Source organism: Suncus etruscus, chromosome 9, assembly GCF_024139225.1.
Source record: "Suncus etruscus isolate mSunEtr1 chromosome 9, mSunEtr1.pri.cur, whole genome shotgun sequence".
Classification (NCBI taxonomy): domain Eukaryota; kingdom Metazoa; phylum Chordata; class Mammalia; order Eulipotyphla; family Soricidae; genus Suncus; species Suncus etruscus.
This window is the reverse complement of record NC_064856.1, coordinates 111,782,501-111,852,065: the sequence shown is the minus strand read 5'-3', so window position 1 is coordinate 111,852,065 and position 69,565 is coordinate 111,782,501. Positions and strand designations below refer to the sequence as shown.

Genomic DNA, 69,565 nt, shown 5'->3' with positions numbered 1-69,565 from the left:
CTCTACCCGACCACTTCAGGTATGGGCAATTCTGATCATTCAGGTGGGATAGATTCAGGTGGGAGAGGGGATACCCACACCCCCTTCTCTCCTTCTTCCGCAGTCCAATCTGACCACTGGCCCTGGACTGGCATTGCTTCAAGGGTTCAGCTGGAGTGGGTACCAACTGGGATATATGCCAGGCCTGGAGGGGGGGGACCCTGGTCCTTGGTCCCTTTGTGCCCAGGGTAGGTGGCGACCAGCCAGTTTTCGCCCTCTCCATGGATCTCACAGGGCAGAGGGGCCTTGGTCATGTCCCCCTCATCAGTTCTGGAGGACCTGAGTTCCTGTGAACAGGGACCCCTTGGGGTGCCCACCCAGCTTATCTTTAAAGCCGGAGTGCCACAGCAGAGGGTCAGCAGAGGCCAGTGGCACCCAGGGAGAGAGGGGCTTCCAAATGCCCAGCTTCGTGTCCCCGTAACCCCAAGAGTGTGAGATCAGCACAGAACTCTAGTGACACCCTCAATTTAAAGCAGGGGTCCTCAAACTTTTTAAACAGGGGGCCAGCTCACTGTCCTTCAGACTGTTGGAGGGCCAGATTATAGTAAAAACAAAAATTATGAACAAATTTCTATGCACACTGCATATATCTTATTTAGAAGTGAAGAAACGGGCCCAGAGAGATAGCACAGTGGCCTTGCAAGCAGCCAATCCAGGACCAAAGGTGGTTGGTTCGAATCCCGGTGTCCCATATGGTCCCACGTGCCTGCCAGGAGCTATTTCTTTTTTTTCTTTTTTTTTTTTTTTTTTTGGTTTTTGGGCCACACCAGGTGATGCTCAGGGGTTACTCCTGGCTATGCACTCAGAAGTCACTCCTGGCTTGGGGGACCATATGGGACGCCGGGGGGTGGAACCACGGTCCATCCAAGGCTAGCACAGGCAAGGCAGGTACCTTACCTCTAGCGCCACTGCCCGGCCCCTGGGAGCTATTTCTGAGGAGACAGCCAGGAGTAACCCCTGAGCACTGCCAGGTGTGGCCCAAAAACCAAAAAAAAAAAAAAAAAAAAAAAAAGAAGTGAAGAAACAAAATGGGAATAAATACAATATGTGGCCCGCGGGCCATAGTTTGAAGACCCCTGATTTAAAAGGTGTTCATTGCACACAGCCAACTCAGAACTGACCCAGGTTCGATTCCCGGCCTCCCATATGGTCCCCCGAGCCTGCCAGCTGTGATTTCTGAGTGTAGAGCCAGGAGGAACCCCTGAGAGCTTCTGGGTGTGTCCCAAAATTCCCAAAAAATATTTTTAAAAGAACGGTACCCAGCGCATTCTTGGCATTGCCCCATCTGTGGTCTTTCCCTGAGTTTTCTCGACGCGACCGCACGATGGCGCGGTTTAGCGATATTTGGGGGCTCCGTTGGATTTTTCTGCCATATAAATTGGGGCGAGAGGTAGTGGTGGGTGAGTGGGGTGCAGGGTCTTCTCCACCTGGCCAATGTCCCGGGCTGCAGGTGACTGTGATCTTGTGAGGACCAGGAAACATCTAGGGATGGGTTTGCCTAGGAGAGCTCACGGGACAAGCATGTGTTCATCTGTGCACATGTGCGTTCTCATGGCACAGGTGGGTTGTGCCCGTGTGTGTTCATGCCTGTATAGAGCCATGTCTGCGCAGACCCCCCCACATGTCCAGGTGCGACTGTTGGCCGGACTCTGGGCCCCCAAAGGCCTTCGTGGCGGCAGTGATGAGGCTCAGAGGGAAGAAGCAGGAGCCCCGTCCGGGATCCGCTGGATCATTTCGAATCACTTCGGAACATCTGGGATCACCGAATCAGTCAAGAATCAGCGAACAATCATCGGAGATCACCCAGGATCACCCGGGATCACCTGAGGGTCTGGGCCAGGGACCAACAGGTGATTGTCCGGGCTGTGGACACAGAGTCTGAGATCGTGGCCGAGGGGAGCACCAACCTGGAACGGTTGGGTCGAGAAGGCTGACTGTGGGGAGGGAGGGACTAAGAAGGGGAGTTAGAGAGAGAAGCGAGGCAGATGCAAGGGGCAGGAGGGAGAATCGACAGCAAGATTCAACAGAGAGCTTCGGCAGCAGATTCAGCAGATTCAGCATCAGCAGTAGAGCATTAACAAAGAAGCATCAGGGCCGGCGAGGTGGCGCTAAGAGGTAAAGTGCCTGCCTTGCCAGCGCTAGCCGAGGACGGACCGCAGTTCGATCCCCGGCGCCCCATGTGGTCCCCCAAGACAGGAGCGACTTCTGAGCGCGTAGCCAGGAGGAACCCCTGAGTGTCACCGGGTGTGGCCCAAAACAAAACAAAACAAAACAAAACAAAACAAAACAAAGAAGCATCAGCAAAGGGAGTCAGCAAGGTAGCCTGGAAAAAGCAGCTGAAAGGGAGAGAGACTGAGAGAGCCAGATGGAGTAGAGAAGGAGCTGCTAGGAAAAGGCTCAGCATAGAAGCCCTGTGAGGAAATAGATATGTTAGGTTAGGACCATGAACTAAAGCTGGCTGAGTCCTGGAACTTCATCCAACTGCTTTGGAAACCTCTCCGCCCTCATCCTGCAAACTTCAGACCTGCCAGGCCATAGGGGCTGCAGGAGCTGGGTCGAGCCCAGAACAGCCTCGCCATCCCCACACCAACTCTAGGACTCTTCGATTTACATTAAAACAACAATTTGATCATTTAACAATTAGATAATAACACATAAGATATATGGATTATGTACACTACTACATAATTTCCACATTAAACAGCAATGTAAAATTATATAGTAACATGCTACATCGTTTGTATAAGTATTATAATAATAAGTTCAATGATAATTTTATTCTGTCTTTCAAGATCATTATTATAAAGAAACCCCCCAGCAACCATCAGAGTCCCTCTCTAAAACCGGGTACTCCTCGCAGTTCAGGGCTCTCTTTCCTTGGGCTTCTGCCCTGATATCGGGGTCTCTGGTCCCCACGAATGCTTTCAGTTATCCTTGAGGAAAGCCCTGACTTCTCCTGGGGTGCTCTAAGAATTCCCCCACCACTCCCATTTGCTGCCTCCGCCCAAAGCAGCCCGGGGCCGGGCAGACGGGTGGTCAGCGCACACAAAGATTTGTGGCAGGAACGGAGACCGCAAAAACAACTGTCCTGAAGCCCAGAAACTTCTGTGCCCGCCCCTGACCGGCACCGCCCTTGGAAAGAGGACCGGGCTGGGGCAGAGACTTTGCCTGGCGTGGGCATGGGGACCCCCGGCCTGTCCCGGCTGGTAACCGCTGGCCCCTGGAAGGCCCCCGCCGGGATAAATGAAAGGTTTGGAGGATGCAGCACTGCGAGTTCTGTCTCCGGCAGGGGGAGGGAAGGGGGAAGCGGGGTGCTCCTGCCCCCGGCCTCGGAGGTATTAATTACTCAAATGAAAAAGTATTAAATCAAAGGCCTCGCCTCAGAAATGCAGCTCAGATTAGCCCCTTGCTCCGCTTCCTGTCAAATGAAAACCATTTGGTATTGTAGAGTGGACAGGGAGGGAGAGAGAGAGAGAGAGAGAGAGAGAGAGAGAGAGAGAGAGAGAGAGAGAGAGAGAGAGAGAGAGAGAGACCACGGGTAAAGGTGGAGACCCCTCCGAGTGTGCCCACCCCCCCAAACACCTTCCCCACCCTGGCTCTGGAGCTGCCAAGTTCGCTGAGAGGGGCTCATCCCAGCCCCCAGCCCCACCCCACCCCAGAGGAAGGATCTGGAATTCCTGGGTCTCCCAGGGCGGCTCAGTGGGGAGTGGGGCTGGTGGGTTGCTCTGTGGAAAGTGCTCTAGGGCAAGAAGAACAGGGGTGCTCCCTGCCCTAGCACGGTCCCCCTATCTGGGACCACCCTTGGTTGACAGTGCTGGTGGTTGGACAGAGCCTACCTGGTTTTGTCATCATTTTATTTTGTTTTGGGGTCACACCTGGTGGTATTCAGGGGTCACTCCTATCTGTGCTCAGGAATCACTCCTGGCAGGCTCGGGGAACCCTATGGGATGCCGGAGATGAAACCCGGGTCAGTTGCAAGCTAGGCAAGCACCCTCCCCGATCTGCTAAGGCTCCAGCCCTCAGTTTTGTTTTGTTTTTTGTTTTTGGTTTTGGTTTTTGGTTTTTGGGCCACACCCAGTGGTGCTCAGGGGTTACTCCTGGCTGTCTGCTCAGAAATAGCTCCTGGCAGGCACGGGGGACCATATGGGACACCAGGACTTGAACCAACCACCTTTGGTCCTGGATCGGCTGCTTGCAAGGCAAACACCACTGTGCTATCTCTCTGGTCCCCAGCCCCCAGTTTTTTGTTTGTTTGGGGTCACACCCTGTGATGCTCAGAAGTTACTCCTGGCTTTGTTGGGAGACCCTACCTACGGGATTCCTGCCGGATTCCAGTGATTGAACCAGGTCAGCTGCGTGTGAGGCAAACTCCTTCTCCTCTGTGCTATTGCTCCGGTTCCCTTTTGTATTTTTTGCCCAGAAGCTCATCTTTGGGAGACATCCCTGTCCACCCTCTGCTCATCAAATCCTGGTGGCATTTACAGGATGCTGCTCTGATCCTGCTTCTCACCCTGCACACAGACAATGGTGGAAAACTCCTCAGAGAACTTCAAACCCCCACAGGAATTGCCCCCCAGTACCATCCTTAAGAAAACTCACCTCCAGGCCCCTGGTCCTTAACTGTGTCCGTGGACTGGGCGGACTTCATGTTGGCTTTATCTCAGGGCCTGTGTCCACACTCGCACAAGCCAGACTCGATCCCATTCCTGTGGCCACTGGGTCAGAGAGTGAGCGTGGCATTGCTCTGGGGGCTCCAGAAGGACCCACACCCTGTCTTCTGGCCCCCCAGGGTCCCCCAGACTTCTCTGCTGCCTGGAGGTCAGGACTGAGAGTATGTCCTGTGTCTGAGATCAGAGCTGGGTGTGGGCCTCCTCCAGGATGGCTCTAATCCTGCTGCCTGTGATGTCTAAGGGGGGTCATGTCCAGGGAAGGGGTTCGCAGACCCCAGCCTGCTCCCTGCTTCCGAGAGCCTGGTCTCAGCTTGGTGCAGGGCAAGAGGAGGTGTCTGGGCATCCTTACTTTGGGGTCCCCTGACTAGGACTCATCTATGGTTTCCCATGCCGCTGTCCCACAGATTGGGAGACTACAGCAAATGAATCTGGTGATTTCTGGGGATCCCCAGGAATGCCCCCAAAAGGACATTCACGTCCACGCAGCTGGAGCTTGTGGGGTTGCAGATTGGGGGACCCTCATAGAACAAAACAGTGATCCTCAGGGATCTTTCTGTCCTCAGACTCGGGGCCCCTGCCCAAAACCCTATGGGGAAGCCCCCAACACCAGCAAAGTTAGTGTGAGAACTCGCCAGCCCCCCTGGAGGGGTGGAGCAGCTCCTGGAGCCCAGTCGCCAACTCAGAGACACGAAGAACCTCAGTTACCCCGAGGAGCACCCGGACCCCAGAGGAGGGTGGGGGTTCAACCACAGTCCCAGGAGAACATGGGACCCCAGCTGCTCAAGAGGCAGGAAGGAGCCCTCTCCCGAGCCTTCAGAGGGAGCAAGCCATCTGCACCTAAGATCTGGACTCAGCCCCGCAGACTGACTGTTCTGTGTCGAAGCTCCCTGGGCCGTGGACGTGGTGCACCCCTGGGAAGGCCTGAACCCCCAGTTCCTCCCTATCTGTGTGCACCATAGCACAGCAGCAGGACCCACACAGGGCCGGGCTGGTGTGCGCAGCTGCAGGCAGGGCCAACCCAAGAGCAGGTGCCGGTGGGCGTGGCCTGTGGGGGGCGTGGCCTGTGGTGGGTGTGGTCTGTGGTGGGCGTCGCCTGTGGGTGAGACTGGCCAATGCGCACTGTAGTCTCTAGTAGCGTGACCTGTGGGCGTGGTCTTTGATGAGCATGGTCTTTTTATGGGCGTGGTCTGTGGTAGGAGTGCTCAGTGGGTGTGGCTTTTGTTTTGGTGGGCGTGGCTTTGGGAATGGGCGTGGCCTGGTGGGTAGTTGTGGCCTGAGCATGAGAACGGCCACGGTGTAGCTGTGGTCTCTGGTGGGCGTGGCCTGTGGTGGGCGTGGCCTGTGGGTGAGAATGGCCAATGTGTAGCTGTGGCTGCTGTCTGGGAGGGCGTGGCTTTCGGAGTGGGCGTGGTTTGGATGATGTGGTCTTTGGGAGGGCGTGGGCGGGGCCTGTGGGTGGGTGTGGTCTCTTGGGTGGGCATGGTGTCAGTGTATGGGTGTGGTCTTTGGGAGGTCGAAGCTCAGGCCCTCATAATGGGGGGCTCCCCTGGGCGGTTCTCCCATCACAACCCCATAGTTGGGGTCCCCCAGAGTCAGTTGGGGTCTCCAGTCTCTAACCACTCTGCATACAGTGGCCCCCCCAAGTCCTCCCCATATTGCACGTCCCCCCCAGGCTAACTCTGGCTGCTCTAGCACTCAGCCCTGGCCTCACCCCATCATTTACTCACTGACCCCACCCTGGGGGTCCCCTCCATTGGGGGGGCACGGCAGGGTCTGTCTGTAGGAATGGTGTTGACCCCAAGCTGGGCTGGTGGGCTGGGGGGCACTTTTTTATCTAAGCCCCCCTCAGTGCCATTCCCCCTTTTTGCAGGCTCACGGGGGAAGAGTTAGGACCCGGTTCTTTCTGCCTCAGTTTCCCCTCTGTGAAGGGAGCTGGCCCAGCACTGCCCCCAATTCCAGCAGGCAGGGAAAACTGCCCACCACAGCCTGAGACCTGGATGTCCACGTTGCTGGTCGCTAACTCAGGGAAACTGAACCCCAGGGGTCCATCGGTTCCGTTCTTGCAGGTTCCGTTCTATCACCCTCAAACCAGCAGGGGACCAGCCAGACCCAAGGGGCTTGTCCTGGTGGCAGCTGCTCCCAGGAATGGGGGCTCATAAAAGCGCCCCTGGCCTTGTCCTGGAGGCAGAATCCAGCCAACGCACCTCCAACAAAACACCATTTGGTGTATCAGAAGCTGGGTCCCCCCTCACTGTGGGGGCGTGCAGAACCAGGAGGGGTTTATGACCTGGGGGGCTGCACAGTCTGGGGGGCAGCACCGAGCAATGCAGACTTGGCACCTAGGGGGCCCACCCTTGGGGTCTGTTGATCTGCTGGTCAGACCCCAAATGGGGCTGGCAGCAGCGGGGAGACCCCAGGAGGCATCCAGAACCCCAGCCTAGAGTAGTCCAGGTGGGGGTATGTAGGGCTGTCCTGGAGTGTACAGGGACCATTCCTGACTTTGCATCCTGACTCTATACTCCTAATCCCTGACTCTCTGCTCCCCAAGTCTCTCTGCCCCCTCATTCCTGGAAGTTGGGGTGGGGTGGGTCTTTCTGAAATTAAATTTAATGACCATACCCTGGGTTAGATCTTCCAGAACCCCCCACTTCCAGTGCCCCCCACTCTGGCTCATGGGGCCCCTCAGTCTGCTCTGAGTTCCTGACTATCTCCCCCAAGGGGATCCCTAGATTCTTCCTCCTACATTTCCCCGGGGGTGGGGGGGGGGCAGGAAATCTTAGAATAATTTGGCTAAAATCATCTTGGGGTCCCAAGGATACACTTGAACTCACCCTGTGGCCCCACCGTGTCCTGGGGGGGGGTGATGAGTTTGCAGGTGTTGGGAGGCACCTGAGTAACAACACTATGCTGTGCTGTGACCCCACATCCCAGGACCCCCACCCCCAGGACACTGCACAGGGGCCTGTGACCGTGCTCAGGAAACGCTCTGGGGTCTCCAGTGTGTCTCCTCGATGCCCCATCAGCAGAGTAGGAGGCAGCATCAGAAAAGGGGGTACAGTCCACCTGGGAGATAGGGCCAGGGTGGACACAGGGCACGTGGGTTTCTGGCCCTCGGGGACCACAGCAGCAAAGTCCCAGGACCAGGGACCCCATTATCACTGGATACTCCAAGTTTCCTGCAGGGCCATATCCACTCCAAAGCCAATGAGCCTTGGGTCCAGGGTGTCACGGTTGGTGCGACCCGCTGGATTCGGGATTGGGGGCAAGAGCCTGGGGCTGCCATCTCCCTGTTTCTCAGCACCAGCCCAGCCCTGTTCAGTTCTGTGCACCCCATTACCCCACTTGGTTCCCCCTCTTTGGGTGCTCCCTAGGTCTGTGTGAGTGCTCCTGGCTTGACTTGAGCACGAATTTCCAGGAGAGTCCCAGCTGGCTGTGCTTTATTTATTTATTTGGGGGGGTTGGAACCCCCCAGACAAATTGTAGCAAGCATGAAAGGAGAGAAAAGCTGGGGACCCCTGGGGTGATGGTTGACTTAGTGCTGCGTGGCCAGCCAGGCTGCGAAGTCTGTGCCCACCACATCCGCCGCTGTGCCCACCACATGGCCAGGCTGTGGATCTGGAGGCGCACCCCGGATGGGCAGCAGCGTTCCCGGGGCCTGGAGTTTCTCGGGCTGTGTCCAGGGATGGGGGTGATTGGGGGGCCCAGTGGTGGGGCCTTTAATCAGGCCGAAATTGCAGCGGTGGCCCCAGGACACTCAAAGGAGGAGCCGCGAGGCTCGGGCTGGCCATTAATTCTAGTTTGAGCCAGTTTAATAAATAGTTAAATAAAAAAAAAACCTGAGAAGGGCTGTCAATTAGCTTGGATTCCTCCCTAAGTACTCTGCGATTTCCTGCTTTTCTTAAAATAAGATCTTTCCACTGCCCAGCGGCGGACGAGGCGGCTCTGGGTAGATCTGGGTTCAGAGCTTCTTGCGGTGGGCATGTGGGATCAGGAAGGGATGGGCAGGCAGGCAGGAGCCGTGACCCCCCAGTGCCCCCTCCACCCACCCACCCACAGGTCCCCCAGACCCCTCACAGGGATCCAAGCACAGAGGGGCAGGCTCTGGCCTTCCTCCCCTCCATCCAGGATGTGCTGGAGGTCCCACAACCCCAGTTTCTAGACCCTTATAGGTTCCTGGGACTCCTGAGACCATAGCCAGGGCTGGACCTCATTTCTCCACCCCCACCCCCTTGAGTGCAGATGCCCAACACCCCCTATCGGACTCATTTGTAGCCATGGCCTTGAGTTTGGGGCAGGGGTCCTCAAATGTTTTAAACAAGAGATCAGTTCACTGTTCCTCAGACCTTTGGAGGGCCAGATTGTAGTTTAAAACTAAAAAGGGGGAGGTGGAGAGATAGCACAGCGGTAGGGTGTTTGCTTGCATGCACCCGAACCAGCACAGAAGGTGGTTAGATTCCCAGCATCCCATACCATCCCCTGAGCTTGCCAGGAGCGATTTCTGAGCGCAGAGCCAGGAGTAATCCCTGAACACACACTGCCAGGTGTGACCCAAACCTCCCCCCACAAAAAAGAACAAATTTCTTTTTTTTTTTTTTTTTTGGCCACACCCGGCGTTGCTCAGGGGTTACTCCTGGCTGTCTGCTCAGAAATAGCTCCTGGCAGGCACGGGGGACCCTATGGGACACCGGGATTCGAACCAACCACCTTTGGTCCTGAATCGGCTGCTTGCAAGGCAAACACAGCTGTGCTATCTCTCCGGGCCCATATTTCTATGCATATTGAACATATTTTATTTTGAAGTAAAAAGAAAAAACGGGTGGGTGGGGCAATAGTACAGCCGTTAGGGCACCTACCTTGCATGTGGCTGACCCAGGTTCAATCCTCGGCATCCTGTAGGGTCCCCCAAGCCTGTCAGGAGTTATTCCTGAGCACAGAGCTAAGAATAACTTCAGAGCACTGCCGGGTATGGCAAAAACAAACCAACAAAAATCCAGGGACAAATACAATATTTAAAATGAAGAACAAATGAAGTTACATCAACAAACTTCCCAATATTTCAGTGAGAACTCTGGGCCTGCTTTTGGTGGGCCATACTTTGGGGACTCCTGGTTTAGATATTTGGGGGAGTTACCTGCTGCCTGAGCCTCTATCCCAGGGGTGGCACCTGACACTCCCCAGGACCCTCCTGCACGGCTTCATCTAGGCCAGGAGGATCGGAGCAGCGACCCCCACAGATGCCATGGATGGGCCAGCCTGGGGTGTCCCCAGCCCCAGGACCCCACATGAGGACAGTGTAGGTGTATTTTCAGCTGCCCCATGTTGGGCTTTGAGGACTACTGAATAACCTCTCTCTCTCTCTCTGAGGAGACCCCTCTGTCCCCAATCAGAGCTGTCAAATACAAGGGGCCCTCCCCAATACTCATCTGGGGCCCACTTACCACCTTCCAACAGGCCTGGGCACAGAGATGCCAAGGGCCCTCCCAGTCACAGAGCATCATTCAGGGATCAGAGACTCAGAGACCAGGAGGACCAGCCCAGAGTCACACATCACCAGCCCCGATTCCTGCCCCTTGCCTGTCTGCAGGGACTAGAGGCAAAGTGAGGGCATGGTAAGGCATGGAGCCACTCAATGATCATTCCACAATTAAACACAGAAATAGAGGTTTGTGAAGATGCCTGCCTTGTCTTCTGGGCATTTTTGTGTGTCTCAACACCAATGCACAGGGCTGACTCTAGGCAGATTTGAAGTTGGAAGATTCTGAAAGGTTCCAGAAGATTCTGGAAGGTTCTAGAAGATTCTGGATGGTTCTGAAAGTTTTTGGAAAAGCTTCTGTCAACATTAGGAGCCACCCAGCTGTAAACTCTGTGCCAGTGGGGAAGCTCATTGATGCCTGCATGGCAAGTGCTTGTTTGAGAAGGAGCCCCAGGGGACCTCAAGAAGGCAGGAGACCAAGATGGGCCCCTTCTAGGCCTGGCACCCTCATCTTCTGTTTTCAAACTCCTCAAATACTTCAGTGATTTCCCATCAGAGAGGGCGAGCAAGCAGGCAGACAGCTCTGAGTCGGGCACCCAGGGTACTCCCTGGCATCCGCTGTAGGGAGACCCTGGCCTGGCATCACGGCCCTGCTCATGCCTACCCCAGTTCTGGGACAAGTGGTGGCACTGGGTCTCTATTACTCAAATGCTCATCTGCATGTTACAGGGGAGGACTTGAAACCATCAGCCTCAAGGGCTGGATAAAGACCTCGCATGGGGAGCCCAACCTTTGTTGGCACAGCCTGGCCCCCCAGAAGGGCTAGAGGGCCTTCCTGAACCAGTAAACCCAGAAAGATTGAAGTACCACCTGGCCCATGAGACTCTCCCTGGCAGGCCTGCAGGGTTTTCTGGGTCACAGTCACCGTGGAGAGCACCTGGGATCTGCCCCTACTCGAGTACTAGTGCTCCTGTGCCCTGAAACAGCCTGGCACCCCTGATGCCCGCTGCAAGGCCCTGCAGGGCTGCAGCTTGGCTCTGTCCAGGCTCCACTCATGGCCGCAGACGTGGGGACACCCGGCCAGTATCCACGCAGGCCTCAGCGGAGAGGCCCAGGGATCAGTCCAGGTGTCCTTCCCTCCAGACACTGGAAACGCAGGTGGGGCTGTGGATGCAGGATGTGGGGGTGCAGGCTGAGTCGCTCTCAGACAACTCAGACGTCAGATTGGATGGCCAGACTGCAGGACGAACAAGCTGGCAGGCACTGCACTGAGGAGACCAGGGCAGAGGGCAGGTCACCCCAACCTCCAGCCCCCAGACCTCTGTTCTGTTCCACGTGAGAGGTGGTTTGTTTTGGGGGTGACTTGAGGGGTGCTCAGGGCTTGGACCTGATAGTGCTCAGGAGACTGTGTTCAGAGCTGGAGGTCAGCCCCCACTCTCTCTTTCTGCCTCTCTGTCTCTGTCTCTCTGTTTCTCTGTCTCTCTGTCTCTCTCTCTCTGTCTATGTGTCTGCTCTCCCTGTCTCTCGCGCTCTATCTCTCCCCTTCTCTTTCTATCTCTCTCTCCCTGTCTCTGTCTCTCTCTTCCTTTCTCTCTTTCTCTCTCTCTGTCTCTCTCTCTTTCTGTCTCTCCCTCTCTCTCCCCCCCCAGCCCCTCTCCTACAGGAAGGGGGATGTCCCTTTAGGGCCCAGGCTTGCAGAGACCAAGCCCAGACCTGGTCCTGCCCCCCAGAAGAGCCATAGGGTGCTGAGGTGAAGGGCAACACAGATCTGCACAGCCACTGACTCATCATCTCCCACATGGGGCAGCCTAGGGGTCCTTGGGGTCTGGGCACAACCTCACCAGCCCCTCAACCCTGGTGCCACCACAGAAGGGGAACCCCTCTGCCAACCCCCCCCACGCTGTCCTCCCTCCCCTCCTCCTATGCAAATCTATGGACTTTGCCAGAAAAGTAGGAAAACTCAGTCAGAAAATAGCTCACTGTTCAGACAGTCCAGTGACTCAGGACCTCACAGTGCAGAGACCCCCCCCCTAATTCTCATCACCCTGAGGACAGAACCCCAACAGGATGCCCCGCCCCCCACCTGACCTGTCTGATCCCCCTGCCCTCCTCAGCCCTTCCTTTCCTGTCATGTCCTTCAGCCCCGTGTCCTCCATGCACAAGGCTGGAGTGACCTGTCAGTGTGGGTCCCCCAGAGCAGCCAGACACAACGGGGGGCAGAAGGTCACTCTGAGGGCCTGGAGAGATAGCAAGCGGCGTTTGCCTTGCAAGCAGCCGACTCAGGACCTAAGGTGGTTGGTTCGAATCCCAGTGTCCCATATGGTCCCCCGTTCCTGCCAGGAGCTATTTCTGAGCAGACAGCCGCCAGGAGTAACCCCTGAGCACCACCGGGTGTGACCACCCCCCCAAAAAAAGAAGGTCACTCTGAGCACCTTAGGGACTCACAGGAGCCAACCAGGGGCTCCCAACCTTGACCTGGTCCACCTCGTGGACAGGGACAGAAAATGGCAACGGGAGGGTATGCCCAGCTACTGTGGGTGGCTCTGGCTCCCCGAATCCCCTTGGAAGGTGTCGGGGACCCTCATGGGGCTGGGCTGGACGCGGGCACCTGTCACCAGGGCGACCCCTGCGGTCCAGGGCATTGTCTCCAGCTGGGACTGGCATAGCAGGGTGGCAGCCGAGCGGAACGAATCCCCCGTCCCTTCCTGTCCCTGCCTGTCCCCCCACCACCGCCGCCCGCACCAGGAACCCAAGCCCCGGGCCTGGGTCCCCGGTCACCGCGTCTGTTCCCGGAACACTTGCTGGCCGCCTGGCTCCCCCGTCATTGATGTGGCAATTACAGCCAGGGCACTTGGGTCGCCGGAAGGCGCAGCCGCCCACAGCAATCACCCTGTTTATGCCCCAGCAGAGGCAAACAGCCCCTGTGGCAGATAACGGGCGGGGACTTCAAACAGCCACAGGTTGGCTCCCCGGAACAGGGGGCCCCCCTGAGCCCCACCCCGGCTTAGGCAGCCGAAGCGTTACTTTTCCCAGGAGAAATTCCAGCCCTAACGACATCGCATGTCAAAGCCAGCGCCCACCCTGGGCCTTTTTATGTGAGTGCCTGGCCCGGCAGTGGGTGGGGAAGGGGAGAGTCATTTCCCTCACTCCAAACCTGAAGGGCACATGCCCCATCTCCATGTGGGCCAGGCTGGGGGTCCCCAGGCCCATCTCTGGGGCTTTGGTGCCAAAATGACAATGACAGGAGTTTTAACTTTCTGGATCACAGACGTGCCCAGTGCATTCACTTGGACAGACCAGGTTCTGGATGTGTCCGAGGGGTGTTGGAGGAGGTGGATTATGGGGTGCGGAAGGAGGGGGTGAGGATCTGTGGGCAGAGCCGGGCACAGCTAGGTTTCAGATCCCAAGACATGCCGATTAGAGGGACAGAGCCCATGTGGGGGACCAGACTAATGAGTGGGGTGAGAGTCTCCTGTTCGGCCCAGCTTTCTGCCAGCTGGAATCCCGTGTGGTGTCTGGAGGGGGCTCAGGGGCCTTCATTCAGCACCCCCCTGCCATGCCTCTCCCAGAGAGGGGGTGGCACTCGGACCCCTCTTGGCCTAGATGGGTCTTGGCGGGGTGCTGGCCGCTCCCCAAGTGTTGGACCTGTGCCCAGGCTGCAGGGACAACTGGGTCAGGAATATGGGAATATGGGCTGGGGGGGCACCTGCCAACCTCCCCCTTACGCCTGGTGAGTCTGGGGTCAGTGTCTCTCTCTCTCTCCCAGAGGACTGGGAGGGGCTGATGAGAGGTTGTGTTCGAGGCTTCCCACCCCCATCCTTTGGATCATCTTCCTCACCATCCTCACCATCAACTTCTCCATCCATCATCTTTTTTTTGGGGGGGGGCACCCCCGGTGACACTCAGGGATTACTCCAGGCTATGAGCTCAGAAATCGCTCCTGGCTTGGGGGACCATATAAGACACCGGGAGATCAAACCGAGGTCCGCCCTAGGCTAAGTCCAGCAAGACAGATGCCCTACCGCTTGCACCACCACTCCAGCCTCTTCTCTACCACCATCCTCCTCCTCCTCACTGCCAGACCCCATGCTATGGTCCGCTGTGATTTTAGCCTGGCTGGGCAACTCTTTGGTTTCCAGAACTTGGAGGGGGGCTCTCTCAAGTGCCCCACAAATGGCAGCTGGTGCAGGGAAGGAGCACAGGGAAGAGCAGGCAGGAGGGAGCAGGGTGGGAGTGTCCAGGGCAGCTGACCTCAAGACCACTCTCTGCAGAGTGGGAGGGCACAGGGCTAGGGATGGGGGTCCTGGGGTCCTGGGGGTGCATGGCTGCTGGTCTCAGCATCTCCTCTGCTGACGCTGCTTCAGCATTGACGACCTCCCTCCTGGGCTGTCACAGCGGACTTGGGGGCTTGTCCCGGGAGAGAGACCAGGCCTGTCACTTCATTCTGGGCCTGATGGATGGATGAGGGGCCCAGAAAGGCTGACACCTCATAAGTCCCCAAGCCTCAAAGGAAATGCAGGCACAGCAGAAGCATTGGGGAGAGCCCAGGAGCCTGACAGTGAAAGGGAGGCCCAGTCAGGCGGCTCTGGGTTCGGGGCTTCAGGGGTCCTGGCTGGGGAGGGGCAGTCCTGGTCTCCACCCCACAAGGGAGAACAGCATTTTCAGCTCTCCAGACTCTGGAGGCAATTAAGGGGTTTCTGGGGCCTGACTGTGGTCAGAGGGGTCCCCTACAACAGGGCTCTGTCCCCCTTCATGTCCCCTTCCTGTCCCTGTCATGATGTGGCAGGAATTGTAGCATCAGATCCTGGAGGAGTCCATCCCTCACTACCTAGTTGGGAAGACACTTTTTGGGGGCCACACCCAGCGGTGCTCAGGGGTTACTCCTGGCTCTGTGCTCAGGGATCATTTCTAGTAGTGCTCAGGAAACTTTGTGGGATGCCAGGGATAGAACCTAGGTGGGCTGCATCAAGGCAAAAGCCCTCCCTGCTGTACTATTTCTCCGGCCTCCAAAATATTTTTCTTTTTGGGGTCACACCCGGCAGCACTCAGAGGCTACTCCTGACTCTATGCTCAGATATCGCTCCTGGCAGGCTCAGGGGACCATATGGGATGCCGGGATTCGAACCACCCTCCTTCTGAATGCAAAGCAAACGCCCTACCTCCATGCTATCTTTCTGGCCCCAAGATTTTTTTTTTTTTTTTGGTTTTTGGGCCACACCCACTGGTGCTCAGGGGTTACTCCTGGCTGTCTGCTCAGAAATAGCTCCTGGCAGGCTCGGGGACCATATGGGACACCGGGATTCGAACCAACCACCTTTGGTCCTGGATCGGCTGCTTGCAAGGCAAACACCGCTGTGCTATCTCTCCGGGCCCCCAAGATTTTTTTTTTTAATGAACACATCACACCCAGTTTTTTAAATATTTGCACACACCTGAGTCTATGCCCCGCAGACCTACGGCTCTTACTTGCTTCCAAATTCACATCCCACACTTTTGGGGACCCAAACATGCCTGTTTCTGAGCATTTGCCTTTGCAATACCAAATGCAGCTGTATTGTGTGCATGGGGGAGGGTGCCCCTGGAAGGCAGGAGGTGCCAGCTGATACCTGGTCACTGCAGACATCACCCTTCTTCCTGGAGCCGGGCACACAGCCTTGCTTAAAAGCACATTTCCCGTCACGTCCGCTCTGGCTCTCCAAATAGCTTTTGTGCGCACCCAGACCTGGGTCCAGAGTCCACAGGCGGGTCCTGTGTCACTGACCCTCCAGCACGCTCTGCCCTGGTCTGTTACTCTCCCTGTCTCCAGCCACCACAGACTGGGTAGCCTGAAAGGCATCATTTCTGGCAGGTGATCACCTAAAGTTCAGGTTCAGGCAGCACCCATCTCCCTGCAAAGGTTCAGGAAAAGATTCTTTTTGGTTCCTGCGGCTTTTTCCCCCTGGCTCTTGTCTGCAGCCTTCAACGACAGCAAAAATCATTCCTGGTGCCTGAGCAAGGGCACATCAGGGAGGGCATTGAACTTGCACATGGCTGACCTGGGTTCAATCCTCAGCATCCCATAGGGTCCCTTGAGCCTGACAGGAGGGATTCCTGAGTGCAAAGCCAGAAGGAACCCATGAGAGCCACCAGTGTGGCTCTAAACAAAACAAAAAAAATTATTCCTGTCACTGCTTCCAATTCCCATCACCTCTTGAGATCAATCCTGTCTTCTTCTCTGGGTATCTCTTATTAAAAAACACTGTCTAGGGCCGGAGAGATAGCATGGGAATAGGGCGTTTGCCTTGCATGCTGAAGGACAGTGGTTCGAATCTCAGCACCCCATATGGTCCTCCGAGCCTGCCAGGAGCGATTTCTGAGCATAGAACGAGGAGTAACCCCCAAAACAAACAAAAATAAATAAAATAAAATAAAAAACAATGTCTAGAGGGGCCAGAGAGAAATCACAGCGGTAGCGCATTTACTTTGCACACAGCAAACCCAGGACAGACAGTGTTTCAAATCCCAGTATCCCATGTGGTCCCAAGTCTGCCAAGAGCAATTTCTGAGTGCAGAGCCAGGAGTAACTCCTGAGCACTGCTAGGTATGACCCCAAAACGAAACAAAACAAAACAAAACAAAAAAACAACAATGTCTAGGGGCTGGAGTGATAGTACAGCGGTAGGGCGTTTGCCTTGCAAGCAGCTGACCTAAGACGGTTCAAATTCTGGCGTCCCATATGGTCCCTTGAAGCCTTCCAGGAGCCAGGAGCCAGGAGTAACCCCTGAGCGCTGCCAGATGTGGTCCAAAAACAAAACAAAAATAAAAAAATAAAAATAAGTACAGCCAATACAATTGTTTCCAGATAAGTGAAAGCAAAGTTATTTTTAAAATAACAAAAGAGGGGACCGGAGCGGTGGCGCAAGCAGTAAGGCATTTGCCTTGCGTGTGCTATTTTAGGAAAGACCAAGGTTCAATCCCCTGGCATCCCATATGGTCCCCTGAGCCAGGAGCGATTTCTGAGCGCATAGCCAGGAGTAACCCCTGAGCGTCACCGGGTGTGGCCCAAAAGAAAAAAAAAGAGGGGCCGGAGCAATAGCGCAATAGTGCAGCAGTAGGGCATTTGCCTTGCATGCAGTTGACCCAGACTGATAGTGGTTTGAATCTCGGCATCCAATATGGTCCCCTGTGCCTGCCAGGAGCGATTTCTGAGCACAGAGCCAGGAGGAATCCCTGAGCTGCCAGGTGTAACCCCAGAACCTAAAACCAAAAAATAAAAAAAAAATGAAGGAAAGAGAAAAAATAGAAATATGGCAATAATCAAATTTGTGAAATTTATTGTCAGAAGGTATAGAAAACTCTTGGTGCTGGCTGGCCATTCTGCTACCTCATTTGTTTCTGAACATGCAGGAAAGAAAGGAAAACAAGATCTAGGGGATATGCCCCCATGTGGGAGGGGGGTCAGAGCAAGTCCAAGTTGTCTCATCCTGGAAATTGATGGGTGTCGGGGTCAACCCCAAGATGAGACCAGTTCCTTCAAGTTGATTCAAGGAGCTACTCCAAAGCATGAGATCGGGGGAACCCAGCACTGGGATGGGGACCATGAGCACCAAATGCCAGGCCTGGCTGGACCAGTTACTGCCCGTGACTGGGTCACTCCCTGTCACTCTGCATGTGAGAAGGGAAATTTCTTGGGGAGTCATCACAAGCAGCCCCATATCCATCTTTGTCCTCCTCCTCCTCCTCTTTTTTCCCATCGTCACTACAGTTGCTCTTGTCTTCACCGTCACAGCAAAATCATTTCTTCTCCTGAGGCTGGCGAGATAGCATGGAGGTAGGGTGTTTGCCTTGCATGCGGAAGGACGTTGGTTCGAATCCTGTCATCCTATATGGTCCCCCAAGTCTGCTAGGGATAATTTCTGAGCATAGAGCCAGGAGTGATCCCTGAGCACTGCTGGGTGTGACCCAAAAGCCAAAAACAAGCAAACAAAAAATAATTTCTTTTCCTGATCAGGACATTATCATGATTTTGGGGTGCAGATGGGGGTTGGGCCACCTTGGAGATGGTCAGGAGAGACTCACAGCTATTTCATGAGATGCTGCGCCACTAGAATAATATCTACCAGGGCAGGGCTGGGGATTGAACTTGCCTTGCTAGGCAGGTAGGTGCCTTAATCCTTGGGTTCCCTCTCTGCCCTGTTTGTCACCAAGTTCGCATCCTTGTTTCATTTTCATTGTCACCATCACCCATCCTATCAGCCACCACAGTCATGGCTTCATGATCTCTTTCCTCATGGCCATGGATTTTTGAGGGTTTGTCATTATTCCCATTTCACCATTTGTGTTGAACTCATCAACTTCTTCATTGCCAATGTTATTATCGCCTGTCAGGTTCCTTCTTTTCTTCCCATCATCCTCTTCTTTCATCTTTTTTTTTTCTGGTTTTTGGGCCACACCCAGTGATGCTCAGGGGTTACTCCTGGCTATACACTCAGAAATTACCCCTGGGGCCGGAGAGATAGCATGAAGGTAGTGTGTTTGCCTTGCATGCAGAAGGACAGTGGCTCAAATCATGGCATCCCATATGGTCACCGAGCCTGCTAGGAGTGATTTCTGAACTTAGAGCCAGGAGTAACCTCTGAGCGCTGCTGGGTATGACCCCCCCCCAAAAAAAAAAAAAAAAAGAAAGAAAAGGGGCCGGGCGGTGGTGCTAGAGATAAGGTGCCTGCCTTGCCTGCGCTAGCCTAGGACAGACCGCGGTTCGATCCCCCGGCGTCCCATATGGTCCCCCAAGCCAGGAGTGATTTCTGAGCGCATAGTCAGGAGTAACCCCTGAGCATCACCGGGTGTGGCTCAAAAACCAAAAAAAAAAAAAAAAAGAAAGAAAAAAAGAAATTACCCCTTGCTTGGGGGACCATATGGTACACCAGGGATCAAACCGAGGTCCGCCCTAGGCTAGTGCATGCAAGGCAGATGCCTTACACCCTGCACCACTGCTCTAGCCCACCGATATTCTTTTCTTTGTTTTAAGTTTTTTTTGGGGTCACACCCGGAGGTGCTCAGGGGTTCCTCCTGGCTCTGAGCTCAAAAATCGTCCCTGGCAGGCACGAGAGACCATATGGGATGCCGGGATTCAAACCACCATCGTCCTGATCAGCTGCTGGCAAGACAAACGCACTTCCGCTGTGCTGTCTCTCTGGCCCCCTTCATCAGCATCTTGTTCATTGGCCATCATCTCTTTATCGGAGCCCGTCTCCATCACCATCACCCCCATCACCTCCACCACTTCCCTGACTCGACTGAGGAAGCGAGGCTCCCAGTGGGTGGGTGGCTTCCACAGGCTCCCGGCTTGAAAGTTCTGGAGTGAAAATCAACCAAATCTTCTTTTCTCTAGCCCCCCCCCCCGTGCTGGCTTCCCTCTGGGAGGTCCCATTCTCAGCTGCCGTCCACTCTGAGACCCCCCCAATCCTTTGAGCCCCTGTCCGCCTGGCCCCATGCCAATTAGCCTCCCCTGTCCGCTCCTCTGCCCCTGCAGGCCCCGCCTGCTATTGCTGGTGCTGAGGTATCAAAGGGCCACATCAAAGCCCCTCAGAAAGGCCATTCACAGAACAAAGCGAGACTGGGGGTGTGGGGGCAGAGGGGAGCCAGGAGGGGCCGAGGGTTGAGTTTTAGCTGCTCAAAGGGGGTCAGGAGCTGCTTCCATCCCAGCCTGCACAGGATGCTCTCACCTGCCACACTGGTTAGTAAGGGGGTGGGAGGGGAGCAGGTAAACTGAGGCAGGAGCAGGAATCCAATCATCCCCTTTCCCCATCTCCCTCCACCAGCCACAGTGCCCAGCTACCAGGGACCCTGGAGTCCAGAGTGAGACCTTCTTCCGTGGTTACTTTGGGGGTGCTGCAAGGTGGTCCCCTCAATCCGCCGCCTCCCCAGACTCAGTGGTCAAAGCAATTGCACAGCAGTGCCTAGAACCTGGATCTTCCCTGCTGTCCATCAAGACAGAAGGGGGCTTGAGAGATGGTGGGAAGCTGATCAAAGGGGGTGACTAGATGATTTACCCTGGGGTAGAACAGGGGCACAACTGATGCACAGACCCCATGGGCGCATCGACAACAGGGATGCTGTAATCTGGGGTGCCCATCAGGGCCAGGAGCACATGGGAGACCTAGCTCTCTGTACCCAGGGCTTGGGGTGGATGGGGACCCCCGACCCAGCCCTGCTCAGCTGGGGCTGCACCTAGTCTGACATTGGTCTAGGGCAAGTTGGCACAACCACTCAGAAGCTGGAAGCCAAGCTGGGAGAGATGGGCTGGGCCGGGGCTTTGGCAGGGTGTCCCCTACCCCTTTTTCCCCGTCAATCCCCCATCTGCCTGGCCACATCGCCAGAGCCCCAGCCTTGCTAGCTCGGGTAGCCGAGACTGTTGGGGTGTGTCTCTCACTTTTGCTCTGTCGGCTGGAGAATGGACAGAGCCTGCAAGACCCCCCCCACGGGTGCCAGCCACTAACTGATGGCAGAAGGGGTTAGTGCCAGGGGTGAGAGAGTGTGAGAGTGTGTGAGACTGGACACCAGGGATCCCCCAGGACGGGGCCAGTGGCTGCTGTTTCTTTTACCCCGACAGCACCCTTGGGGGACTCCTGTTTTCCATTCATTCATTCTAAGCTGTGTCCCATAGCAGGAACCTCTCAGCTCTCCCAGGGGGGGACCTGAGGGTCTCTTGTCTGAGAACCCCAAATCACCCTCTACAATTCCCGCCACAGCCTCCAGGGGCGCTGCTGCCCTGTGGCATTTCCCAAGGGGTGTGGGGCTGGCTGGAGGACAGGTGGGAAGGAGAGGGACAGGCAGGGTGGCTGGGCTGGATCTGGGGGTGGTCATTGTTGTGGACGTGGTCTTTTGTGGGTGGGCGTGGCCAGGTCTGGGGGCAGAGCTGGGGCTGGAGCAGAGGGGTGCCTGCCCTTCATCTGTTTTCCAGTGGGGTGTCCTGTGTCTTTAGTGGACACAGGACACCCCACTGAGACAGCTGTGTCCAAAGCAGGAGTTGGAGGGGTGAGGGGACACCCTCTAAGGAGTGTAGGGGGTTTGAGAGACACCTAGAATATTCCTGGCAGTGAAGAACAGAGTTCCTGAACTCCGAACTCACCGACCCCCAAAGCACATACTTGAACGGGGGCAACCTGGCTTTGAGCAGCTTGTGAGGAAACAACCCCCCAAAACCAGCATGTGTGTGTGTGAGCAGGGACAGAGTCATCAGCCGAGGGGCTCCTCTTGCCCCTTCCTGCTGGGCTGGACTTTCTGGTGTTAGGAGCATGAAGGGTCCCATGTCCTCCCGTTGTGGTGCCCAGATGTGCCCCAACAGCGTGTCCAGGGAAAGATTCGTCTCTGGAGCAATAGCACAATGGGGAGGGCTTTGCCCTGTATGCAGCTGACCCGGGTTCGATCCCCAGCGTCCCATAGGGTCCCCCAATCCATCCTGACACACAGAGCTAGGAGTAGCCCCTTTGGGGTGTGGCCCCCACAAAAGGAAAGATTCATCTCTAAGCCTCTCAGAAGCAACCACATATGCCCGACAAACATCATCACCACCAGCTGTGCCCAGAACAAGGATTCTAGGGGTGCAAGATGGCAGCAACCCACCTCTGCCACTCACCTCAAATCCTGCTTCCTGCCCTCTCCACTGACCAGAATTCCAGATGCATCCAAGATATTGCCACATGCGTGCCCCCGCATCTGGGAAATGGGGGCTGAGTGGGCGCTGTTGGGGCCACTAATGAGCAGAAAGGTGCCCATGGGGCAGTGGGAGCACATAAAGTGACCCCTGGAGCTTCCCCCAAAGACTTACCAGCAGCCACTTGCTGCTGTCTACCCAGAGGTTCCTGACCTGGGGGTGTTGGTCTTCAAGAACCTGCCTTCAAACAGAGGCTGAAGGTAGGGAGTAAGGGGTCTGAGCAATAGGACAGTGGGAAAGAAAGGAGTTTGATTTGCATGCACAGATCTGGATGTGATCCCCAGCATCCCAGAGGGTCCCATGAGAAGAGCCAGGAGTGAACCCCAACACAGAACCAGGAGTAATCCCTAAACACGCAGCCAGAAATAATCCCTGAGCACAGAGTCTGAAGTAAACCCTGAGCACAGAGCCAAGGGTAAGCCCTGAACATTGCCGAAAACAAAAACAAAAACAAGGTGGGGGGGCGGAGAGATAGCACAGTGGCATTTGCCTTGCAAGCAGCCGATTCAGGACCAAAGGTGGTTGGTTCAAATCCCGGTGTCCCATAGGGTCCCCCGTGCCTGCCAGGAGCTATTTCTGAGCAGACAGCCAGGAGTAATCCCTGAGCACCGCCCGGTGTGGCCCAAAAACCAAAAAAAAAAAAAAAAAAAGGTGGGGGTTGGAGCACAGACCCCCAAGATGGCCCTAGCAGATGATGGCTACTCCCCACTAAACTCTGAAACTCCACCCGCCCCTCTGAGCTGTTTCTCAGCTCTAAATTGGGTCTCCCCAGGGTTTTGGGGGGCTGCACACTGCATCTGGGGCTCCCTCCCACTGCCGGGGGACATAATTAGGGGGCGACCACATCTGAGTCACTGGGGGTGGTGGCCGAGAGCAAACCACCCACAGCTCTATCCACCCCCCCTGGGCACCCCAAAAGGAGCAGGCTGCACCTGGGGTGGGCGATGGCACCCACATTCCCAAGCAAGCAGGGAGGGGCCCAGAGGAGGTACCCCTTGGGCTATGGGGTCCAGGGTCCGGGGTGGGAGAGACCAAGCGGTCAGTGGTAGGAGCAGCCATTTGGAAGCAATTAACAGGGTCCCAGGGCCACCTCCTGCCCCTCCCTACCCCCCACCTGGTTCCCACCAAGCTGAGAGCCGCTGGCAGGCAAGCAAGGGGGGGGGGCTGGACTGTGTGGGTGTCTCAAAGAGCCCCTTTCAGTGCTCCCAGTCTCACTGAGAGCCTCATGCTCTCTCCCCCACCCCACACTCAGACCTGAGGGGATGTCAGGAACTTCCTGGCCCGGAAAGACAGACAAGGAGACAGAGCAAGAGGAAGCCCTGGTGGGTGGGAGCGAACCTGGGGGTGGGGAGTGGGGGCCCAGCCAGAGGGCTGGGGTGGCATTGGCAGAGCATTGGTATTGCCTCGGTGTGGGAGGAACTCCCCCCTCATTTCCAGTCCCAGAAGGGGAGAATTCTCAGGGTGTGGAGGGAGCCCAGGGGACCAGGACATTTGTCCCCTCAAGCCAAGTGCCCTTCAATCTGTCTCAGGCAGGACAGCTTTGCAGGACAAGCTGGAGTTCCCTAGGAATGGGGTGCTCTGGGAGAGGGGTTCTCTGGGAATGGGGTCTTCAGGAATGGAGTCCCCTCTGAATGGGGGACAAGAAAGAGAGTTACACACACAGGCTGTCAGTTCATTCATTCATTCATTCATTCATTTATTCCTTCTGAAGCCTATAGGAAGGGACCATTTGTAGACCATCGGCACCCCCTTTGTCATGCCAGGACCCCCAACCTAGAATTGTTCCCCAAATCACGGCTGTGGACAACTGTGGGGAGGCAGGGCTGTCCTCCTGGTGGGGTAGAAATTGGGAGGGTGGAGTGTGCAGCTTTCAGGGTACAGGTGCCTGGGGGGAGCTCAGAGCTCAGAGTAAGGGGTCCCCATTCCATGTGCTGGGACTACAGACCACCACCCACTTTCCTGATCTGAACTGGGGATGCTCCTCTGGCTGGAGTCCCCCTCAGCTCTGTTCCCAGGCCTTACACTCTGGGCGACAGAACTGCACTGGGCGTTCCCAACAGTCCCCCAGTGTCTCCTCATGAGATCCAAGGACCCCAAGACTTTTCCATGCCTGGAAAGTCCCCCAGTTGGGAGACTCGGTCTTACCCTCCCCAAGAGAGCCCCACCCCGGGGAGGGAGGAATTAGGGGGATGCGGGGAGGTGACCCAAATGCAGTTCGCATTTGGGACTTGGAAAACCATCCAGGCGCCCCTAGAAGGCCCAGGGTCGCCAGTCCCCCAGTCTCCTGGTCCCCTGGTCCCCTGCTGGCTCGGCTCCTGGCTTAGACCAGCTTTGCCAGAGTCACACTGGGCGGTCTGGCACAGACCTGGGGAACAGAAAGGGCGTGACGTGTGTTTCCAGGGGTTCCCCATCCCACAAAATCCTCTGGCCCCCAACTCGCCATCACCCATCTGCGCCCCATGCCTGGCTCTCCCTCTCTGGCCCTGGGTTCTCTCCAGTCTGCGTCTTGGGGGGTGATCCCCATCCTCTCCCCATCTCTGCGCCCTCATCCCCTCCCCTTGTCCTCTCCTGGTCCCCCACTGGGCTGGGCCTGGAAAGAAGCAAAAGGTGTCTTTGGTGGGGGGTGCCCGGCGGGGGATGGCACCTTCAGCCTGGTCTGTCACATCTGGGGAGCCCCTGTGCGCGCCCCGGCTGCCCCCCACCTCTCCCCACCGCGCCGCCTTTCATGCGCCTCTGGCCCCGAGTGCGCGCGACATCAGTCATCCGCGGGGTCCCCATTGTGCCCGGGATTGACGGGGGACGGGGAGGGGGTGACAGGGCCTGGGGCGGCCGCCTCGGGGCCTGGCTCTATAATTTTCGGGGCGTAATTGGCGGGGGCGGGACCGAGCCGGGCCGGGAGGGCGCGCGGGGGCGCGGGGCGCGGGGTGCGGGTCTGCCCGACGGGTCTGCGCCGGGGCTGAGCGTGCGCAGGGGGGACCGGCCCTGGACCCCGAGCTCCGCGGGGATCCGCACCCCCAACCCCGCCCGCGCCGCTGCCCGGAGGCTCCACGTCGCCTTTTGTTGCCGCGCGTCCTGCTTGGGCGCTCGGATCGGAGGGGCTGCGGGGATCCCACCCGCTCCCGGGAAAGCCTCGCTCGCCCTCTCTCCCTCTCTCTCCTCTTTTGCCTCTCTCCCTCTCTTCTCTCTCCCCTCTCTCCTCTCTCCCCTCTCCGGCTCTCTCTTCTCTCTCCCTCTCTCTTTCCCTCTCCTTCTGTCTCTCTCCACCCACCTCTCCATCTCTCTTTTCTCCCTCTCCTTCTCTTTCTTCCCTCTCTCCCTCTCCTATCTCTCCATCCCTCTGTCCTCTCTTCTCTTTTTCTCTCTCTCCCCCTCTCTCTTCTCTCTCCCTCTCTCTCTCCTCTTTTGCCTCTCTCCCTCTCTTCTCTCCCCTCTCTCCTCTCTCCCCTCTCCGGCTCTCTCTTCTCTCTCCCTCTCTCTTTCCCTCTCCTTCTGCCTCTCTCCACCCACCTCTCCATCTCTCTCCTTCATTTTCTCTCCCTCTCCTTCTCTTTCTTCCCTCTCTCCCTCTCCTCTCTCTCCATCCCTCTGTCCTCTCTTCTCTCTTTTTCTCTCTCACTCTCCCTCTCTCTCTTCTCTCTCCCTCTCTGCTTCTCTCTTCTCTTTCTCCCTCTCTCTTCTCTCTTTCCCTCTCCATCTCTCCCTCTTTTCTCTTTCTTCCCTCTCTCCGTCTCTCTTCTCTTTTTCTTTCTCTCCCTCTCCCCTCTCTTCACCCATTTTCTCTCTCCCTTTCCCTCTCCTCCTTCTCTCTCCCTCTTTTCTCTCTCCTTTACTCTATCTAGTCTTTCTTTTCTCTTGCCCTTTCTCCTCCTCTCTCCCTCTCTTTTCTCTCTCCTTTACTCTCTTCTTCCTTTTCTCTTGCCCTTTCTCCTCCTCTCTCCCTCTCTTTTCTCTCTCCTTTACTCTCTTCTTCCTTTTCTCTTGCCCTTTCTCCTTCTCTCTCCCTTCTCCCCTCTCTCCCCTCTCCATATCTCTTCTCTCTCCTCCTCTCCTCTCCATCTCCCTCTTTCTCTCTCACACTTCTCTCTCTCCCCTTCTCTCTTCTCTCTCCCGCTCTGTGTCTCTCCTCTCTCGCCCCTCCGCCCCACCAAGCCTCCCCTGTCCCCCGCTGGCCTCCAAGCGCCCGGCAGTCTCCCCGCCCGGCCTCGACGCGCGCCTGGACCGAGCCCCGCGCGCGCCCCGCAACCTCCCGCGTTCCATGGGCGCCTCGCCCGCCCGCAGCCTGGTCCCCCGGGCGGGCGCGATGCGGCGATGGGCCTGACGTGGCTCCTGCTGCTCGGCCTGCTGGGGCTGGGCGGTGCGGCCGCGGGTCCGGGGGCGCGGCGGGGGCGCGATGCGGGCGGGCGCGGCGGGGTGTACGAGCACCTCGGAGGGGCCCCGCGGCGCCGCAAGCTCTACTGCGCCACCAAGTACCACCTGCAGCTGCACCCGAGCGGCCGCGTCAACGGCAGCCTGGAGAACAGCGCCTACAGTGAGTGGGGTGCCCCGGGGTGGGCCCCCCAGAAGGGACAGAGCCCAGGGCGCACCACCACGCAGGCGGCAAGGGGATGCGCTTTCCAGGGAGAAAGAATATGAGGGTCCCCTGGGCTCTCCCCAGTATCGGAGACCATCAGGGGTCCCCTCTCTCCCTGGACCTCCAACAGCCACTTGCAGGGGGCATGGGAACAAGGGGACTCGGGACAGAGAGGGGAGCCGGTCACCCCTTCCAGGCGCTGGTGGTGCTGGAAAGTTTAAGCTCTTTGATTTTATTTTGTGTGTGTGTGGGGTTGTTTGTTTGGGGGTCACACCCAGCTGAGTTCAGGGATTCCTCTGGCTCTGCGCTCAGAAATCAGTCCTGGGGCCCCAGCGATAGCACAGAGATAGGGCGTTTGCCTTGCACACAGTTGGTCTGAGACAGACATGGGTTCCATCCCGGGAATCCCATAGGGTCTCCCGAGCCTGCCAGGAGCGATTTCTGAGCGCAGAACCAGGAGTAACTCCTGAGCGTCACCAGGTGTGGCAGGGAGGGAGGGAGGGAGGGAGGGAGGGAGGGAGGGAGGGAGGAAGGAAGGAAGGAAGGAAGGAAGGAAGGGAGGAAGGAAGGAAGGAAGGAAGGAAGGAAGGAAGGAAGGAAGGAAGGAGGGAGGGAGGGAGAAAGGAAAAGGAGAGAGAAAGAAAGGAAGGAAGGAAGGAGGGAAGGGAGGGAGAAAGAGAGAAGGGAGGAAAGGAAGCAAGGAAGGTAGGTAGGTAGGAAGGAAGGAAGGAAGGAAGGAAGGAAGGAAAGAAGGAAGGAAAGAAGGAAGGAAAGAAGGGAGGGTAGGAGGGAGGGTAGGAGGGAGGGAGGGAAGGAGGAAGGAAAGAAGGAGAGAGAAAGAAGGGAAGGAAGGAGGGAAGGAGGAGGGAGGGAGAAAGAGAGGGAAGGAGGAAGAAAGGAAAAGGAGAGAGAGAAAGAAAGGAAGGAAGGAGGGAAGGAAGGGAGGGAGGGAGAAAGAGAGAAGGAAAGAAAGAAAGAAAGACACAGAAAGAAAGAAAGAAAGAAAGACACAGAAAGAAAGAAAGACACAGAAAGAAAGAAAGAAAGAAAGAAAGAAAGAAAGAAAGAAAGAAAGAAAGAAAGAAAGAAAGAAAGAAAGAAAGAAAGAAAGAAAGAAAGAAAGAAAGAAAGAAAGAAAGAAAGAAAGAAAGAAAGAAAGAAAGAAACGAAAATAAATCTTGGCAGATTCCAGGGATCCTATAGGATGCCACGAAGCCCTTTGGGTTTTGGAGAAAAGGAGCAGGAAAAGGCTTTTTGGTGTTGTTTGGTTTGGTTTGGGTTTTTTGGGGGGCCACATTCAGTGATGCTCAGGAGTTACTCCTGGCTCTGCACTAAGAAATTGCTCCTGGCTTGGGGGACCATATGGAACACGAGAGGATCGAACCGCTGTCTGTCCTAGGCTAGTACCAGCAAGGCAGATGCCTTACCGCTCCATGCCACATCTCCAGCACCCGGAAAAGGCTTTTATCATCTTTATTTTGCTCAGGATGTCCTCTCCTCCTCTCCTGTCCTCCCCTCGCCTTTCCCGGTGGGAACCTTGCCCTTGGCGGGATGCTTCCAGAGGCGCCTGGCTCTGGGGGTGCAGAGACCCATCTCCTGTCACACAGCAGGGGTCCATGCACCAGATGTGCCTGCCACAAGGCAGAACCAGGACTGGTGGTCAGTCCTCCCTCTCCCCGGAGGTGCAGAGTGGGGCTGGGGTTGCAGCGCTGGGGGATTGCAAACTTCCGATCTTGCGCCTTTGGTCAGCGGCTTCCTTCCTCCAGGGGCAGGCATCCCAGCACACACTGGAGGCTTTGGGGAGCCTTCCCAAGGTCACCAAGTCTGGAGCTCTTCACTTCAAACACAAATCCTCTCCAATATAAAGCACCAGAAGTCTTGGGGGCATCCAAGACTGGCAGCAGGAAGGGGCAGAGGGTGTGCCCTGTCACCCCATGTCCCATCTTTGTTTTGTTGTTATTTGTTTGGGGATCACATTGGCTGGGGTGACCCAATGGGATACCGGGATCAAACCCCAGTCAACCGCAAGGTTGTGCAAGGCAAGCGCCCTCCGAGCTGTGCTATTGTGTCAGCCTCCAATCTTCTGCCCCATCTTTGGTTACCAGGCTGGCACTGGGGTAACCAACTGCCCAGCTGACCTGGACTCCACCAGGATCTCTGGTGCCTTTTTTTTGTTTTGTTTTTGTTTTTGTTTTTGTTTTTGGGCCACACCCGGCAGTGCTCAGGGGTTACTTCTGGCTGTCTGCTCAGAAATAGCTCCTGGCAGGCACGGGGGACCATATGGGACACTGGGATTCGAACCAACCACCTTTGGTCCTGGATCGGCTGCTTGCAAGGCAAACGCCACTGTGCTATCTCTCCGGGCCCCCCCTTTTTTTTCTTGGTCTTTGGGTCACACCGGGTAGCGTTCAGGGGTTACTCCTGGCTCTATGCGCAGAAGTTGCCCCTGGCAGGCACAGGGGACCATATGGGATGCCGGGATTTGAACCACCATCCTTCTGCACGCCAGGCAAACACACTACCTCCATGCTATCTCTCCAGCCCCTCTGGTGCTTTTGATGAGGGCTTCAGGCTCTGGGCCAGAGGGGCGCCCCCTGCAGACGGCATTGGCCAGTGTCCAACCTCCAGCAGATCTGCCCGCCCAGGCTTTTGCAGCAAACTCCTGTGTCCCCCCCAAATCCCTTCTATACCCAGAAAGAGATTGTGGGTGTTGCATAAAATAATTAGTGATGGTGCTGGATGGCGATGGATGGCGATGGATTCCTTTCTGCCACCCCAGGCCACATGGCTCTGCAACTCCATCCAGCCGGCCGGGTTCCAGGCCCAGGTTAAATCACTCACTCACACGCAGGCTTCAGGAAGAATCATCTTTATTCATGCCCTAGCCACCACAGGTGTGTGGCCTATGTCAACCTTTCAAGCACAGCATTATTTTGCTAGCCCTGCATCTTATCTCCTGTTAGCCATCTTCCCTTTGGGCTCCATGCGGCCCAAAGATCCAAAAGCCGGCCAAGAAACAAAAAGGCCCGAATCCCTTTCGTCCCAGGCTTATCTACCTTTTTCCAAACCCCTCCCAGGAATGGGAGGTCTTGCAGGTAGTTACACCTATTATCCGGTTCCCAAGACCCCTCCCAGATATGGGTGGGTCTTAGGGTCTTTGCACCCAACTTCAGGGTTTTAGCTAGGTACACCAACATTTCCTCCTTTTTTTAATATTTTTATGCACCAACGTAATAGAGTGAAAATTAATATACCAGCCCTTTTTTTAAAAACATATTATTTTTGCAAAATATACTTTACACCTGTAACCTAAAATTTTATTAATGCTTTTTTACCAAGCACTATTTTGGAACTTTTATGTTCCTATACTTTTAAACTATATTGGGGGAACTTCATGTTCCTATAACTTTTCTATACACAAGTACTTCAGCATACATGCATAACATACATTTTAAAAACAGGCTAAGTACATTAAAATACACAGTAAAACATTTTGCAATTGAAAATATTAACTTTGAAAGACAACAAAACACATTTAAATTATAAAGAAAATGACTAAGACAAAGATGCAGGTGGTTAGAAATTAGATGTTAAAATGGGCTAATCTGTATTACCTCCCTTATATTTTTATTTTTTAACCACTAGCTAATTAAAACTTATTCCATTACCAACTATGAGTAAAATATTACTACCCACTAATTTTTTACACCTAAAACCATAGTTTAGATTAATTTGTCCCACGCTGATCTCACCACGTGGCTTTTGTAAACTTTTAAAGTTCAGATGTTGGTTTGTCCCACGCTGATCTTACCACGTGGCTCTCTTTCAGTTTCAGGCCCCGCAGACGGTTTTGTAGACCATGAGGTTGCAGGTTCCGCTGCTCACTGCCGGTTCGCTCCTGCAGTTTTATCTTAGTGATATGGAGGATGGATTTCAGGCTTGCCGCGGAGCAAAAGCTGAGCTGAGCCGAGCCGAGCCGAGCTGCTTGGAGCTTTTCTCCGCTTTTTTCCTTAGGGCAGCACTTAGCAAGCCAGTTTTTGGCCACACCTCACAGGGCGCTTTTGGGTGTTAAAAGTTCAAAGTTATTTAAACTAAAAGTTCAGTTCGAAATTTCCAAAGTCGAAATCCAAATTTAAGCCAAAGGTCATTTTTAGAAAATCAGTCCACTTTAAATACAGTCTTTTTTCTCCTCCGTTTCCAATTTAGACTTTTAATAAGTTTTTGAAGAGGCCCAGGTTTTTGGTTTTTGTAACAAAGTTTTAGTTCTGGGCCTGGGCCTGGGCTGGAGGTGATGCAAGCTTTCACCTCTCTCCTTCCAGTTGCCCTTTTGCCCCTAGAAGGGGTTGCGGCCATGTTTGAACATGGCTCCACGTGGCCCAGTGTTTTGGGCTCAGTGCACCCGAAAAGAGCCAAAATGAAACAGAAGAGCAGAAATCTCACCATTTTCGCTGTTTTGTTGGGTACAGGATTCAGGTCAAAGTTCGGAGCGCCATTTGTTGCATAAAATAATTAGTGATGGTGCTGGATGGCGATGGATGGCGATGGATTCCTTTCTGCCACCCCAGGCCACATGGCTCTGCAACTCCATCCAGCCGGCCGGGTTCCAGGCCCAGGTTAAATCACTCACTCACACGCAGGCTTCAGGAAGAATCATCTTTATTCATGCCCTAGCCACCACAGGTGTGTGGCCTATGTCAACCTTTCAAGCACAGCATTATTTTGCTAGCCCTGCATCTTATCTCCTGTTAGCCATCTTCCCTTTGGGCTCCATGCGGCCCAAAGATCCAAAAGCCGGCCAAGAAACAAAAAGGCCTGAATCCCTTTCGTCCCAGGCTTATCTACCTTTTTCCAAACCCCTCCCAGGAATGGGAAGTCTTGCAGGTAGTTACACCTATTATCCGGTTCCCAAGACCCCTCCCAGATATGGGTGGGTCTTAGGGTCTTTGCACCCAACTTCAGGGTTTTAGCTAGGTACACCAACAGTGGGAAGCAGGAAGGTTGCACTTTCTTAGGCAAAATGTGGCTTGGAGGAGTTGGGGCCAGCTTCCTGCAATAAGATTCATGCCAACCCTTTGCCAGCATGTTTGCCTGGCACCCAGGAGTTCTATTAACTGTTCATCAGGGGCTCCCATTATCTCCCCCAGCTCTCCCAGGGGCTCCAGAACACCAGGTGAGGCCGGTACCGGTGTCTTCCATGCTTGCTAAACACAGCTGGGGTTCCAGCATGTGTGTTTGGGAGAGGGAGGAGCAGTCATTTTAGGGCTTAGTGATTAGACTGTGAGCGTCCCTCAAGGGTGGGCAACTCACGAGCTTTCCTCACTTAGGGTGCTAAGCTAGTCCAGAGAAATGGTCCTCCAAGGAGCCAGAGTGATAGCACAGCAAGGAGGTGTTTGCCTTGCATGCAGAAGGACGGTGGTTGGAATCCCAGCATTCTATACGGTACCCTGTGCCTGCCAGGAGTGATTTCTGAGTGTAGAGCCAGGAGGAACCCCTGAGCACTGCTGAGTGTGACCCAAAAACAAAACAATTAAACAAAAAAATGGTCCTTTGTGGAACCAGAGTGATAGTGCAGCGAGGAGGGTGTTTGCTTTGTCTTGCTGACCTGGGTTCAATCCTCAGCATCCCATATGGTCTCTGAGCCTGCCAGGAGTGATTCCTGAGTGCAAAGCCAAGAGAAACCCTTGCCCTCTGAGCACCGCTTTGTGTGTATGACCCCCAAAACAACAAAATAAAAGGTTCTTGGGGCCGGCGAGGTGGCGCTAGAGGTAAGGTGTCCGCCTTGCAAGCAGTAGCCAAGGAAGGACCGCAGTTCGATCCCCTGGCGTCCCATATGGTCCCCACAAGCCAGGGGCAATTACCAAGTGCTTAGCCAGGAGTAACCCCTGAGCATCAAACGGGTGTGGCCCGAAAACAAAACAAAACAAAACAAAACAAAGGTTCTTTCTCAGTTCAGCACCCTCCCACCCCGCTTTTCCTTGGGCTTCACCTCGACCTGCCCGACCAGCTTGTCCCTCCTCCCCAGGCATCCTGGAGATCACGGCGGTAGAAGTGGGCATCGTGGTTATGAAGGGGCTCTTCTCAGGGCGCTACCTGGCCATGGACCAGCGGGGCCGTCTCTACGCGTCGGTAAGTCTCCCGGCTTTGCCCCAGGAGGAACAGGAGGGGAGCTGGTGGTATGTCTTGGCCCGGGTACTTGAAGAACCAGCCCCAGGGTTTGGGGGCAGCTGCCAGTGAGGGCAGTTAGAGGAGGTTCCTGGGGTGTCCGATGCCCCCCAACACTGCCGCCCATCTAGTAGAAAATGCCTCCACTCATTGAGCTGGAGCGATGGCACAACAGGGAGGGCGTTTGCCTGGCGTGCCGCCAATTGCACGTGGTTCACCTGGGTTCGATCCCCAATATCCCGTACGGTCCCCCAAGCCTGCCAGGAGTATCCCCTGAGCGCCGCCTAGTGTGCCCCCCAAATAAAGAACAAACCAAAAGGATCCCTTGGTTAAGGATGGTGCCCCCAGAGCTGGGAGGGACTCAGAGTAAATGGGGTGGCGCTTGGAGGTTTTGAGGGCCACACCCCTCTTTACCATACTTCTCCTAATACCTTCTGAGATAATGGGGTTTGTCCCCATGTAGCTGGACCCTCTTCCAGCCCTCTCTCTGCTCTCAATAAGCTTTGGGGTGGGGGGGTCCCTGATGTGCCCTCCCCCATTAAAACTGAAGTCGGGTAAGAGGAGTCAAGTGGGGTTTCTGGAAAACCCTCCTTTAAAGCAATTTGTTAATTTCAGAGTTTTTGCTGATCTGCTTAAAGATCTTTGAAAATCGGGGATCATCCCTGTTCTCTGGGCTTGGGGTCCCCCCCATAAAGCCATGTCCAGAAGCAGGGCCTCCCCACTCAATCTTCCTTCAGAGGTTGTGCACCTCAGTGGGAACTGTAAGGGGTCTCCCCAGACCCCCCCACTCACCCTGGCCTCAGACCACCCACATCCCCACCCCTGCCTGGACTCAAGACTCGAGAGTAGCCACAGATTCTCCTGTTTCTGACAGAGAACAGCTCACCCCTCCCACAATCAAAGCACCCCTAAGGTCGGCCCCCAGGCCCCCAGGGAATCCTAGGGGGCCTTTCCTTTCCTCATCACCCCCAATCCATCCACACTCAAGTCTTTGAGCTGTTACCCCAAGACTCCCCTCACCTCAGGCCCAATAATCTCAAGACTCAGCTACTGGTCCAGAGCAGTGGCGCAAGCGGTAGGGCATTTGCCATGCACAAGCTAACCTTGTACATAGTTCGATCCCCCAGTATCCCATCTGGTCCCCAAGCCAGGAGTGATTTCTAAGCACATAGCCAGGAGTAACCCCTGAGCGTCGCCGGGTGTGACCAAAAAGCAACAAAATAAAAAATAAAAAAGACTCAGCTACTGACCAGGGGCCACTTCCTTCTGCCACTCTGCCCCCCTGACCCCATCCATTCTCCTTCCGTCTTCTCCCTCCTTCCACCCATCATCACCTTCCACACCCATCACATTTCCACTGATGGTTCATGCATCCATCCTTCCATATTTCCCTCTGTCCTTGTGTCCATCCACTCAGCCATCCATGCTTCAACATGCTTATTCATACATATATTCTTCTATCAATCTTGTCCTTCCATCCATCCATAAACCCAGCCATGCTTCCATTGATTGTTCATACATTCCTTCTATCTGTCCTCTGTCCGTCCGTACAGCACCCATTCATGCTTCCAGCCATCACTCTCATCCATCATCTTTCATCCATCCACTCTTCTTCTTCTTCTTCTTCTTCTTCTTCTTCTTCTTCTTCTTCTTCTTCTTCTTCTTCTTCTTCTTCTTCTTCTTCTTCTTTGTTTTTGGGTCACACTCGGCAGCACTCAGGGGTTACTCCTGGTTCTCGGTCCTGGGGGACCATATGGAATGCTGGAATTTGAACCACCATCCTTCTGCATGCAAGGCAAATGCCCTACCCCCATGCTATCTCTCTTGCCCCCCACCCAATCTTCTATTTACCTATTCATTCTCCATCCATATGTCTGTCTGTCCATCTATCATTCCTTTCACCCACCTTCTCACGCATTCAACAGCGGGGTTTGTGAGGGAGTCAACATTGATCCCTTCCATTGCAGTGTTCTGGAACTTACCATACTTTGCTGAGATTGGGGGGGCGGGTTCTGTAGAGCAGAGGTGAGACACTCTCCTGATGTGTGTGTGTGTGGGCCCAGGTTCAGTTCCTGACACTGCAATCAGTCAGCAAAACTCACAGAACAAAGCCACACCCTGTGTTGGGCACATGCAAGGGATTTCCTGGGCCCCCCCTCACAGCCCCATGGAAGGCCCATGTTCCCCAGCTGCCTCACTCCAGCTCCCAGGACCCCCCACCCATTCCTCCCATCTTTGCTCCCTATTTCAGTCTCCCCACTGGGAATTTTCAGCTCCCCAGGGCCAAACCCTATTCACCATTTACTGCCTGCAAACCCTGTCCGTGAAAATGCCTATTGAAGTCCGCTTTCCCTTTGACTTCGAAGGGGGAGTCCTCAGGGAGGTCCCTGCTGTGTGGTTCCATGCCCCCCATGTACCTCTGTCCTCTGTCCTGTGCTATTTCTCTGGAGATGCCTGGGCCCTCCCCCCCCCCCCAAGGAGATGGTGATCAAGAGAATGACAGCAGGGACCGGAGTGATAGCACAGCGGAGAAGACATTTGCCTTGCATGTGTCTGTCCTGGGTTCGATCCTCGGTATCCCATATGGTCCCATAAACCTGCCAGGAGTGATTTCTAAGTGCAGAGCCAGGAGAAACCCGAGCACCACTGGGTGTAGTCCAAAAACAGGTTCTGACCTCTGTCACCTGGATCTGAGCTGGCACTTCCTCTGGGCCATTTCTACCACCCCAGGAGTTCCTACAAGTTCAGGGCTCTCCCCCCCCCCTTGCATAAAACAGCACTTTGATTGGGCTGGGTGGTGATGGATGGAGAGATGAATGATGGAGGGATGAGAGGTCTTTCTCCCCCAGCCCAGGCCACATGTCTGCACTCCCTCCAGCGGGCATGTTTGTAGTTTCAGGTAGCGGCGAGGAAATCATCCACAGACAGGTTCCAAGAGATAACAGCTTTATTCATGCCCTAGCCAACAGGTGTGGCTTCTGTCATAACCTTTTATGCTGGATCTCATCAGCCCTGCATTATACCTTGACTTTCAGCCATCTCTCCTCCAGCTTCCTCTCTCTTGCCGCATCCTCCCAAATCCTCCTCCCAATCCTCTCCAATCTCCTCCTGCTCTTTTGGCCAAACCTTTAGTTACCTACCAAAGACGCCTCCCAGAAATGGGCAGGTCTTAATAGCAGGGAAGGTTACAGGAAGAATGGGGGATGGGGTAACACCCCCCCATGAACAGCTCAGTGCACCTCATCCTCATCTCATCCCAGGCCCCCCAGGACCCTGCAAATACAAAGGTCCCTTTCTGGTCTGTGAGGGGCAGAATCTTCTCCAGGAAAGAAGGCCAGGAGGACAGCTGCCCCCAGTTTCTGATTTGGGGATGGCAGACACTGGAGTAGGGGTGGAAGGAGTTTCCAGAGTTCCCGGCACCTAACAACCATGACATGCTCTCCAGGGCACCTGGGATTCATTCAGTGCCTCAGTTTCCCCCTCCCTCTGTGAAGGTCTTGGTTTGGCCTCAGGCATCCCACTGCGCTCTGGACATTGTGAAGTGGGGGCAGAGAGACCTTGGGGAGAGCAGAAGCAGGAGTTCTTGCCTTCCTTGCTCCTCACCATTGGGCACCTGTAATCCCAGTCCAGTCCCTGGCCCAAGTGGTCCCCAGTTCCTCTCCCCCCACCCCTGCTTTGACTGGTTCTCGAGGAGGCCTCTCCAGCTCCCATATTCCAGCCCTGCCCTTGGTGTGCCTAAGGGGAAATCCTGGGGGCTCACCCGCTCCACTCCCCAGACACCCATCTTCAGAGCTGAGACCAGCTCCCACCCACTTGTGCCCCCCTCAATCACCCACAGAGGCTTCCACCCCTGAGAGGGGTCTCAGACTTCATGCTGGGGTTCTCCACCCCCTGTTCCATCCCCAGTCTGGGGCTCAGGGTCCATTCAGCCCTGCAGACTCCAGAACTCTTCCTACTGCCCCCCCTTCTCTGTCCTTTGTCGATCCTCTTTTTGTTTTGTTTTGGGGGGTCACACCCACCGGCGCTCAGAGATTACTCCTGTCTCTGCGCTCAGAAATCGCTCCTGGAAGGCACAGGGAACTATATGGGATGCCAGGATTTGAACCACCATCTGCCCTGGGTTGGCTGTGTGCAAGGCAAACGCCCTACCGATGTGCTATCTCTCTGGCCCATTTGTCGCTCCTCTTCTAGGCCTTTTCTCCATAAATCCTGGGACAGCCACATGGGCAGCTGGGACCCCTAGCCTGCCTCCACTCCACCTCATCTGCTGAGAATGAGTCCTTGAGACCCCACTCTTGCCCATGGGGGGTCAGGCTGGGATTTGGGGGAGAGTCCTGGGGTGCTCAGGAGAACCCTGGGACCCCAGAAAGACCCTCAGTGTGCTCAGGGGAAACTTTGGGGTGCTCAGGAGAGCCCTCAGGATGCATAAATGAAACTTTGAGGTGTTCAGGAGAATATGGGGGTGCCCAGGAGAGCCCTCAGGGTGCTCAAGGGAAACTTTGAGGAGCTCAGGAGAACCCTGGGGGTGTCCAGGAGAGCCCTCGAGGTGCTCAAGGAGAAACCTGGGGCATTCATCATGATGCTGTATGGAAGGATGCTGAGGGAGGAAGGATGGAGGAAGGGCCACGCAGGTCCCCTGGGCGCCCCTGGACCCTGATGTGCCCGTCTCCCCCCCACCCAGGAGACCTACAACCCGGAGTGTGAGTTCGTGGAGCGGCTCCACGAACTGGGCTACAACACGTACGCTTCCCGCCGGTACCGGTCAGCACCCAGTGCTCCTTGCCAGCCGGGTTCCACCGAGAGACTGTGGTACGTGTCGGTGAATGGCAAGGGCCGGCCGCGCCGAGGCTCCAGGACTCGGCGCACCCAGAGATCGTCCCTCTTCCTGCCTCGCGTGCTGGACCCCCAGGACCACGAGATGGTGCGGCTTCTCCTGCATGGTCCCCACAGCCCCTGAGGCCTTGGGAACCTGGGGATCTGGGGGGCACGACACATACACCCACACACACTGTGGACCCCTGTTCCTGCCTCCTCTCCTGCTTCCCTGCTAGCTGCTAATCCAGGGCCACAGGAGTGGACCCCAGACCTCCTTAGGAAAGGGGAGCACTCTAATCAGAGGGTCAACATGGACAGGTGCCCCCTCCTCCAGGGAAGAGGGGGCACGGCAGAGGATGCTCAGCCATGGGACGGGGGCTCAAACATTAAAAGTATTTTCTTGTACCTGGTCTGGAATTCTGCACACAGCCACTGGAGGGGCATCTTTGGGGTTTTCCAGCCCAGAATCGCCCCCAAGGGACCTGAAAGATAGCACAGCGGCGTTTGCCTTGCAAGCAGCAGATCCAGGACCTAAGGTGGTTGGTTCGAATCCCGGTGTCCCATATGGTCCCCCGAGCCTGCCAGGAGCGATTTCTGAGCAGATAGCCAGGAGTAACCCCTAAGCACTGCCGGGTGTGGCCAAAAAAAAAAAAAAAAACAAAAAAACAGAACCGTCCCAAGGTATAGGCCCAGCAGAGACAGAGAGAGACAGAGACAGACAGACACAAAGACACAGACACAGAGAAAGAAAGAGAGACAGAGAGAATAGAGATAGAGGCCAAGCAGGCAGCATCTCCTCAATGCTTTGTCTCTGGCCCCCTGCAGGCCAGCAGGCTCTGCTCCAGTCTCCCCCCCCCCCACCCCACCCCCGTCAACCCCTCAACTGTCACAATTTTCCTTACATACTCGCTATTACAGGGGAATGTGTCAAGGGGCGCGTCCCAGTCCAACTGTCCTTTCAGGCTGTGTGTGTCCAACTCCAATTCCAAAGGCGTGTCCAGGTCCAATTGCCATTACATCAGTGTGAGGTAAAGAGTTGGAGGCCCTGGTTTGAACGCCATTCTCTCCTTGAGGCCGGAGAGATGGTTCAGTGGGCAGAGCTCTTGCCTTGTGCATGGCCTTGCCCCCTATTTTATCTCCAGCATCCCTTAGGGTTCCTTGAGCACGACCAGGACCAGGAGTGATCCCTGAGCACAGAACCAAGAGGAACCCCTGAGCACTCACATGGGGCTGGAGTGATACCTTGCACTCGGCCGACCCAGGACAGACCTGGGTTCGATCCCCCAGCATCCCATGTGGTCCCCCAAGCCAGGAGTGATTTCTGAGCAAATATCCAGGAGTAACCCCTGAGCCCAGGACACATGCAAGGCAGACTGCACAACACGCATGGCACACTGCGCGCGTAACATGCATAACACACACGTGCAACAGCGCACACTTCAGCACACGTGTGTGTGCTCAGGAATGTGGGTGCATGAGCCATCACCCCCACCCGCCACCCCCCAGTCCATGGTGGCACCCAGCAGGATCTCTGAGGAGGAGGGAGAGGCCAGAGCCAGCTTGCCTTGCGCTACTGCCCTCATGGGGAAACTGAGGCCTGGAGGGAGAGGACCCACTGCACATGCACAGCTCAAGGGTGCAAACTGAGGGAGGGCCTGCAGGCCTGCTGGTCTCCTGGGTCTGGCATTTCCGCCACCGCAGCCTCTGCTGACCCCTGGAGGACAGGACACACCCTAGGCTGCAAAAGCGAGACCACGCCCCACAGCACAAGACCACGCCCATCTCGACAGGCCCCTCCCAGTGTAAGCTCCGCCCCTCTGACTTAGCCCCACCCATGTAAAGAGGCCACGCCCTTATGAGTCAGACCCGCCCCTTTCATGTCAGCCTGGCCACTGTGTTGGCCCCGGCTCTTGGTCTGACCACGCCCCCTTTGGGTCAGCTCCGCCCCTCTGTCAGCCTAACCCTTCCCTGCGCTGGTCCAGGCCAGAGGGTGGGGACATCTGTGCTGTGTCCATGTCCCAGGGGTGTCCTCCTCCACCTCCTGCCTCCTGTCCTCTCCTGCCCAGCCCACCACACCCAGGACAGCATCACACAGGACTCCCAGGACTCAGGGGGAGGCACAGACCCGAAGCCCCAGGTCTGCTGGGCCTGTCCATGAACCTTCTCTTCCCAGGACAACCCAAGGATTTCCCGGAGAGAGACAGAGGTGGGACCCTGAGAGCTCCACGTCCTACCTCAGGTGCTCAGGACCCTCCTACCAAGTCCATCCCTGGGGGTACCTGCAGCTCTAAGGCAGGATGGGGTGCCCAGAGGGCAGCACCCAACAGCTCAGGAGGAAGGGAAGGGGGAGAGGAAAGATTAGAGGCCTGGCTGTGCTGTCCTGACACTCACTGTCTGTCTGTCTGTACGTTTGTCTGTCTGTCCACCATGCCTGCCCATCCATTGGCCAAGCACCTGCCAGCATCGAAGCTTCTTAGGAAAAGGTGGTGCAGAGCCTCAAAGATCACCCCAGAGGAAACACGTGTGTCCCCACTTCTGGGTAAAGGGCATGGGAGCTGAAGCCTCTGCAAACGCCCCAATAATGAAGGCCGCAAACACCCAATGACAAAAGCTGCAAACACAGCAATAATAAAAGGAGCCTGTCCCCCAATAAATAAACACCCCAACGCTGAAAGCTGCACCCGCCCCAACCGACCTTCAAGGGAGAGGGAGTGATGCCTGGGGGTGCCTGGGGGCCGGAGAGATAGCACAGCGGTGTTTGCCTTGCAAGCAGCCGATCCAGGACCTAAACTGGTTGGTTCGAATCCCGGAGTCCCACATGGTCCCCCGTGCCTGCCAGGAGCTATTTCTGAGCAGACAGCCAGGAGTAACCCCTGAGCACCGCCGGGTGTGGCCCAAAAACAAAACAAAACAAAAGTGGTGCCAGCCAGACAGGAGTCCTGCCTCCATCTCCAGTGAGACCCCTGCCTACAAAGACCAAGCAGCCTGGGTGCCCTTCCTGGAGACCCACACACAGGACAGGGGAAGGGCTGCCTGTTTAGGGCAGTTTGTTTCCATTTGGGAGGATGAGACTGTTCTGGAAAGGGTGAGGTGATGGGTGCTCAACCACACAGAAGTGGGCTGGCTCATTGGGGTGCAGCAGGAGAGCACCCCAAGACATGTCCACTCTGACTAGGGTGGCAGGGTGAGCAGCCTTGTGCAGTCCAACACTGGGGGTGTGCACCCCAACCATGGGAGGGACATCGACAGGCTCAGCCAAATGAATTAGAAACGGGGAAGTACCATATTAACAGCCCCCCAAAGGGTCTGCATCCCCTCATCCTTCATCTGCCCCCAAGGGGGTCACTCTGCTGTCTCAGGGAGGTGGGACCAGCCCTGGGTGACCTGAACCTTCAGCTGCTCTGAGCGGGTCTTTGAACCTGAGTCCCAGGGTGGTAAGACTCGGGGTGACCGGCGTCTATACTTAGCGACCCCCCCTTTGCAGGGTGACCCTGCCTAGACCACATTCCAGGCCTGAGCCAGATATAGCCCCAAGCTGACCCCTGGCCCCTGGCAAGCTGCCATAGCTGGAATACCAGGACCCACACTTGTGCCTCTGCCCCCCACCCCTTGCCGACAAGGGACGGGGGCTTCGAGGAAACTGTGGGTGCTGAGCCAGCACTGGAGACTCCCAGCCTCAGTTTCCCCATCTTCCCAACAGGATCCAAAGTGAGGGGGTGCAGTTGGTCAAAGGTCTGTAGAAACAGCCCCAGCACTGAGCCACTGGCAGATGAAAGGGGGGACTGGAGACGCCCCCAGAGCATGTACTCCCTGGTCGCCCTGTGTGCACCGTGGAACTTGGTGACTTTGTGGGTTGCCCTGTGGAAAAACACGAGGTTTGCTGGGTTGGGGGGTCAAGCTGGGAGTTCCTGGGAAACCACAGGCCTTGGAGAAACTGGCTTCAAATAAGAATTTTGAAGATGAATTTATTCTCGCTGGCCAGAGAAATTCATTGAGCTGCCTTTTGTAGCGCAGGAGAATGGCCGTGCTGCTTCTGCTCCACCCTCTGCTCAGCCGTTCAGCTCTTCCTTCCCTTAAACACCGGCCGAGTCTTCCCCATCACCCATTACCCATCCATCCACCCACCCATCCATTTACCTATCTACCTTCCCATCCACTTACCCTTCCATCCTTCCATCCATTCGTCCATCCATTCATCCATCCTTCCTCCCATCCATTCTGTCCATTCGTTCATCCATCCATCTACCAATCTAGTCACCTATCCATCCACTCACCCTCCCACCCATCCATTACCCATTTATCCACCCATCCATCCATTCTTTCACCCATCCATTTACCTATCCACCTTCCTATTCACTTATCCTTCCATCTATTCATCCATCTGTCCATCCACCTATCCATCCATCCATCCATCCATCTATCCCTCTATTCATCTATCCATCCACCTCTCCATTTGTACATCTATCTGTACATTCATCCATTCTTCCATCCATCCACCCATCTACTCATCCATCTACCTATTCACCCATCCATCCACCTACCTACCCAACCACTACTCACCCACCCATCTATTCATCCATTCATCCTTCCACCCATCCATCTGTCAATCCATCCATCTACCCACTCATTTATTCATCCATCCATCTACCCATCCACCATCCACCCATCCACCCAACCAACCATCCATCCATCCATCCATCCATCCATCCATCCATCCATCCATCCATCCATCCATCCATGACTTGGAGCTTTTGGGAAATCACCTTTTGGGCCTCAAGAGACAAAACAAAGGCCAGGACCATTTGCCTTGATCACAGCCAGCCCCGAACCCCGGCACCACCAGGGGTCACTCCTGAGCAGAGAGCCAGAAAGAGCCCTTGGTCCCTCCGGGTAGCTTCACCGCCCACCACCTGCGCTTGTCTCCGCCCCAATGCCCTCCCCTCCCCCACCACCCCAGGACCTTGGCATGTGCTGAAACCCTCCTTTCCCTCTCTCTTCACCCATGGCAGATGGGCACTGGCCAGTGAATCCTCGGGCCACTCGGCTCTGTCAAAGAAACCCAGAGCCTGGGGTACAGCAAGGCCAAGGCCTCTGTGCCTAAGACAGTAGGGAAAGGGATACAAGTGGATATACCCTGCCATTCCCTGTTGCAGACAAGGGATGGCACTCCCATAGGCCAAGTATCTCTGGACCAGGACTGCAAAAGGCCCCTCGAACCCCTTCCTCCTCTGGCTGGTCCTGTCACTCCAAGTGGTCTCTGAGGCATGACTGAAAGGTCAGGGCACAATGGGCCAGAGAGATAGCATGGAGGTAAGGCATTTGCCTTTCATGCAGAAGGTCTTTGGTTCAAATCCCAGCATCCCATACAGTCCCCCGTGCCTGCCAGGAGCAATTTCTGTGCATAGAGCCAGGAGTAACCCCTGAGCGCTGCCGGGTGTGACCCAATAACAACAAAAAAAAAAAAAAAAAAAAAAAAAAAGAACTGTCAGGGCATCCTGGGGCAGTGACTTTGGCAAACTGACTTTTCTTTTTTTTTTGGTTTTTGGGCCACACCCGGCAGTGCTCAGGGTTACTCCTGGCTGTCTGCTTAGAAATAGCTCCTGGCAGACACAGGGGACCATATGGAACACCGGGATTCGAACCAACCACCTTTGGTTCTAGATCGGCTGCTTGCAAGGCAAACACCACTGTGCTATCTCTCCGGGCCCTTTTTTTTTTTTTAATTATGTTGATTGATTGTTGTTTTGTTTTTGCTTTTTGGGCCACACCCTGTGACGCTCAGGGGTTACTCCTGGCTTTGCACTCAGAAATTGCTCCTGGGTACCATATGGGATGCTAGGGGATCAAACCAAGGTCCTTCCTAGATCTGCTGCGTGCAAGGCAAACACCCTACCTCTGTGCTAACACTCTGGCCCCTGATTGATCCACACCCAGCAGTACTCAGGGGTTCCTCCTGGCTCAGCATTCAGAACTCACCCCTGGCATGCTGGGGGGGGCATATGGGATGCCAGGAATCAAACCGGGGTCCTCCCAGGTCTGCCGCATGCAAGGCTAATGCCCTACCGCTGTGCTATCTTTCCAGCCTCACAAACTGACTTAGAGCACCAAGTTGGAGTGATGGCACATGGGAGGGTGTTTGCCTTGCACATGGCAAACCTGAGTTCAATTCTGGCATCTCATAGGGTCCCCAGGAGTGATTCCTGAGAGCAGAGCCAGAAGGAACCCCTGAGCATAGCCAGGAGTGGCCCAAAAACAAAAACAAATGTTTCATGGACTTGAGGGACAGATTTGCTGAGGACACCCTACTGCTGTGCTATTGCTCTGGTCCCTGTTTTTGTTTTTTGGGGTCACACCGAGTGACGCTCAGGGGTTACTCCTGGTTCTAAGCTCAGGAATCACTCCTGATGGTGCTCAGGGACAATAAAGAATGCTGGAAATCGAACCCGAGTCCACTGCGTGCAAGGCAAATGCTCTACTTCCTATGCTACCACTCCAGCCCCTGGAGAGATGGTTTGGGTGCATGAGATGGAACAGGGGGGGGGTATCCATAGGTGAGCACTGGACTGCTACAGGAGAGAAATTGGGGTGCATTCCCAGCACCTCACACTCAGGAAAAGGGGCCATGAAGGACCCTCAAAATCCAGGTGAGGGGCTAGAGCAAAAGCACAGTGGGGTTGGGGCCGGAGAGATAGCATGGAGGTAAGGCATTTGCCTTTCATGCAGGAGGTCATCGGTTTGAATCCTGCATCCCATATGGTCTCCCGTGCCTGCCAGGAGCAATTTCTGAGCCTGGAGCCAGGAATAACCCCTGAGCACTGCCGGGTGTGACCCAAAAACCACCAAAAAAAAAAAAAAAAAGCACAACGGGGAAGCTGTTAGCCTTGCAAGCAGCCGACCCAGGTTCAATTCCCAGCATCTTATAGGGTGCCCCGAGCACTGCAGGGAGTGGTTCCGGAGCACAGAACAGGGATTCGGCCCTGAGCACTGCTGAATGTGGCCCCCCGAAAAAATACTCAAAAGTCATTTGAGAAGCCGGAGTGACAGCGCAATGGTAGATGGCCAACCCAAGACTGATTCAGGTTCAATCCCGGCATCCCATAGGGTCCCCCGAGCCTGGAGGAGCGATTACTGAGTGCAGAGCCAGGAGGAACCCCTGAGTGCCATCGGGTGTGACAACCCTCTCCCCAAAAAAACAAAATCCATTGGACCATGACCGGGGTGAGTCCATGTTGTCACTGGGACACACAGCCTTGGACAGGGATGGAGGCTGGGGACGGAGGAAGGTTCCGGGAAGGCGAGAAGCAGCCAGCGGCTGACTTATTTGTTTTTCGCTCCTGGGAGGGCGGCGGGCAGGACTTGTGTCCTTTAGACACTAGATGGTCTTTTCCCCTGCTGAAAGCCAGCCAAAAAACAGCGGACGAGTTGCCAAGGCCAAGCACCTTCGCCTTTCTCTTTAGGGTTAGAAGAGATGGCCAAAAAAAAAAAAAAAAAGAAAAAAAGAAGAGATGGCCGCCAGCTGCTCCCACAACCCACCTAATAATTATTATTAATAATTAGGGCATAGTAATGTTATTGATTATAATGAGTGATTATTGGTAATAATAAGAATATGTTGATGATGATATTGATAGTCATGGTGACAGTCTTTTTGGGGGGGCCCACACCAGGTGGTGTTCAGGGGTTACCCCTGGCTATCTGCTCAGAAATCGCTCCTGGCAGGCACGGGGACCCTATGGGACTCGAACCAACCACCTTTGGTCCTGGATCAGCTGCTTGCAAGGCAAACGCCGCTGTGCTATCTCTCTAGCCCCGACAGTCTATTTTTTTAATAGTGGAGGAAATTTTATTTATCTAGAGATAAATATATCACCTATAACCTAATAAAAGGAGCAAGAAGATATTTTAAGATGTTATTAAAGGATGAGCTTCTATATGAAATTAGAAATTGATCAATATCATTTATTCAAGAATACAGAAGAGTATTAATTCAAAGATAGTAATCCATATTGTTTCAATCACATGCATTATCAGGTTACTAAAATAATTTTTCTAATAATAATAGTGAGAAAGATTCCAGAGTTTTATTTTGTTTTGTTTTGTTTTTGTTTGTTTTGGGGTTTTTTTTTTTGGATCACACCCAGCAGTGCTCAGGGAATACTTCTGGCTCTATGCTCAGAAATCGCCCCCGGCAGGCTATGGGGGGACCATATGGGATGCCGGGATTCGAACCACCATCCTTCCACATGAAAGGCAACGGCTGTTTCTCCGGCCCCTTTAAATTTTTTTTTTTTTTTTTTTGGTTTTTCAGGCCACTCCTGGCTAAGCGCTCAGAAATTGCCCCTGGCTTGTGTTGTATGAAAGGAGAGAAGGTTAGCACTCCCCTTGACAAGGATGGAAGAGGCTTCGGCCTGCAACACGCATACGGTTAAGGCACTGCCACCTACTTTGTGGCATCTAACCAAGTTTTTTTGGGCCCGGAGAGATAGCACAGCAGCGTTTGCCTTGCAAGCAGCCGATCCAGGACCAAAGGTGGTTGGTTCCAGTCCCGGTGTCCCATATGGTCCCCCGTGCCTGCCAGGAGCTATTTCTGAGCAGACAGCCAGGAGTAACCCCTGAGCAATGCCGGGTGTGGCCCAAAAAAAAAACAAAACAAAAACAAAAAAAAAGGAGTAAACCCTGGGCGCTGCTGGGTGTGACCCCAAAACCAATAAATAAATAAATAAATAAATAAAGGCCGTACAGATAACATGAAGGTAGGCTGTTTGCCTTGTATGCAGAAGGACTGTGATTCGAGTTCCGGCATTCCCATCTGATCCCCCCAGCCTGCCAGGAGCGATTTCTGAGCATAGAGCCAGGAGTGACCCCTGAGTGCTGCCAGGTGTGACCCAAAAACCAAAAAAAAAAAATATATATATATATATATATTATATATATAAAATATATATATATATGTGTGTGTGTGTGTGTTCTCAAATGGAAATAGATTCTTTTTTTCTTTTCTTTTTTTTTTTTTTTTTTTGGTTTTTGATTTTTGGTTTTTAGGCCTCACCCAGCATTGCTCAGGGGTTACTCCTGGCTGTCTGCTCAGAAATAGCTCCTGGCAGGCACAGGGGACCATATGGGACACCAGGATTCGAACCAACCATCTTTGGTTCTGGATCGACTGCTTGCAAGGCAAACGCCGCTGTGCTATCTCTCTGGGCCCGGAAATAGATTCTTTAAATTTTTTATTTTTTATTATGAGAACAAAGATGCAAGACACATTGATGATGATGTTGATCATCATGGCGACAGACAGTCTTGATGAGGATATTGAAGAGATTAATTAGTAATTATTAATGATAATCAGGATATATTGATGACAATGGCGACAGTATTGATGATGCTTAGACAATGACGACACAGATTACAATGATGATATTGATAAATTAATAATGATCTATAATAATCAGGATCTATTGAGGACGATGATGATACTATTGATAATGGTGGTGACAGTAGTGATGAGAATGATATCGAAGAGGGTGAAGGCGACATTGATGATGATGACAATATAGAGGATGATATTGATCATGAACAATTATTGATTATGATGAAGATAGATGGATGATGATGGTAACAGTCTTGATGGCGATATTGACAAGGATGACAAGGACAAAAATGGCGATGACACTAAAGAGGAGGAGGAGGAGGACGCCGTGACGACAACAGTGACAATGATGAAGGCACCGACGATGGCCATGAGGTCAGCGGGGATGTTGGGGCTCCCTAACCGAACCTGCCCAAGTGCTCATGAAATCCTGCCCCGTGCCCCAGCTGGGTTCCTGTTTGTGCCAGGGGCTGGGCCAGGAGGCCAGGCCCCAAGCGAGTGGGTGGGAAGTTCCCTACCGGACACGAACCTCCCTAAGACTGGTGCCACTTTCAATTCCTGACTCGGGGGCCTGGGAATTTGGGCTTCAGCCTTCTGGGATCTGGGGCTGAGCAGACCTGTGACAGCTGGCCCTGGGCATGGCTCATATGCAGAGCCCTGCGCTTGAACACCTGCACTACATGGCCTGAGAGTTTTGTCCCAAAACCCTGTGGTTAGTGGAACTCCAGCATTGATTCCCCTGATTCAAAGTGACAAGCCCAGAGTGTCCCTGTAGATGAATGGGTGCATTCCCCAGTCACTTAAACCCTCTCTCTCTGAGCCTCAGGGACAGCTGGGGAGACCAAGGCTCAGACCCATGTGTAAGACATGAGCTGGGATTACTGCCCTGTGGACAGAGAGTGGCCCTGGAGCAGGATAGCAGACAAGTCACCCTGTTTATGTCGTCCAAAGTTCTCAGGCCCTGTCAGACTGGTGCAGGCCCCCTCATCCCCAGTGCCTGCACACAACCATCGGCTGGGTCCCTCCAATCTGTACCCCTGGGACCAGTTTTGGACCCCCTGGGTGTCAGCTCAGAGCTCCCTGGTCCTTACTGAGCCTCTGGACTGGCACTTCCCCTCCATGAAGCAGTACTTGGGGGACTCTGAAGGTAAATTTAGAGAGCTGTAGGGCAGAGTTCAAGGCTGGAGCACAGGCCTTGGAGGCATAAAGCCTGGTTTTTGTTTATTTTGTTTGCCACACCCAACCCTGTTGGGAGTTTGATCCTCCTGCCTCTGCACTCAGGAATTACTCGAGGGCGGTGCTCTGGAACAACATGAGATGCTGGGGATCAAACCCAGGCCAGCTGCATGCAAGACAAGAACCTTACCTCTAAAACTCTTGAAACCCAAGTGTTTTTTTTTTTTTTTTTGGGGGGGGGGGCATACCCAACAGCAGTCAGGGTTCACTCCTGGCTCTGTGCTCAGAAATCACTCCTGGCAGACTAGGGGGACCATATGAGATGCCAGGGATCAAATCCAATCAACAGTGTCCCAGGCAAAAGTCCTCCCCACTGTGCTATACTCTGCCCCCTGAAGCCCAAGTTTAATCCCCAGCAATGTGACTGCTTGGTGAAGTAATGAATAATCAGGACTGAACTTTGGGGCACGACTGAGGATAGCAAACATATAAGCAAAACCAATAATACATACATACACTAAAAGAGGGCCAGAGACTGCCTCCTACTCCTTAGCAGCTCAAATTCTTGTCAACTTTTCTTTCCGAAAATCATCCTTAGCGTCTGGTTTCATGGTACAATGTGGCTGCCAGGACATGGCTATTCCCAGGGGGACCAGGGAGACAGGTCCAAAAAGTCGTTTGTGGAGCTGGAGAGATAGCATGGAGGTAGTGTATTTGCTTTGCATGCAGAAGGACGGTGGTTCGAATCCCAGCATCCCATATGGTCCCCCAAATCTGCCAGGAGAGATTTCTGGGCATAGAGCCAGGAGTAACCCGAGTGCTGCCGGGTGTGACCCAAAAACAACAACAACAACAACAACAAAGTTGTTTGTTTCTGGACTCTACAAAACAGTGCTCAGGATCTATTCCCAGCTCAGTGCTCATGAGGTCTCTGGAGACTAAACCCAGGTCCCCTACGGGCAAAGCCTGTCCTCCAGTCAGCCCACTAACCTGTCTCTCTGGCTCCCCTGGGAATACTTATTTTCTGGCAGCCATAACTGGGCAAGACTTTGGGTGTCTAACAGAGGAGAAACACCAGGGCGAGACCGGTCTCCACCGCCTTCCCCTGAGCAGCTCTTGCACCTCCTTGGCCTGTCCACACCCCATCAACCCAGGATGGGATGGGGGACAGCAGGTTCTCAGCCTGCCGCTCCCTCAGCTCCAAGCAAGACCTCAAGATTTACGACCAGAGCAGCCCAGGGCCACCTGCTGGGGGTCACCGCACCTCTCCCTGCCTCCCCTGCGGAGCGGCTGTCCCTGAGGCCCCCCATCCAGGGCAGAGGCCATGCCCTCACCTGTTGCCCCGCCCTGCCCACGGGACCCACCAACCCACCAGCACCTTCCTCGAGCCTCAGTGCTCTGGCCCCAAACGCTTGGGAGTGGGGTGCTGGCGGGGCCCTGGGGGGCTGACAAGATCTCGCTGCCTCTACAGGCAAGTCCTCAGCACCTCCCAGAGGTGCCCACATCCTCTCACTCTCTCAGCACCCAAAACCTCATTGAATGACTCCTGTGCCCCAGCCCATGGAGACCCCACTGGAATGCCAGGCGGAGTGGGGAAAGCGGGGAGGGGAGGCCCAGTCTACCCACTGAGATTGGGGGTGCCCCTTTGCAGGGGTCCCCTGATTCTCCTAGAAGGAAAGCAGGCAAGCTGCGATCAGAGAGGGTGTAAGGTCTCCTAATGGCACACAGTACAGAACTTCCTGGCCAGAGTAGGAGCCTGAAAAGCAGCTGAGCTCAGATCAAAGACTCCCTGTCTTCCCTATCCTCCTCTTGGCTGAAAGCACTGGAGGACGCTTTGCCCTATGAGTTGCGACTCCCTCTTTTTTTAATTTTTTTCTTTGAGCCACACTTGACTCCATGTTCAGTGCTCAGGGCTGACTCCAGGCTCTGTGCTCAGAAATCACTCTGATGGTGTTCAGGGGACCCTATGAAATGCCAGGGACCGAACCCGGGTCAGTCATGTGCAAGACAAATGCCCTTCCTGCTGTGTTCTCACTCTTTTTTTGTGTGTGTTTGTTTTTGTTTTTGGGCCACCCCTGGCGGTGCTCAGGGGTTACTCCTGGCTGTCTGCTCAGAAATAGCTCCTGGCAGGCACAGGGGACCATATGGGACACCGGGATTGGAACCAACCACCTTTGGTCCTGGATTGGCTGCTTGCAAGGCAAACGCTGCTGTGCTATCTCTCCGGGCCCGTGTTCTCACTCTTGCCCCTCTCAAAGCTGGTGCTAGCTCAGGGCAGAGCATTTACTTTACAGATGAGAGGCCCAGTGTTCCATCCCAGCTCCACAGAAATGAGCTTCTCGGGGCACAGCAGGGAGGGCATTTGCCTTGCAGACCCAGGTTTGAGGCCTGGAGCCTTACCGAGCACCCAGAGGTATGGCCCAAACCTTTTTCTTCCTGCCCCAAATAAAAGAAACGGGACAGAGAGAGGCAGGTTGGCCCTTCCATCTGTCCATCTGTCTGTCAACACAGAGGTGTGCTAGGGGGTAACCGAGGCATCCTTACAGGAACTCCAGTGCTTCTTTTGCACTGGTGAGGGACCCATCTCCTGTACCGGTGTCCTGGGAGGCCTCAAAGTGGGGGCTCAGACCAGAGGTCCCTTAGATGATGGAATGAACCCCAATGAAGCTGTGGAAGGAAGAAGGGGGCCAGGCAGGGCGGATGGCAGGGTTATAAGGTGTGTGGACAGCCCTGTGGGTGCAGGAGGGAGCAAGGTGCTGGCTGTGGGTCGCGAGATCCTGGGACACCGACATTGTGCGGTGTCTCACTTGACTGGCACCCCAGGAACCAGGAAGAGAAATGACAACTCTGGCTATCTCTGCCTCAATTTCTCAGGATGGACAGGACAGACTTCCTGGCACCATGGACACTGGGTTACCGCTTCCGCCCGTCCACACCCCACACCTGATGGCCTCTCTCCCCCGGGACCAGACACAAGCTCTGGAGAAGCTGAATGTCTGGGTGGATCAGCCTCTGCTCAGGTCCCCTTCGGGGCTTGGGAAGGAGGTGAAATCGGGGACCCAGGGCCAGAGCAACAGCACAGCGGTGTGGCATTTGCCTTGCATGCAGCTGACCAGGGAGGAACCCAATTTAATTCCTGGCATCCCAAATAGTCTCTTGAACCTGCCAGGAGTAACTTCTGAGTGCAGAGCGAGGAGTAACCCATAAGCATCACAGGGTATGGCCCCAAAACAAAAACAAACAAAAAATTGGGTACCCAGAAGTGACCATGGGGGCTGGAGTGATAGCACGACAGGTAGTAAGTTGGCCTTGCATGCTGCTGACCCGGGTTCAATCCCTAGCATCTCCCATATGGCCCCCTAGCCCGCCAGGAGTGATTTCTTTTTTTTTTTTTTTTTTGGTTTTTTTGGGCCACACCCAGTAACTCTCAGGGGTTACTCCTGGCTATGTGCTCAGAAGTTGCTCCTGGCTTGGGGGACCATATGGGGCACCGGGGGATCGAACCGCGGTCCGTCCAAGACTAGCGCAGGCAAGTAGGCACCTTACCTTTTAGTGCCACCACCCGGCCCCAGGAGTGATTTCTGAGCACACAGCCAGGAGGGACCCCTGAGCGCCACCGGATCTGACATGAAAGCAAAAACTTGGGTCATCCCCTCACAGTGCTCAGGTCATTCTGGCTGTGCCCTCCAGTGGAGACTCCATTCCTGCAAGGCTCCTTCTGCTGCTTTGGTGACTCACAGAGCACTTGCCGGCATTTGTGTGGCTCTGGGTCCAAGCCCCATTGCATCAGAAGCGACCTCGAGAAAGGCCCGAGGCTACCCCTAGCTGTCCGCTGGGCCCACCAGGACGTGGCATGACTCCACAGGCCCCCCTAAGCTGGTCCCAGAGGCCGGCGGTGTAGATGGTGGATCCTTCCTACCTGAGCTAGCTGAGGACTACAGTGTTGATGGTAGTTTCATTCTACCCAGCTCCTTCCAGAGTGTTGTGCCCCTACCTTGTGCCAACCAGACTCACAGAAGCTTCCAGAAGACATGGCAGCCGCCGTCCAGCTCACCTTTTGGGATCTCCTGGCCCTGGCCCCCCACCCCACACTCTCTTATTTTTTTCCCGTGAGACCCTGAGGGACCTTCGGGGGGCAGGAATCAGAGTCCAGCCAGGGTCTTTGGGACCTGATGTGCCCACAGGATTTGGGGGCACAACACCTAGAGCTGAGGTCAAGGCTTAAGTGCATCTGGATTGGGGGACAGAGAACCTGGAATTGGGGGCACATGAAGGTCACCAGCGGTACTGCGACAGGGGTGCCACTCCCTAGACCCTCTTCCTCAGCCAGTGTACACTGGACTCTGTGATCCCCAATGTCCAGGACAGCGGGAGGGAGGGAAGGGTTACCTGCCCCCCCCCAGACACTTTTTTTTTATTTGGTTTTTGGGTCACACCTGGCAGCACTCAGGGGTTACTCCTGGCTGTATGCTCAGAAATCGCTCCTGACAGGCCCAGGGAATCATATGGGATTCAAACCATTGTCAGTCCTGGATCGGCTGCGTGTAAGGCAAATGCCCTACCGCTGTGCTATCTCTCTTGCCCCCCCCCAGGAGTAATTTTTGAGTGCAGAACTAGGAGTAATCCCTGAGTGCCACTAGTGTGTGGCCCAAAACCAAAGCCAACGAACCCCCCCAAAAAAAGGTAAAAATTTCAGATTTCAAAGTTGCACTGGTGAAGGGTGGTGTACATTCTGTTTTTTTTTTGGGGGGGGGGCCACACCCATTTGGTGCTCAGGGGTTATTCCTGGCTAAGCGCTCAGAAATTGCCCCTGGCTTGGGGGGACCATATGGGACACCGGGGGATCGAACCGTGGTCCTGATCCTTGGCTAGCGCTTGCAAGGCAGACATCTTACCTCTAGCGCCACCTCGCCGGCCCCTGGTGGTGTACATTCTATTACTGAAACTCATTATAAACAGTTCTGTAACCACGGTGCTTAAGTAAAGAATTTTTTTGGGGGGTCACACCCAGCAGTACTCAGTGGTTACGCCTGGCTCTATGCTCAGAAATTGCCCCTGGCAGGCTCAGGGGACCATATAGGATGCCGGGATTTGAACCACCGACCTTCTGCATGAAAGGCAAACGCCTTACCTCCATGCTATCTCTCTGGCCCCAAGTAAAGAAATTTTTTTTTTGGATTTTTTTTTGGGGGGTCACACCCGGCAGTGCTCAGGGGTTACTCCTGGCTGTCTGCTCAGAAATAGCTCCTGGCAGGCTCAGGGGACTGTATGGGACACCGGGATTCGAACCAACCACCTTTGGTTCTGGATCGGCTGCTTGCGAGGCAAACACCGCTGTGCTCTCTCTCCGGGCCCAAAGAAATTATTTTTAAAAATTCAGTTTTGGGGGCCAGAGCGGTGGCACAAGTGGTAGGGTGTTTGCCTTGCAAGCACTAACCTAGGATGGACAGTGGTTCCATCCCCCCGCGTCCCAAATGGTCCCCCAAGCCTGTCAGGAGCAATTTCTGAGCGCAAAGCCAGGAGTAACCCCTGAGTGTCACTGGGTGTGGCCCAAAAACCAAAATAAATAAATAAATAAATAAATTCAGTTTTGTTTGTTTGGGGGCCACACCCTACAGTGCTCAGGGGTTACTCCTGACTGTGCTCAGAAGTCACTCCTGGCAGGCTTAGGGGACCATATGGGATGCTGGGATTCAAACTACTGTTTGTCCTGAATCGGCTGCATGCAAGGCAAACGTCCTACCGCTGTGCTATCTCTTTGCCCCCCCCCCCCACACACACACACATTCGCCCCCACTGGCTTCTGGAATTTTCTGTTCAGGGCTGCTTTGCCTGTGAGTGTATTGGCGACCTCATTCCCACCTATGGACACCCACTCCAGGCCCTGCAAGTTCAGCCCAGATGGGTCTGGTGGTGGGAGTAGGAGTCCTGCAGGAAGGCAGAGGTGGGGTTCAGCACGTGGCTGGGAGACGGGGGCGGGGGTGTTGGGCAGACAGAGCCCTGAGCTTTGGGGGTTTATCTGAGCAGCTTCTCCATCCTTCCCTCAAAGGCCAAGTAGACGCCCTCTAGGGTCCTGCAAGGTTAAGGTCACATTGGCATCTGGGGGAGAAGGCTCCAACTCCACCCACGATCCCAGGGACAGCATCGGGGTTCAGGGGGACCTGGGTTGCCCCATTCCCGACCAGATCCTCCCTCAGGGCAGCCCGACTGGGGGTTGGGGCAGTACATCTACACAGAACGACCCAAAGGCTCCTACCCAGTAATGCTGGGCCTGGCTGGGCCGGCCCCATGGTTTGGGGTTCTGGTTCCACCGTTCTGGGGATGAAGGTGGGGTCTCAGGCCAGGTCCCAAGCCACATGAGTGGAACCGTCAGGGGGTGTCTGAGGGTCAGTCTCTCCTGTTGTAGATTGGGGTGTCCCTGTTGTGCTTCTAGATGGCCATACCCTCGGGGCCAGGTTCCAGGATGAGCAGACTGGACAGAAGTGGGGGACAGCTGCAGGGGTTAGAATGGCTCTATCTGGGCCGGATAGATAGCACAGTGGTTTGCACACTGCCAACCCAGGACAGACCTGGGTTCAATTCCTGACACCCCATATGGCCTCCTGAACCTGCCAGGAGTGATTTCTGAGCACAGAGCCAGGAGGAAGCCCTGAGCACAGCCGGGTGTGCTCCCCCCAAAAAACAAAATAAACAAAAACAGAAATAAAAACAGGACCGGAGAGATAGTATAGCAGTAGGGCGTTTGCCTTACACACAGCTGACCCAAGATGGACCCAGGTTTGATACCCGGCATCCCATATGGTCCCCAAGTCTGCCGGGAGTGACTCCTGAGCGCAGAGCCAGGGGTAAGTCTGAGCACCTACGGATGTGGCCCCAAATCCAAAACAAAGAAACAAACAAATAACAACAACAACAAAAACACAGCTCTGCCTGCAGCCATATCAGATGGACCAAAATCAGTCATCAAAAGCCCACACACATGACATGGGCGAAGTGCACGGTGATGGACATGCGTTGCATAGTCACACTTGTGTGACACATGTGTGCACCTGGGGACACACCAAACTCATGCACATGCAAGGACACACATGTATGATCACACAGGGGACATGTGGACGCACATGTGTGTCCACATAGGGATAGGCATGGCACATGGATTTGGCAGCTCTAATTTGCCTCACACCAGTGGTGACTGGACACTGGGTTTCTCTCCCCGTTGGGGCAAAGCGTTTCCAGAAACAAGACACCCTGTGAGCAGTGGCCGAGGTTGGGCCTTGGCCAAGGCTGCACCGATGAGCGTCAGGAAGGGCCGGGGATATCCCCGCAGCAGAGTGAGACTTGCTGGATGGGAAACTCAGGACATGGTGTTGTTTTCAGTTCATCTTTGTTGTTGTTTTGTTTTGTTTTGTTTTGGGGTCACACCCGGCAGTGCTCAGGGGTTACTCCTGGCTCTGCACTCAAAAATCACTCCTGGTGGGGCCAGAGAGATAGTATGGAGGTAAGGCATTTGCCTTTCGTGCAGAAGGTCATTGGTTCAAATCCCGGCATCCCATATGGTCCCCAGAGCCTGCCAGGAGCGATTTCTGAGCGTGGAGCCAGGAGTAACCCCTGAGCACTGCCAGGTGTGACCCAAAAACCAAAAAAAAAAAAAAAGTAATAAAAATCGCTCCTGGGGCCGGGTAGGTGGCGCTGGAGGTAAGGTGTCTGCCTTGCAAGCGCTAGCCAAGATCCCCCGGTCCCATATGGTCCCCCCAAGTAAGGGGCGATTTCTGAGCACATAGCCAGGAGTAACCCCTGAGCGTCAAACGGGTGTGGCCCCCCAAAAAAAATCGCTCCTGGCAGACTCAGGGGACCAAATGGGATGCCGGGAATCAAACCTTGATCAGTCCTGGGTCAGTAGCATGCAAGGCAAACACCTTACCTCTATATTATCTCTCCGGTCCCTGTAGTTGATTTTTGTGGAGATTCCCCAGGTTGGGATCAAGGCATGAGGGGGCCACCCCAGTCATAGTGGGCAGGGTTGGAGAGCTCAGTGCATGGACCCTCCACTGCTCTGCCCATCGCCAGGGGCATGGCCAGCAGTGCAGGCACCAAACCTGAGGCCTTGAGTACTTCAAGCTACACCCACCCACTGTAGATCCAGATCCCAAAATTGGCTTTATTGTAATTTCATTTAATTCAGTTCTTATCAGAGCTGGGGAGATATGAAGCCCAGGGCCTCACAGACAGGCTACCCAAATATTCTGAAACTGTGTTTATTTATTTGGGGGCGCTCCTGGTTCAGTGCTCAGGGATGACTCCTGGTGGAACTCAGGGATCCTGGATCAAATCTGGATTTGCCATGTGCAAGGCAAGCTCTTCCTCAGCTGCATTCTCTCTCTTTCTGCCCCTCAGTGAGTGACAGGGGGTGTGGGTGAAGGATGTGGGAACCCCCATCACCTTGCAGGGAGACTGGCTGAGTCTGGGACTTGGGAGTAAATTAAGGGGAGATTTAGGGGACTCCAGCCTCCCTTGCCTCAACCCCCCAGATACTCAACCCACAAGGCTGTCTGGACACCCCAAAAGGGATGTTTTCCTCTCAAACATGGGGCTGCCCACCTTGGCCCTCTGTCTTCTCTATCTGACCCCTCTGTCCTCGGCCATGCCTCCCTTAGGTCTGACATAGCGAGGCTGAAAGCCATAACTGCCCCCCCCAAAATAGCCTTTCCCCTAGGCACCAGACTGGGTGTCCAGCTTTGCAACTTTGGGGTGTCTCTCACCCAGGTAGATGCTCTGTGGACAGTGCTAAGTGTCCCTCCCTGAAGCCAGCCAGTAACCCCCTCAGGATCTCACTCTTCTCCTTGACTTTTGGGGTAGGAATCCTGTGGAATCTTCCCTGATCTTTCAGAAAATGCTCCCCAAAGCATCTGATTCAGCCTCCAAGGATCCCAAACCTCCTTTGATTTGAAGGATTCATGGGGGTCCGGGCTTACCCCAGCATTACTCCAGAAGCAAAGCCCCCCCCCCTCCGTACCCCCTTAAGCAGAGACCTGACTCCCAAAAGTGAAGATTGGAGGCAGAGCGACAGCACAGTGGAAAGGGCATTTATTTGCATTGCACGTGGCCAACCCGGGTTAGATCCCCGGCATCCCGTATGGTCCCCTGAGCCTGCCAGGAGCGATTTCTGAGTGCAGAGCCAGGAGGAACCCCTGACTGAGAGCTACTGGGTGTGACACAAAATAAAAGCAAACAAACAAACAAGAAAACAAAAACCAGGGGCCAGGGGCCAAGAGATGGTGGGGTGTGAGGAAACACCAGGCCTGGGGGAGAGGCTTCACAGAGGGGCATCCAGACCGTGACCCTAGACTCTGATCCCCAGACTCAACCCTTTTCTTTTTATTTTCTTTGGGTTTTTGGGCCACCCAAGTGGTGCTCAGGGGTTTCTCCTGGCTCTGTGCTCAGGAAGAGTTCCTGGCAGACTCGGGGGACCCTATGGGATGCCGAGAATTGAACCCAGGTGGACCGCTTGCAAGGCAAGTGCCTTAAGCACGGAGCTATCATGTTTACCTTGCACACAGCCGGCCTTAGTTCGATCCCCGGCATCCCATAGGATCCCCCAAGCATTGCCAGGAATGATTCCCAAGCGCAGAGCCAAGAGGAACCCCTGAGAACTGCTAGATATGGTCCCCCAAATTAAACAAACAAAAAAATGGAAACTGAGTCAGGGAACAGCAGCCTGGGGGGGGGGGTCCAATTTCTATTAACTCTTTGCTTGACCTTGAGAAGCCGAAGTGACTTCTCGGAGATAAGAGAGCCCCACCCTTGGGGCTGGCGGGCAGGATCAGGGATCAGGAATGCAAAGCCCCCAGCTGGTGAGGGGGCCCCCACCCCCAGTAGACTGTCCCAGCCAGTTTTATTTTATCGGCAACCTGGCAGCCCAGATAGCACACGGCCACTTAGGCTATAATTCTGCTAATTCTCGCCTCCTCCCCTGCCCTCTGTGCAGCACCTCAAACCCGGGCATGACTCAGGGAACTGGGGTTTCTGCGGAGACCAGGAGCAGTGCAGACGGAGGAGGGGCACAGCCCTGAGCGGTCCTCACCTCCACACAATCCCAGAGAAAGAGCAAAAATCTGTCGCAGCCACGATTCCTGGAAAAGCTCAAATACAGGAACTGAGTCGGCCTTCCCCTTAAGTGGGGAGGGTGTTTGTTTGTTTGCCTTGCACAAGGCCAACCAGGGTTCGGTCCCCAGCATCCCATAAGGTCCACCAAGCTCTCGAGAAGTGATTCCTGAGCACAGAACCAGGAGAAACTTCTGAGTACTGCCAGGTGTGACCCAAAAACAAACAAAGAAAGGGGGGGCAGGTTCTGAGTGTGCAGAGAGAGGGAGAGAGAGAGAGAGAGAAAGAAATAAAAGAAAGAGCTAAAGAGAAAGGAAAGAGAAAGGGAAAGAAAAGAGCTAGAGAAAGAGGAAAAAAGGAAAGAGAAAGAGGAAAAGAAAGAAAGAAAGAGAAAGAAAGAAAGAAAGAAAGAAAGAAAGAAAGAAAGAAAGAAAGAAAGAAAGAAAGAAAGAAAGAAAGAAAGAGAAGACAAGAAAGAAAGAAGACAAGAAAGAAAGAAGGAAGGAAAGAAAGAAAGAAAGAAGAAAGAAGAAAGAAAAGAAAGAAAGAAAGAAGAAAGAAAAGAAAGAAAGAAAGAAAGAAAGAAAGAAAGAAAGAAAGAAAGAAAGAAAGAAAGAAAGAAAGAAAGAAAGAAAGAAAGAAAGAAAGAAAGAAAGAAAGAAAGAAAGAAGAAGAAAGAAAGAAAGAAAGAAGAAGAAAGAAAGAAAGAAAGAAAGAAAGAAAGAAAGAAAAGAAAACAAACAAAAGTCTGTTCGGATGAAAAATAACAGCGGGGTGGGGCATTTGCTTTACATGGGTCCAACCCGGGTTCGACCCCCAGCATCCCATAGGGTCCCCCAAGCCTGCCAGGAATAATTTCTGAGAGCAAAGCCAGCAGTAAACACTGGGTGTGACCCCAAATCAAAGGCAAAAGGAAAAGGGGAGCAACGAGAAAAAGAAAGAAGTGAGTTCCTTTCCAGGGCTGCTTTGATGGGGTGTGGACATGGATGCCTGCACCCTCCTCCTTGACTTTTGGGAAAGCGCTTTGTGTGAGCCCAGAAAGGGAAGTTGGGCCCTGAAAGGGAGAGCCGGCTCCGCCCTGGCCAATCGCGTATTATCATTCTATGAGGCTGCAAAGTCCTTAATGGCCGGCTGGTGCCTCCCAGCTCGAGAAAGGGCAGTTCCCCAAAGATGCTAGTCCCTGGAGCTTCTGAAGGTCACAGCCTGGAATTCTGGGGCCCTTTTCGGAGTCTCTTTTGGGGTTCTGTGGCCGCTCACCACCACCAGCTCGCCTCCTGGTCTCCCCATCCCTGGAGCCTTCTGCAGGATCAATGCCTGTTGTGGGAGCTTTGCGGAGGGAAAGTGGTATTTGCTTCATACATGGCTGGCCCGGGTTCGATCCCCGGCATCCCACATGGTCCCCAGAGCCCAGAGCCAGGAGTAACCCCTGAGTGCCGATGGGTGTGGCCCAAAATCAAAACAAACAAACAAAAGATGCATGCTATTGGAGGCAGAGCCATTGCTCAGTGGTAGGGCTTTTGCCTTGCAAGCAGCCTACCCAGGACTGACCCAGGTTTGGTTCCCAGCATCCCATAGGGTCCCCCGAGTCTGCCAGAAGAGATTTCTGACTGCAGAGCCAGGAGTAATCCCTGAGTACCAGCGGGTGTGGCTCCAATAAAAACAAACAAACAAACAAAGGAAAAACTACTTCATAGTTGTGGCTCTTGGAACACACTTCAGTAGTGCTCAGGACTGCCTCCTGGCTCAGTGCTCACAGGGCACTCTAGGTAGTGCTCATGGGGTTTCCTTGGGTGCCAGAGATTGAACCATGTCAGCCGTGCCCAAAACAAGCACCTTACCTAAGTCAGCACTACTTTGGGGGTAGGTGCCCAAAACATCTTCCTTGTTTGCTTCATATTTGGAGTCATGTCATGCATTGCTCAGGGAGTGCTCCCAGCTCTGTGCTCCCCTCAGCATCACTCCGAGTGCTGGGATGAAGGTGGATGGGTCCCTGAGGTGCCAGGCATGCAAGCCAAGGCTCTGGGTTAGGTTTGGTTTTGATTTGGGTTTGGCCAAACCCGGCGGCACTCGGGGGGTGGGGGTTACTCCTGGCTCTGCACTCAGAAATCGCTCCTGGTAGGCTCCAAAGACAGTATGGGATGCTGGGTTTGCAGGGGATCAAACCTGGGTTTGCAGCGTGCAAGGCAAATTCCCTCCCCACTGTGCTATTGCTCCAGCCCCGGAACCCAGGACTGAATGCAAAACCCCAAAGAATTAGGCTCAATGCCTATTTCCCCAGGTACCCCCAGACCTGGCCGCACCTCCACCTCCCCTTGGCTGCACCCCTAAAGCAGAGACGATGACAACCGTGGGATGGATGGATGGATGGATGGTGGAGCTGGAGCTGGACAGTGCTTGTGACAAGGCATGAAATTGTCTACAGGTTTCTCAAGAGCAAGGATTGGAGACCCCAGAACTGACACTGATCCCAGAGCCCACCAGGAGCAGCCCCGCTTTCTTACACCCTAGTTCTTGATGAGATAGGAGCCCTGGTAAGGCCATATGGCGGGGGGTGGGGTGGGGGGGCTGTTTAAGAGGAGGGTGGGTGCCTCTCCCCACAGCCCCCAAACCCCCAAAGTGGGCTGGTATTGACTGAGCACAGGAACAGCTTTGGCTCAAGGTTCTCTCCTTTCAAATGACAGATTTCCCAGGATCAGAGTGGGGGGACCCCAGGATTATCTCAGGGTACAGTATGGGGCAAAGTGGGGCACCAGGGAGGACCCAGCTGTGGAATGTTCCCGACCCAGATACCAGGTTTTTGTTGCCCGCCTGGGTCACAGTAGGGTTCCTGGAAACCCCAACCTGCTCCCATGGGCCTAGAGCCAGGGTCCTGCCAGACACAGGGTGAGTGACCAGAAGGTCTCCCCCACCTGCTGAGGCCTCCAGGGCGGACAGGGTGGGATGCAGAGCCACGTGGCCTGGAATGGCATCCTTCACCATCCATCGCCATCCACCACCATCGTTAATTATTTGATTCTACAGGGGGGGTATCCCCAAGGGGCTGCAGGAGCAGATTTTAAGGAGCATCTTGAGGAGAGGAAATGGAAAGATGGGGGGCAAATGGGGGGCTGGTGGGGGAGGAGGAGCTCAGAGGCTCAGCCCACTGTTGGCCCATTTCAAGCATGGGGTGCATAGGGGGAAACGGAGGACACAGAACAACTTCCAGATCTGGGGGTTGCAGGTTGGGGATGTGGGGAGGGGTGTTTCAAGACCCCCCTGGATGTCCCAGACACCCCCACCGGTTCCGGGTGCTTCAAAGGGGGCACCTCCTGTTCGCGCAGGGAGTGAGTTGCCTGGGAGACACCCCCCAAACAGGAAAGACAGGAAGGGGACCCCGGAGCCCCAAATGGAGCACGCAGAGGGGGACCTGAGAGAAGGGAAGCCCTGCCCTGCTGCAAGAGTCCCACCTCCGCCCAGGGATGCTCAGGTGAGTAGCCCGCCCCCTCCCCCCCAGCTCAGGGGTTTACAGGCACCCTCTTGCAGCCAACCCTCCTGGATTGCTCCTGGACTGCAGCTCACCCACAAGCCCATCCCCAGCAGTATCGGTCAGAACTGTGCAGAAGATGGGCCTATCACCCCCAAAGGAGACCTTTGGGGGAGCCCTGGTTCCTCTCAGCCACCCCTGTGCCCCCCTTTGGGGCTCCACCCCAGCAGTGAGATCCAGCCCGGGTGTTTCAGAGTGTGGCCAGCAGGGGCGGCAGGACTGGGCTGGGGGGGACCGGTCACAGGTGTGACCCCCTCCTGGGCCGGGGCGGGGCGGGAGGTGGCAGGCGGCCCAGGTAGGGAGGTCACAGCTTTCACACCCCAGCCGCAGCCCGCCGCCCCGCCCCCAGGGCCACAATGGGCCCAGTGGGTGGGGAGGACGGTGGTGGCCAGGGGGTGGGGGAGGGGCGCCTTCCCTGTCTTCCTGGGTCCCCCTAAACTTGGGTTCCACGTCTGGAATCTTCACTGGGCCCATGTCCTCGGTGCTGAACCTGGCTTCTGGGCAGGGGGGTGTCTCTCCTGCAGCCACCCACTTTTCCTACTAGCTTCGTCCTGGACGACGACCCCACCTCTCCAAGGCCAGAGTAGGGCCCACCTGCGTGGGAAGCGCTCCCTTGGAAGAGGGGGGGCCCTCCGCGCGTCCCCAAGATTCCAGACCCAGTCTTAGGGGTACAGTCTTGAGCCCAGGCTTCTGGGGGTGGGCTTAAGGCCAAGGGCAAGGGTTGGATGCGGACTGGGGGTGCGGGCGGGCGTGCGTAAAGGCCGAGCGCCGGTGCCCAAGCGCGCCACGTCGCGACACTTGGGTGGGGCCTCGAGGGGTCCCTCCAGGTGGCCCCCCGCGACGCTCAGGCCCCAGGCCTCGCCTCCCCACCCCCTGCCCTGATTGGCAGCCGGCCTGCCTGCGACCAGCCAGCCGCCAGCGGCGCAGAGCCCGGGGCGCCCAGGCGAAGGCGACCGACCGGCCCCGCGCGCGCGGCGGTAGGAGGGGGCGTCGGGCTATATATAGGGGCCGGGCCGGGGCCGGCCGAGCGCGCAGGGAGCCGCGCACCGCTCCGAGAGCTCCTGGGCTGGACGGCAAGCCCCCCCAGGACAGGCAGCCGCACCCCCGAGCCCCACAAGCTGCGCCCCAGCCGCGCGCCCCGGCTCCTCCCCGTGCCGTGCGCCCCCGACGCGCGCGCGCCACCGCCCGCCTGTCCTCCGGGCTTTGGCCTCCCGGATGGCGGGGCCCGGAGCGGCCGCGGCCGCCGCGCTGCTCCCGGCCGTGGTGCTCGCGGCTCTGGCACCCTGGGCCGGCCGATCGGGGGGCGCAGACGCCGCGCCCGCCGCCCCCAACGGCACCCTGGACGCCGAGCTGGAGCGCCGCTGGGAGAGCCTGGTGGCACGCTCCCTAGCTAGGCTCCCCGCGGCCGCCTCGCAGCCCCAGGAGGCGGCCGTGCAGAGCGGAGCCGGAGACTACCTTCTGGGCATCAAGCGGCTCCGGCGTCTCTACTGCAACGTGGGCATCGGCTTCCATCTCCAGGTGCTGCCCGACGGGCGCATCGGCGGAGTACACGCAGACACGAGCGACAGTGAGTGGCTGGAGTGGGGGACACTCGGGTCCGGGCTTCCCACTAGGCAGCTCCAGAGGGCACGGGGTGGGGGGACGCATGGAGGGATGGAGGGATGGGTGGGTAGGTGGGTGGATGGATGGACAGAGGGATGGGTAGATAGGTGGATGGATGGATGGATGAATGGATAGATAGATGAATGGATAGATAGGTGGGTGGAGGGATGGATGGATAGGTCGGTGGCACCTGCTCGCCGGCTTGCCACGCGGTGCCCGTGCGCGGGGACGCACGGCCGGAGACCTTCTGAGCTCCGGGAGCCTCGGGGACCCCGGCTTGGCGCGCCCCACGGCCGAGCTCCGCCTCCCCCGCCTTCGGAAGCCGGAGCCCGGGCACGGAATTCCAGAGCCTTCGCTCGTGGGCACAGGCGCGCGCGCGCTGCAGCTGACTGGCACCCGCCGGGGATGGGGGTTGGGGTTAGGGGAGGCCTTGGCCACTCGCTCAGGTTAGGACCGGGTTTAGGGGGGCGTTCTGTGTTTTCTGGTGCCCCTGTGCTGGTCTTCTAGGCGTCCCCCGGGGCTCAGGGTTGTAGAGGGACATCAGTCTCCAGGTGGGGTGGAGGGGAATGTGATGTGGCTTGGGGACCTCTGGCTGCTGCCACAATCAAGCAACCCACTAAGGAGGATCCCCAAGGCTCTGAAGGTAGCCGAGAGGGTCCCTGGAGTGTGGGGGGTACCTGTTCCGGCTCCAATAACCTGCCTTCTCCCCCCGCCCCATTTCAGGCCTCCTGGAATTGTCACCTGTGGAGCGGGGAGTTGTCAGTATCTACGGGGTGTTTAGCCGGTTCTTCGTGGCCATGAACAGCCGCGGAAAGCTCTACGGTTCGGTGAGTGCTGAGGGGAGACCCCACTGGCCTAGAAGGGACCTCAGAGGGAGGTGGAACTGCAGGGACCCCCCCTACTACCCTCAAGCACCCCCTCATCTGGGCTATTGGGTTGCATGCAGTTCCCCCTTTAGCACAAACTCCCCGTCCTTCCCCACACCCTGGGATGAAGGAAGAAAGATTCATTGGGGCAACCCTGGACACTCTTGACTTCCAAGCACAGATTTGGGGCTTGACCCCAGACCCCTAACTCGGTCCCCACCCCTCCCCCGTCAGCCCTTCTTCACCAACGAGTGCAAGTTCAAGGAGATTTTGCTCCCCAACAACTACAACGCCTACGAATGTTACCAGCACCCCGGAATGTTCATCGCACTCAGCAAGAACGGGAAGACGAAAAAGGGGAACCGGGTATCCCCCACCATGAAGGTCACCCACTTCCTCCCCAGGCTTTGACCTCCCGCCGGGACCCCCTTTTTTCCCCCTGGGGGTGTTCCCAGCTAAGGGGGTTCCCCCCACACACCCTCCGAGGGCTGCCAGCTCCGCTTGCCCGGATGGACTGTCTGGTGATCATCATTCTCAGAGTAGCTGTAAGATAGTTAAGTTAATTATTTAAATGTGTATATATTGCCACCAAGTTATTTATGGTTCTGTGGGTGTGTTTTGTATTCCCCCCCAAGAAAAGGACACGCACCAAAGCCAGCCACCACCCCCAAACCACGCTTTCACCCACCCACCCCCCACTGGAACGGACCATGACAGAATTTTTCTCTGTCACACAAGTTGGGTCTTGGCAGCATTTCCAAAGTGGGGGAACCTCGGACTCCCGGACCTGCCCTGTGTGTCTCCCCCCCCACCAGGACCCCCCATCTGCAGAATTCTTCCCCTGGGACTCTGGAAGCCGGCAGAGCAAGCTTGAGGCCTCCCCGTTCCTCCAGCGCCCGCTGCTCCCTCTGTCCCGTTGCTCTTAATCGGGACATATCGGTTTACTTTGGGGACCGACGTGCCTCCTGTCATTTTTGCCATCCAGCCTCCGTTTTTAGATCGGCCGAGACTGACCTTTGAACTTCACTGCAGTCAGTCTTCCTCCATCCACCAGCGTGGGTGGAGGTGGGGGGAGACCCCTGAAACAACATGGCCAAGTTCTGTTTTCCTTTGGGGGGCTGTAAATGGGTGATGAAAGGGGTGCAGCCAAGAATGGACAAGTGGGGCTTCCTTGCAGCTTTTGGTAGGAAATGCAAGTTGCAGTCGACCTTTGAGATGTCACGGGAAGGTGGGTAGATGGATGGCTCGATGGACGGACAGACGGATGGATGATGGACGGACAGATGGATGGGTGGGTGGATGTTTTTATAAAATGCCTGCTCTGGTGTTTGGGAAGCTTCGCCCTAAGGATTCTTGGTTGGTGAAATGTCCTTGTTCATTGTAAAAAATAATAACAATAACACACACTTACAGCCCAGAATAAGGCTTATCTATCTATCTACCTCACAATTTGTGGCACGGTCCTAAGACGCCCAGAGGCGCAGCTTTTTTTGGGCAGGCTTTTGACACATACTGAGGGGCCTGCCCTCTCTTCTTCGCCTCTGACTTACGGCCCTTGCCTCCGAGCTATCTTTACCCCCTCGATTTACTTTTAGTAAGGATAATCATGGGGAAAAAATTTGCAGACAGCTGTTAACGCGTGCACTGCACGATCCGCCGGTAACCTTAGAATTTGCTCGAGATATTTGACCAATGGAACCTCGGCTGGCCGGCCACGGATGCAAAGATGGAAGAGGCTGTTTTATAAAAAGGGGGCCACGAGGTGATGGAGAGAGAGAGACAGAGAGAGGGCCTTTTGGATTTGCAAGAACGCCTTCTTTTTCGAGTGGATGCAAAAAAGCGCCTGAGCTGACTACCAGGAATATTCTAGATGCTTCCTCGAGCTCGCTCGCTCTCGCTCTTGCTCCGCACAGGACTGAACTGTCTCCATAATTAACTTTATAGGAGAGTTTACAGACAGCGAGACGGCTGAGCAGCTTCTTTTCGTCTTTCACATTCCTTTTTGCAAACACTTTGTTTGCATGCAAATCGTCTCCTGAAAATACCGTCCTTCAGAGAAGAAAAGGAACTATCTGCAGAAAAAAAAAAAAAAAAAGAAAGAAAAACTTGCAAAACTCTCTCTTGGATGGGACCAGACGCCCCAGTCATTGGGCTTTGGCCCTAAAATACTGATATTTAAAACCCACGCAGTGTCGAGAGCTGCAGGACAGAAAACTAAGGTCTGGGGGAGAAGGCAGGCTGAGGGGAATTGTGTGCATTGGTGAAGGAACTGTGAGGGGTTTGGGGGCTCCCTCCTTAGCACCATATTATGTCCCCCATCTTTGGCCACCGGCAGCACTGTGTCTGTGGGAAGCGGACAGGCCTGAAGGTGCTGAAATGGACTTTGGGATGGTTCTGGCCGGGGGAGGGGGAGTTTTTGGGTGTTTGCAATGCCCCAACAGTGGCCCCCACTGTTGCTTGGTAACTGGTGCCGAAGCCCCCACAGTGCGATGTGTGTGCTGTGCACACGGATTCGAACCCGGAAGAAACCCAATAAACTGGGAGCCTTTCCACGCACACGTCGTCGTCTACTTTCATTCCACCGATGATTGGCATCGCCGCCCATGCCAACCTACCTGTTCTGTGCTCTTGGGTGCCACAGCCCTGGTGCATCCCCCCTACCTGCCCCTTCTGCCAGGTTTTGTTTGGGCCTGGAACTTGCAGGAGAGTGGAGGGGGAGGGGGAGCCGAATATTTAGTCATCTGTGTCCACAATTGGTCCTAAAGACAGCCTGGGGGTGGGGGGGGTCCTGGACTATGACACTGACCCATATCATTGTTGGGGGGACAGTTTATACTGTTCCACCAAAGATGGGTGCCCCCTACTCTGGCCGTTTGCACTTTTCTTAGAGGAGTGGGATCTTCCCCTACACCCCACTCCGCGTCCCCCATCAGAACCTGGAGCCGTGGGCCCGGAGAGATGGCACAGCGGCGTTTGCCTTGCAAGCAGCTGATCCAGGACCAAAGGTGGTTGGTTCGAATCCCGGTGTCCCATATGGTCCCCCGTGCCTGCCAGGAGCTATTTCTGAGTAGACAGCTAGGAGTAACTCCTGAGCACCGCTGGGTGTGACCCAAAAAGTAAAAAAAAAAAAAAAAAGAACCTGGAGCCGTGAGAACTTTTGTTCAATTGATTTGATAATTGGAGTCATAGAAAGTTCCAGAATGGGGCCAGAAAGATAGCACAGCTATAGGGTGTTTTGTCTGTCTTGTATGCAGCCGACCCAGGATGGATGGTGGTTTGAATCCCAGCATTCCATATGGTCCCCCCAGCAGAGCCAGGAGTAATGCCTGAGCACCACCGGTGTGACCCAAAAACAAAAACAAGCAAAAAGAAAGTTCCAGAATGAGGACCACAGGAAGGCATGTACTGAGAGAGTCTCTTCTTGGGGTCTGGGGACACCTCTCTGGGGTATGACAGACATGTTCAAAGTACATTGGATTCATCTCTGGGCTTAGAATTGGGGTTCATCCTCCAGGAAACTGCTCCAGAGTCTCTGGGCCAGAAGATCCTGAATGCAAGGCCAGGACTGTAATACAGTTGCTGAGGTGTTTGCCTAACTTGCTATGCCCAGGGTTTGATTCCTGGCACCCCATGGGGTTCCCCAAACCCTCCTAGCACTGCTGGGTTTGGTCTGGAATGGGGTGAGGAGCAGGGCTAAAGGGGGCCCAGAGATCTGTTTCTGACACCCCGTTAGAGGGACAGCTTAGGGCCTGAGGCACTTACTTGTGTTTCGTGGGCCTGACAAGGGCTAGAGCCTCAGCAGGGGTGAGGGGTGACCCCCCAATAGAATAAGCTCTGAGCATCACACCTAAACCAAAACAAAAGACTCCTGGATGAACAGGTAGGATTGGAGGGGTGAGTAGTAGGGGTCCTTTGCACCACAAGTTCCTGGTCTGGGAGTGTCAAGTTTAGGCATCACAGATTGAAGTTTGTTCCTGGGAGAGGAGAGGAGAGGAGAGGAGAGGAGAGGAGAGGGTGCTTGTCTTGCATGTGACCCATCCAGGTTTGGTCCTCAACACCCCATAGGATTCCCTGAGCCCCACCAGGAGTAATTCTTGAATGTAGAGCCAGGAGCAAGCCCTGAGCATCATCTGGAGTTGCTTAAAAACCAGATAATAGGGTCGGAGAGATAGCATGGAGGTAAAGCGTTTGCCTTTCATGCAGGAGGTCATCGGTTTGAATCCCGGTGTCCCATATGGTCCCCCGTGCCTGCCAGGAGCAATTTCTGAGCCTGGAGCCAGGAATAACCCCTGAGCACTGCCGGGTGTGACCCAAAAACCAAAAAAAAAAAAAGAAAAGAAATTAAAAATAAATCTTCAATTCATTAAAAAAAAAAACAGATAATAATAATAATCAGGGGGCAGACAGTGTTTGCCTTGCATGCTGCTCACCCGGGTTCTATCCCCAGCATCCTATAAGGTCCCCCCCCCCAACCCCTGCGTGCCAGGAGCGATTTCTGCTTTAAGGGCCAGGAATAACTCCTGGGCACTGCTGGGTGTGGTCCAAAAAAACAAATAAAAATTCTAAATAATTTATAAAAATTATTGGGCCCGGAGAGATAGCACAGTGGTGTTTGCCTTGCAAGCAGCCAATCCAGGACCTAAGGTGGTTGGTTCGAATCCCGGTGTCCCATATGGTCCCCCGTGCTTGCCAGGAGCTATTTCTGAGCAGACAGCCAGGAGTAACTCCTGAGCACTACTGGGTGTGGCCCCCCAAAACATGTGTAGGGAGAGGGGAATGTATGAAGGGGAGCAGGCCTGGTGTCATGCGATGGGAGTATTGCGGGGGGAGGGGGGGCAAAGAGGATGGTCTGTGGTGTAGATAGGTCAGGTCAGGAGCTGGTGCCCTGGGGCATGGGCTAGGGGACCCATGCTGGGGTTCTGACCTGGGCCTGGTGACCTTGGGCTGCAGCCTCGCCTCGCACCTCGGGGTGTGAGAAAGGAGAAGCAGCGTCTGCAGAATGCGGACCCAGGAGACAATCCAAGTCTCACCTGTGATTGTTATTCTGGTGTCTCAGAGCCCCTTGTCAGGCGCAAATCCCCTTATCAGGGCCTGTCCCTAGGGTTCCTCTCTCACACCAGGACGAGCCTGGCTGCAGGGGCCCACCTGGACCCTCAGCTCTTCAAGCAGCATTTTTAGGGGTTCCTTCTTACTCTGCACTTAGAGATCACTCCTGGCAGGCTCCGGGGACCCGAGGGGATTGAACCCGGCTTGGCCGCATGCAAGGCAAACACCGTCCCTGCTGTGCTGTCTATTGTTCTGGCCCCTCCAAGCTGCATTTTTGGTAGTTTGGTTTTGGAGCCATACTTGGCGGTGCTCAGGGTTTAGTCCTGACTCTGCACTCAGGGATCGCTCCTGGTGGTGCTCAGCGGACCCAGTGGGGTGCTTAGGATCAAACCTAGATCAGTGTGCAAGGACCCTGTGGGGTGCTTAGGATCGAACCATATAGGATGCCGGGATTCGA

General features: G+C 55.0%; 2 protein-coding genes and 1 non-coding gene across 3 annotated transcripts; all 3 read left to right on the top strand.

Annotated features, from left to right (window-relative positions):
* The first annotated feature begins 26,185 nt into the window (after positions 1–26,185).
* Positions 26,186–42,451, top strand: FGF3 (fibroblast growth factor 3). Its single transcript, XM_049780897.1, has 7 exons — positions 26,186–26,405; positions 32,470–32,573; positions 37,291–37,549; positions 37,661–37,742; positions 38,387–38,452; positions 41,045–41,132; positions 42,434–42,451. Exons 1-7 carry the CDS (start codon positions 26,186–26,188, stop codon positions 42,449–42,451), a joined length of 837 nt encoding a protein of 278 aa, XP_049636854.1.
* Positions 42,452–45,771: 3,320 nt separating this feature from the next.
* On the top strand, positions 45,772–45,894 carry LOC126019475 (U6atac minor spliceosomal RNA). The gene has a single exon (XR_007499164.1). It is a non-coding gene; the product is annotated as a U6atac minor spliceosomal RNA (small nuclear RNA).
* A 16,915-nt stretch (positions 45,895–62,809) lies between these two features.
* FGF4 (fibroblast growth factor 4) lies at positions 62,810–64,473 on the top strand. Its single transcript, XM_049781255.1, has 3 exons — positions 62,810–63,161; positions 63,920–64,023; positions 64,297–64,473. Exons 1-3 carry the CDS (start codon positions 62,810–62,812, stop codon positions 64,471–64,473), a joined length of 633 nt encoding a protein of 210 aa, XP_049637212.1.
* Positions 64,474–69,565: the final 5,092 nt, after the last annotated feature.

Coding starts and splice junctions, on each gene's coding strand:
- FGF3 (XM_049780897.1), top strand. CDS start 26,186: ATGGGCCTGACGTGGCTCCTGCTGCTCGGCCTGCTGGGGCTGGGCGGT. Junction 26,406..32,469: donor CCTGGAGAACAGCGCCTACA/GTGAGTGGGGTG, acceptor CCTCCTCCCCAG/GCATCCTGGAGATCACGGCG. Junction 38,453..41,044: donor TGCCATTACATCAGTGTGAG/GTAAAGAGTTGG, acceptor CTTGCCGACAAG/GGACGGGGGCTTCGAGGAAA.
- FGF4 (XM_049781255.1), top strand. CDS start 62,810: ATGGCGGGGCCCGGAGCGGCCGCGGCCGCCGCGCTGCTCCCGGCCGTG. Junction 63,162..63,919: donor ACACGCAGACACGAGCGACA/GTGAGTGGCTGG, acceptor GCCCCATTTCAG/GCCTCCTGGAATTGTCACCT. Junction 64,024..64,296: donor GCGGAAAGCTCTACGGTTCG/GTGAGTGCTGAG, acceptor CTCCCCCGTCAG/CCCTTCTTCACCAACGAGTG.